The 69598-nt window shown below is 45.3% G+C and overlaps 6 protein-coding genes, 2 long non-coding RNA genes and 1 other non-coding gene across 13 annotated transcripts; 4 read left to right on the top strand and 5 right to left on the bottom strand.

Moving 5' to 3' along the window:
* The first annotated feature begins 20081 nt into the window (after positions 1–20081).
* LOC120644130 (pyruvate kinase 1, cytosolic-like) lies at positions 20082–33331 on the top strand. 2 transcript variants are annotated; one of them, XM_039920688.1, is made up of 16 exons: positions 20084–20349; positions 20843–20939; positions 21076–21173; positions 29331–29486; positions 29709–29786; positions 29864–29995; positions 30498–30578; positions 31131–31199; positions 31285–31374; positions 31712–31856; positions 31930–32018; positions 32099–32194; positions 32277–32344; positions 32436–32535; positions 32650–32706; positions 32792–33331. In XM_039920688.1, the coding sequence occupies exons 1-16, from the start codon at positions 20278–20280 to the stop codon at positions 32945–32947; spliced, it is 1584 nt and encodes a 527-aa protein (XP_039776622.1). In that variant the 5' UTR covers positions 20084–20277; the 3' UTR covers positions 32948–33331. The 2 variants fall into 2 exon arrangements, with proteins under 2 accessions (XP_039776624.1, XP_039776622.1); XM_039920690.1 differs by lacking the exons at positions 32277–32344; positions 32436–32535 and having other exon boundaries at positions 20082–20349; positions 32792–33230.
* Positions 33130–34460, bottom strand: LOC120644131 (NAD(P)H-quinone oxidoreductase subunit T, chloroplastic-like). Its single transcript, XM_039920691.1, has 2 exons — positions 34025–34460; positions 33130–33795 (listed from the first exon to the last, which is right to left on the bottom strand). The coding sequence occupies exons 1-2, from the start codon at positions 34336–34338 to the stop codon at positions 33375–33377; spliced, it is 735 nt and encodes a 244-aa protein (XP_039776625.1). The 5' UTR covers positions 34339–34460; the 3' UTR covers positions 33130–33374.
* A 610-nt stretch (positions 34461–35070) lies between these two features.
* TRNAA-UGC lies at positions 35071–35143 on the bottom strand. Its single transcript has one exon. It is a non-coding gene; the product is annotated as a tRNA-Ala (tRNA).
* A 7722-nt stretch (positions 35144–42865) lies between these two features.
* Positions 42866–43522, bottom strand: LOC120645528 (serine/arginine-rich splicing factor SR45-like). Its single transcript, XM_039922312.1, has one exon. It carries the CDS (start codon positions 43520–43522, stop codon positions 42866–42868), a length of 657 nt encoding a protein of 218 aa, XP_039778246.1.
* A 1427-nt stretch (positions 43523–44949) lies between these two features.
* LOC120644129 lies at positions 44950–48924 on the top strand. 4 transcript variants are annotated; one of them, XR_005663425.1, is made up of 7 exons: positions 44952–45120; positions 45972–46308; positions 46760–46866; positions 47432–47488; positions 47582–47669; positions 48083–48177; positions 48356–48924. It is a non-coding gene; the product is annotated as an uncharacterized LOC120644129 (long non-coding RNA). The 4 variants fall into 4 exon arrangements; XR_005663424.1 differs by having other exon boundaries at positions 44950–45120; positions 45972–46866; XR_005663423.1 differs by having other exon boundaries at positions 46760–47488.
* A 553-nt stretch (positions 48925–49477) lies between these two features.
* Positions 49478–51096, top strand: LOC120644128. Its single transcript, XM_039920687.1, has 2 exons — positions 49478–49628; positions 50270–51096. The coding sequence occupies exons 1-2, from the start codon at positions 49597–49599 to the stop codon at positions 50856–50858; spliced, it is 621 nt and encodes a 206-aa protein (XP_039776621.1). The 5' UTR covers positions 49478–49596; the 3' UTR covers positions 50859–51096.
* A 1479-nt stretch (positions 51097–52575) lies between these two features.
* On the bottom strand, positions 52576–56614 carry LOC120644126. Its single transcript, XM_039920686.1, has 6 exons — positions 56371–56614; positions 55748–55841; positions 54905–54957; positions 54372–54546; positions 53536–53582; positions 52576–53264 (listed from the first exon to the last, which is right to left on the bottom strand). The coding sequence occupies exons 1-6, from the start codon at positions 56514–56516 to the stop codon at positions 52829–52831; spliced, it is 951 nt and encodes a 316-aa protein (XP_039776620.1). The 5' UTR covers positions 56517–56614; the 3' UTR covers positions 52576–52828.
* LOC120644127 lies at positions 54610–54964 on the top strand. Its single transcript, XR_005663421.1, has 2 exons — positions 54610–54733; positions 54872–54964. It is a non-coding gene; the product is annotated as an uncharacterized LOC120644127 (long non-coding RNA).
* Positions 56615–56933: 319 nt separating the features above from the next.
* Positions 56934–58932, bottom strand: LOC120644125 (gamma-glutamyl hydrolase 2-like). Its single transcript, XM_039920685.1, has 4 exons — positions 58803–58932; positions 58428–58496; positions 58024–58115; positions 56934–57230 (listed from the first exon to the last, which is right to left on the bottom strand). Exons 1-4 carry the CDS (start codon positions 58920–58922, stop codon positions 57215–57217), a joined length of 297 nt encoding a protein of 98 aa, XP_039776619.1. The 5' UTR covers positions 58923–58932; the 3' UTR covers positions 56934–57214.
* Between the last annotated feature and the right edge of the window lie 10666 nt (positions 58933–69598).

Genomic DNA, 69598 nt, shown 5'->3' with positions numbered 1-69598 from the left:
CATCCCCTGCTGCATCTGCTGGAACTGAGCGTCTGCCCTCTGTGATATTCGGTCGATGAGCCCGACAAAACGCTCCTCCGCTACAGTACGCTCTCGGGCGGCCTCCCTCTATATCGCTGCAAGCTGAGCCTCATGGGCTCTCCTGGCCTCCTCCTGTGCTATCCGATCCTCTCTCTGCTGAGTGACAAGCTGCTGTATGAGAGAGGTAAGCTCGGACGGCTGAGTCACCTGAGACTCTGTGACTGTAGCAGCAGCGGGTGACTCTGGGGCTGGCTCTCTGGACCCCCCTGCCTCGTGGTCGTGACTAGCTGGGGCTGCGGGAAAGTACTCGACGTCCTCGGAGGAGTCTGACTCAAGCTCAGACCAGTGTATCTCATCATCTCCTCCGGGAAGCTGTGCCTCGGCAGCTAGCAGTGCCTCATCCTCCTGAGCCACTCGGGCCTGTGCCTCTGGTGACAACTGTGCCATGGCAGCTCTCTCTGCCTGTCTGCCTCTCCTCCGGTCCTGGGGAGCTGTCGGACGGTAAACTAGAAACCAGGGAGCCTCGTCCTGACGGTACACACTGCTGACAGGTGTCTCTGCTGGTACAATCATCGAACAAATATAGCTGATCCAGTGTGCATAGGGGAACTGCCTCACGACCCCCATCCCGTCAGTGATCACATCCTCGATCTCAGCCAAAATGAAGTCAACTATATCAAACGGCTCGTGAGTGAGAATGTGAAGTAGTAGCAGCTGCTGCAAACCTGTAAACCCCTCTGGGTAGCCACTCCTCGATAACAGAGTCCTCCGGAGGGCCATGTGAACTGCGTACGCCTCTGGGGTCAGGAGGCTGGGGACTCTGGCATACAACGCTGGAAACGGCTGACGGAAGCACTGAGAGATCGCCTCGTGAGAAGGTGCAATCCCGCCAATCATAGCTCTGCGTGGTGGATCTGCGTCTCCATATACCATCTCGTGCAGGGAGATATCAACCAAATCAACTCCAAGTATCCCTGCAATCGTCGCCCTTGACAGACCAAAGACATGGCCTCCAAAAACAAAGTGTACGGCTCTACGCTCGGGAGCTATCCAGGCTGTGGCATAGAAAACTCTGACCCAGTCCTCGATATATATGTTCTGCTCTATCTGAAGTAACCTGGGCAGGCCTCTGAAGTGAGCGAAGTGCTCTCTGACGTCTGCTCCCCCTACGGCTGTCCTCGGTGACACCTAGTCAAGCACCCTGTGCGGGAAGATCCTGTGGCCCCGCCTCTGGTAGGTCTCGTAGAAACTGGCCTGAAAGAGCGTCCAGAACCTACAGTCGACCCTGCTGTCGCAGGTCACGGGGAACCAGTCCTCCTCCCCAACACTCCACCTGAGCCTCTTGACCTTCGCCGCATTGGCCTTGGTCAAGTTCTGGAGCAGCACACCTGGCTCCAGACGCACAACAGTGTCCATACGGAACACTGCGCGCTCGGCCTCTAGGGCCTCGGCTCTATGGGCTGCTGCTGCTGCGGACCTGCGAGGCTCCTGTGGCTGGTGACCTCCTCGCGTCCTCGGTCTAGTGCGACGCTCGGTCGCTGGCGAAGAGTCTCCTGCTGGGGATGTCTGCCGAGTGCGGCCAGACCGTCGTGGAGTCGGTGACTCCTGAGTGCTCTGCCCCTGAGACTGCTCAGACTGCTCTGCCTCTGAATCTGCATCTGACTCTGCAGCTGTATATAAGTGATCTGACCCTGCTGCTGTCTCAGTCGTGGCTCTGGTGGCCCTGACACCTCTGACTCGGCCCATACCTCGACCTCTGCCCCTGCCCCTGGCTGGCTGCTCTCTGATCGCGAACGGGCGAGCACGGCCTGATGCCTGCTCCTCGACGGCCTTGGCCACCATCTCGGCCCTCTCAGCCTCTCTCTCTGCGCGAGTCCGCTTGCGGACGGGCTTCTCGACCACGACCTCCTTTTCCTTCCTCTTCTTGCGACCCATCTCGACTGGCAGTGGCTAGAACGTGGCGCGGGAGTGTAGGAACGCGAATGCGGCACGAAAATAGCACAAGAAGCGGCTCGGGCAATATCTCGAACACCCTGTGAGCACTGGGTGTGAGGGCTGCGCGGGCGAGTGCAGTTGGGCGGTGTAGGCTGCGCTGCGGCGTGGGCGTGTGCGAGTGGCGCGCGGTGGCGTGGAGTTGCACGGCGGCGTGTGGCGGCGGTGGTGACGGCGTGGAGCAGCGCGGGCGCACGGGCGGCGATCGGCTTGCGGTGGTGCAAGGTGCGGCGGCGGCGGCTTGGCGTCGCCGGCGTGGATGCGCACGGCGCGTGGAGCGTGCTGGGCACGGCGGCTGTGGCGGAGCGGCGACGGCGGCGTGCAGGCGAGCGGCGGCGCGGGATCGGCGAGTTAGGGCGCGGCGGCGGCTCGAGACGAACACGGGTGAAACAGAGGAAAGAAAAGGCGGCGGCATGAGCAAGATACATATATGACATGTGGACCCGTATTTTTTTCTTTAACGCCGGTTAAACCGATGCCTAGGTTTAGAACGCCGGTCGGTTGCATCGGTGCAGTTCACCCGAGACTCCAGCAAAAATTCATCTGAGCGCCGGTTGATCCGACGTAATGCATTTTGAACTCGCCGGTTGAACGGTGGTATCACCGGTTGATTGCTGGGACAGAACTTCATTACGTTCACCGGTTGATATGATGTCCTGACTTCTGCATACGCCGGTTGAACGCCTGAAACTGACTGAGCTGAGACACAACTTAGTAACGCCGGTTAAACCGATGGGTATAGATCCATTAAATGTCGGTTTAACCGGTGAACCCGAAAACCCTTCTCTCAGCTCACTCTTCTATGCTAAGTCCAATGAACTTATAAAATTCAAATAAACTCAAGTTAATGGACTTGCATAGGCGACTTTACCCCTCAAAATAAATATGATAGCACACTAGCTTAAATAATTTTCTTTTCAAACACAAGGAAAAGCCGCAAAGCAAGACAGAGCGTCAAATAAAATGTATGAGCCTTGTCATAAGAATATTGAAGATAGAGAGCTGTAAATTCATCATGACATGACTCACTAGGCAATAACACACCTAACACTTTGCTCTATTCACTTTTCATGAATTAAGATCTTGTATATGAAACAAGTCTCATTTTCATCAAGTGATCTCCTTTGTGACCCTTACGCATGCAATGATGGTGCAAGCTACAACCACATGCGAAAGTAAAGTAAACATGAAGTGCACATCTATATGACAAGAAATGCATAACAAGAATTCAAGGTCTACTTGTCAAGTTTGAACCCACGGGAAACTTCTTCATGATAAGCCTTTCTACAAGCCTAGAGGAAAACAAGTGGACCACCACCTCTAACTAAACCCCTGCTCATCACTATCTTACCATGGTTAGACAAGTGTCCTATATGTATGCATTTATCTATATGACATGGCAACTTACATGACGTTTGCCGCATCTAACACATTAAGCTCATTCCTTAGCCTAATAAAAGTACTCTCGTCTAATGGTTTTGTGAAAATATCCGCCAATTGCTCCTCGGTTCTCACACCATGAAGAGATATGTCTCCCTTAGCTTCGTGATCACGCAAGAAGTGATGGCGAATATCAATGTGTTTTGTGCGAGAGTGTTGAACCAGATTTTTGGTAATTTTTACGACACTTTCATTGTCACAAAGGAGTGGGATCCTATCTAGTTTCACACCAAAGTCCAAAAGGGTTTGCTTCATATATAGGATTTGGGCACAACATGCACCGGCCGCTATATATTCCGCTTCAGCGGTGGACAAAGCCACGGAATTTTGCTTCTTACTCGACCAAGAAACTAGAGAACGCCCAAGCAAGTGGCAACCCCCGGAGGTACTCTTGCGATCCACACGGCTTCCGGTAAAATCCAAATCCGAGTATCCCAAGAGATCTAAACTAGCGCCTTTGGGGTACCACAAGCCTATGCTAGGGGTGTGCTTGAGATACCGAAGGATCCTATTCACAGCCGAGAGGTGTTATTCTTTTGGGTTTGCTTGAAAGCGGGCACACAAGCACACACTAAACATTATATCGGACCTAGATGCGGTAAGGTAAAGCAAAGACCCTATCATAGAACGATAGAGGGATTGATCAACCGGTTTACCGTCCACATCCAAGTCGAGATGCCCATTGGTTGCCATGGGTGTCTTGATTGGCTTGCACTCATCCATCTTGAACTTCTTCAAGATATCTTTAGTATACTTTTCTTGATGGATGAATGTTCCTTCCTTCAATTGTTTGACTTGAAAACCAAGGAAGAAGGTCAATTCGTCAATCATGGACATCTCGAATTCCATAGACATCATGGTAGCAAACTCATGGCTTAGTGAATCATTAGTTGAGCCAAAGATAATATCGTCAACATAAATTTGACAAATGAAAAGATCCCCGTTGACATCTTTTGTGAACAAAGTGGTGTCCACCCTCCCGATCTTGAAGCCTTGCATGATTAGGAAGTCACGAAGCCTCTCATACCAAGCCCTTGGAGCTTGTTTGAGCCCATAGAGTGCCTTGTAAAACCTATAAACATGGTTAGGATTCCTCGGATCTTCAAACCCGGGAAGTTGCTCAACATAAACAAGTTCGTTAAAAACGCCATTTAAGAATGCACTTTTCACATCCATTTGATATAACTTAATATTATGATCTGAAGAGTAAGCAAGAAGGATGCGGATAGCTTCAAGTCTTGCGACCGGAGCAAACGTTTCCCCAAAATACAAATCTTCGATTTGAGAAAACCCTTTTGCCACAAGTCTTGCTTTGTTGCGTATCACCACCCCATGTTCATCTTGCTTGTTTCGAAAGACCCACTTAGTGCCGATGATGTTCTTGTCTTTCGGAGGAGTTTCGAGGACCCAAACTTCATTGCAGGTGAAGTTGTTCAATTCTTCTTGCATGGCCATCACCCAATCCGAGTCCTCAAGTGCTTCCTCTATGCTAGTGGGTTCAATACAAGAAACAAACGAGTAATGTTCGCAAAATGAAGCATGCTTGGAGCGAGTTCTTACTTCCTTGGAAGGACTACCAATGATTTGGTCAATTGGATGATCCTTGGTGATTCGACCATGCTTCACTAGCGGTACATGCGTGGATGTTTGTTGGGGTGGATTATGGGTGACTTGTGCTTGTGGTGGAACATTTTGCTCTTCTTGTTCTTGGACTTGGGGTGTTGGCGTTGGCACATCTTCTTGAGGTTGTGGATCATCTTTTTCTTGATCTTCATCCACTTGGGGTGCCGTGGAGGTGCTTGGTGTAGATGAGGAAGGTCCTCCCCCTTGATCATTGCCTTCATGCACCTCTTCCGGCTTGATATCCCCAATGGACATCTTCTTCAAAGCTTCATCAATCTCCTCATCACCTACATTGTCATAGCCAACAACCTCCTCTTGGGAGCCATTAGATTCATCAAACTCCACATCACATGTTTTTTCAACTAACCCGGAGGTTTGATTGAATAATCTATATGCTTTGGAGTTTGATGCATAACCAAGAAAGAAACCTTCATCACATCTACTCTCAAACTTACCGAGCATTTTCTTCTTATAGATGAAGCATTTGCAACCAAATACTCGAAAGTATGATATATTTGGTTTCTTCCCGGTGATGAGCTCATATGGAGTTTTCTTGAGGAGTCGGTGGGGATACACTCGGTTGGATGCATGACACGTCGTGTTGATTGCTTCCACCCAAAACTTCTCGGACGTGCCATAATCATCCAACATTGCTCTTGCTAGAGTGATGAGTGCTTGTTCTGTCTTTCCACCACTCCATTTTGTTGAGGCGTGTAGGTGGCGGAGAATTCATGCTTGATGCCCTCTTCATCGCACCATTCTTCAATCTTCATATTTTTGAACTCGGTGCCGTTGTCACTCCGGATCTTCACAATTGGGGAGTTGTACTCCCTTTGAGCTCTTCTTGCAAATGTCTTGAAGACTTAAGGAGTTTCACTTTTATCGTCTAGAAACATGACCCAAGTGTAACGTGAAAAATCATCAACAATTACTAGGCAATAGAGGTTACCACCAATGCTCTTGTATGTAGTTGGACCAAAGAGATCCATGTGTAGTAGCTCGAGCGGCTTGGAGGTAGACACATCGTCTTGATGGGATGATGCGTTGCAACTTGCTTCCCGGCTTGACATGCTTTACATAGCTTGTTCTTGTCAAATGTGACATCCTTCAAGCCGGTGATCATTCCTCTCTTGTGGGCTTTCTTGAGGTTGCTCATGCCAATATAAGCAATTCTTCTATGCCAAAGCCACCCAAGAAACGACTTGGTGAAGAGGCATGTCATGGACCTTGTTTGCTTTGAAGAGAAATCCACTAAGTAAATATTGCCATGCCTAAACCCCGTGAATACCAATGACTTGTCTTCTTCAAGAGTTACTACAACATCATTCTTGTCAAAGGTACACATTAGTCCAAGATCACATAATTGAGTAATAGAAATGAGATTAAAACTAAGCGCTTCTACAAACAAGACATTAGAAATAGATAAATCTTTTGAGATTGCTATTCTACCCAAACCTAAGACTTTCCCCCTTGAGTTATCACCATAGGTGACATGTTCATGGTCGCCGGGGTCTTCAAGAGAGGTAAACATGCTATCATTGTCGGTCATGTGTTGAGAGCAACCGCTATCAAGTACCCAATGTTTTCCACCGGCTTTGTAGTTCACCTACACACATGAGAATTCACTTTTGAGTTTTAGGAACCCAAACAAGCTTTGGGCCTTGCACATGTGTGACAAGAGCTTTTGGGATCCAAAGTTGCTTGGGGAGCTTCTTCTTTGACTCCTTAGCGATTTTGCCAATGAATTTGGCCTTCACCTTGCCCTTCACTTTACTCAAGAGAAAATGGTTATTTTGAAACATTGAAGAGTAATTCTTTGGTAAAGTGGGAAGAGGGTGTGATGGTAAGGTGCACTCCCTAGTGTGGTGCCCGGTGACTTGGCAATGTTGGCAATATGAACCAACTTCTTTGATGAAGCTAGTCTTGATCTCCGGAGAAGGAGTAGTGCCTTGATTTGGCTCCGGAAATGAAACAAGACCTCTCTTGCCATAGTCACGAGCATTGTTGAAGAGAATTTCCTTGTGGATGTATTCTCCTCTTGAGAGCTTCTCCACACTACTTTTGAGGCTTGCCACTTGATCCATCAATTCCTTTTCCCTAGAAGGAGCAAGCTCGGGCACAATATTAGTGGCATTTGCATTAATGAGTAGGTCATCACATGAAGTAGAAGCATTGACATTTTCAATAGTTTCATTGACAAAGTTCTCAAGACTTGGGTCAATTGCTTCATAGGCAAATTCAAGTTCTTGATATTTGTGAGCCAACTCCCTATGCTCTTGTTTAAGCTTTTTGTGGCTCTCTTCAACTTGCTTAGCAAGTACAAGTGACTCATTGTGCTTTTTGAGCAAGTCATTGTACTTGCCAAGCAAATCGGATGGGGCAAGCTCTAACTTGGCATGAGTGCTCTCAAGAATCTTGACTTTGCCCTTTTCCCTCTTGATAACGGATGTATACTCATTAATGAGGTTAGTGAACTCATAAGGGTCAAGCTCTTCATCACTATCATTGTCACTATCCACCTCACATACCTTTGTTTTACCTTTTGCCATGAGGCACATGGGAGGTGGAGGTAGCGATGATTCTTCATTGGTGAGGGCGATGGTGACGATATCTTTTTCCTCATCACTTGACTCTTCGCTTGATGAGACATCGGTCATCCATTCTTGTTTTTCTACCAAGAAGCTTCTCTTGGTGTTGCCCTTTTTCTTTAGGAAGAGCTTGGTCTTCTTGTCATGGCTCTTCTTCTTCCCAAGTTTCTTGTTTTTGTTCTTCTTCTCATCTTCATCATCATCGCTTGAATCATTGCGATGCTTGCTCTTGTTGTCCTTCTTCCTCTTGTCCGGCTTGGGGCAATTTGGAGCAATGTGACCTTTTTCTCCACAATTGTAACAATTTTTGTTCTTGATATCTCCCCATGGCCGGAACATTCTTCTTTTAGGGTCAAAGTTGAAACCCTTCTTATTGATCTTGTCATTCAAGCGTGTGAACTTTCTCATCATGAGAGCAAGTTCTCCATCATCTTCTTCATCGGATGAGCTTTCATGATGATCTTCTTCTTCATTGCTTGAGCTTGATTCTTGCTTGACCATCTTGAGCTTGCGGTGCTTGTTGGCCTTGGTTTTGAGAGCAATTGTTTTGCTTGTAGTTGGCTCTTCGGACATACCAAGGATCCCCATTTCATGAGCACGGATTTCACCCACAAGCTCTCCCACTTCCATTGTATCAAGATTCTCCTTTTGAAGCATAGCATTTATGATGTTGTATTTGGGCTTTGGTAGGAGCATGAGAATCTTGCGGTTGATGGAGCCACTGTCAATTTTAGAAACTTCAAACGCATTAATGTCCTTGACAATGACATTCAAGCGAGAATACATATCATTGTAATTTTCATGAGCTAGCATCTTAAAGGAATCATATTTAGCTCTAAACAAGTGATATTTTTGCTCACGAACTTTTGTAGAGCCTTCATGAATTTCAATTAGCTCTTTCCAAATATCACTTGCTAAGTCCATGCCATTAACTCTAGCAAAGACTTCCTCACTAATGGCTTCGAAAATTGCATTTCTAGCCTTTGCATTCCATTTTAATTGTTCCGTGGTGGGAGTTTTAGTGAACCCGATCTTAGTTGCCAACCACACTTCGGGGGCAATCGCATCAAGATATGCGGCCATGCGAACTTTCCAATACGCAAAGTTCTTGCCCTCGAAGTGAGGCGGCGAACCACCCATCTTGGCCATAGCTCTAGGCGGTGAAGCCTAATGATCCAAATGAGCAACGTGGCTCTGATACCAATTGTAAGGATCGATGGACCAAGAGGGGGGTGAATTGGGCCTTTTTCAAATTTCTAAAACAAAGTAAAGCAACCTTAACCTATGCAATACTAGTAAGGCTCAATTCACCAACCGGCTAGCTAAGCAAACTACACAAGCTTATGAAGATACAACTAGATAAGAAACAAAGCAAGGTAGAGCTAAGCTATGATCTCTAAGGTCAATCACATGAATAATTGCATGAAAGTAAGTGTTTGAAAGTAAAGAGTGGGCAAGAGACAACCGGATTTTTTTCCCGTGGTGTCGATGTGTTGGCACACACCCCTAATCCACGTTGTGACACTCACTAAGAGTCTTGTCACCTCCCAAGTCACCGAGACGAGGGCGCTCACTAAGAGTCTCCGTTCACCATCCTGGCGTGGTGGAGCTCAAGCCACGTACAACCTTTTTCGGGCTCCCACAATCGTTGGCAAGCTCCGGAAGAAACACCTTCAATCACCAAGATCACCTAGGTGCTGCCAATCACCAAGAGTAACAAGTTAGGGTCTTCACTTGAGCAAGAACCGATCACCAAGAATGGATGCACACAAGCTTCTCTCTACTCAAGTCCTTAGTCTTGCTTCTTGAATGATTGAATGAACAAATATGTGAATGATGAAGCTCAAGATGGCTCTCAACAATATATGAGTGTATGAATGTTGCCTGGTGTCAAGAGAGTGCAAAATGACCCATTGGAGGGGTATATATATAGGCAGCTCACACGAATAGAGCCGTTGGAGAAAAGCTGACAGAAAACTGCGTAGCGCCGGTTAATCCGACGACCCTCCAATAGCCAGCGGCGGTTTAACCGATGAATGTAAACTGCCCATTCTGAAAACTAGCCGTTACAACTCGGACAGATTAACCGACGTATCAGCAGTTTAACCGATGAGTGTAGTTGCCCACTGATCAACTGAAAAGCCAAGTCTCTAGACAACTGCACCGACGTTAACTCAAATCCATCGTCGGTTTAACCGGTGAGTACAACTTCTGAAATCCCTAGAAAAACTATCTCACTGGTCAATTGCACTGACGTCTCATTTCAAATAGCGTCGGTTTAACCGGTGTATTGAACTTGAAATGTCCTGGCAAAACCAACTCTGGACTAATGCACCGACGTTAATTCAAACAACATCGGTTTAACCGGTGTATAGAACCTGTCCAGACTCTGCTGACGGCGTTTAACCGACGTATAGAAAAGTGGAAGCGTCGGTTAAACTGGTGTATAGACTTTTTCTGATTTTGCCTTTTCTGATTTGAGTCTTGAGTGAAATCCAAATATTCTTGAGATATGAGTTGAAAACCACTTATCTCTACCTAACAAAATCTGCACCAGAGACTCAGGCCACACATTGGGCCACATCGCCCTTTTATCTCAGCCATTGGATATTGATCAGACGTTCGAACACGGTGAAGCAGCCGACGTTCCAGAGCCTTCGTCTCCACGGCGATGAAACATCGACTGCTATCCCTCTGCGGCTCGCTGCCACTCACCTGCTCCACCCAAGCTGCGGTCCACGTCACATGTTTCTCCCACGGCAGACCCCCACCCTCGTTGATTTACTGAAATGAGTGGTTGCATATAAAAATCAAGGAAGTAGTACTGCTTGCAGCTTTGGACTGTTTGCTATTTAGCTCAAAACCTGACAGGTATTCATCTCCGTTAAATAGATTCCAAGTTATACTATATGATCCATCGATCTGATTTGAGACTATTGGTTTATCTAAAAATTGTGACATCCAAACAGGGGCAGAGCCAGGGCCCGTGCTTGCCGTGCTGCAGCACGGGTCCAAACTAGTTTGAACTTCTAGAAACCTGAGTGACCATAGTGTGTATCCATTTTCAAATGACCATGTCCATGCTCAAGTTACTTGACCTTAACCCCTCTTAATAGTGCGATCACTACAAAACTATAAAACCTATACTAACCTAAGTGTCCTTCTCAACCTTACGACACTTAGGACTACAAAGATCCTTAGTCTTGTTATATATTTGAGTTGAATACCGAGATCGCCTTTTTGAATAACGGAATTGAGGGGCCTCTTTTGACATATGATCAAATGAGCGATAATGATCTATTAAGCTGCACAAACTCATTAGTCACAATAATGGTTGTCATTAATCACCGAAACATACCTTGAGGGCTTAGATGCTTACAGCGTTCTAGGTGGCTTGCCGATCCTAGAACAACCCTACGTGCGCCTACCCTGACAGGGTCCCTCCCGGGCGAGCATTCGTCAGACTTCGCCGTTCTTCGCCGGCGAACCGATCTGATCGGTCACCCTGACCAGTCTGACCACCCTGAGCATCGACGCTGCATCTGTGCCGTCGCTCGCCGCGCAATCGTGCGCATTCATGTGTGTTGGCCCTAAATTTGCGCCAACATATTTTGGGGACTCCGCTGGGGACGAAAGATCTTGGTTATTTAAAACCGATCTAATCTACTCCATCTATCACCATGGTGAAGCTGTCAAATCCTGGTGAGATCGATCCTGATAACATCAACAGACCATCTGTTGATGAGTTGCCGCTCGAAAATCGTCAAGCTTATGAAGCCTTCATCAAGGAGTGTGAAGAGGAGAACAAACGGAGCAAGGAGAAAGAAATTGACGAAAAGCGTCAGTGGTTCTTGTCGCACTTTTTCAAGAATCGGAAGGGTGATGTCTTGAAGGACAAGGGGGTGGTCATTCTTTCAGATGAAGAGGAGCAAGCTAAATCAAGTGTCACTGTAAGTGATACAACACCGCCTACTTTGGAGCAAATTACTCAATTGGTGGTTAGTGGTCAAGAAAAAATAATTGCTACTGCTCAAGGCATGATTGATAAATCATTAGGAAAACAACCTTTAACTGATGATGGTAGTGCTCCTGGTTTTAATGTTGACAATACTTTTCAGCATACTCTGATGTCTCCTGAATCATCGGCAGCATATGCCCATTATTATGCTATGCCGATGAATTTTTATAATGGTGCCCAGAATACTACCGAACGCATGAAGCGGTCAGACCGGTCACGCCGACCGGTCAGACCGGTCATGAGAACCGGTTCCAACCGGTCCGACCGATTATGGAGCTTTAGTTGCATATCCATCTTCTCCTGAACCAATTACTAGTGTACCTCCTATTTTGGCTGATTTCAGCCGAATGAATAATTCATACGATATGGTGACAAATAATGGTCATATACAGCGATTACCACATACATATTCGAACCATGCACCACATGCGCCGAATAATTCTAGTGTTAATATGCAAAAGCCAAATGACTCTTATTTTAATCAAATACTTAATAAGCATTAGAAAGATTTGGCTATTATGTTTGAAGAAACTTTCGGCGTAGAATTGAAGGACAAAACTCTAGTTTGTCAAAAGTCTTATCCTGAGAGTTTTGATTCTATTCCATATCCTCAGAATTTTAGAGTGCCAGAATTTATTAAATTCACTGGAGAGGATAGTAGAACTACATGGGAGCATGTTAGTCAGTTTAATGTACAAATGGGAATTTATGGGAGTCTTGATCATTTGAAAATTAGAATGTTCCCTTTGTCATTATCTGGTACTGCTTTTTCATGGTTTTCGGCTTTAGCTCCTAATTCTGTGCAAACATAGTCTCAATTAGACCGTAAATTTCATGATCATTTTTATAATGGTGAAAATGAGTTGAGGCTATGTCATTTAACATCGGTTAAGCAAAAGCATGATGAATCTGTTGCTGAATTTATTAGAAGATATAGAGATACAAAAAAACCGATGTTATAGCTTGGTTATTTCTGAAAAGGATCTTGTCGAATTAGCTCTTAATGGTTTGAGGTCACATATTAAAGAAAAATTAGAAGGATATGAGTTCCTAACCATTAATCAAGTTTTGCAAAGGGCTTTGGCTCAAGAAAGCCGAAGTAAAGAGTCTAAGTATAAATCTGATCATCTTGGTATGCATAAGATTCATGGTGATTCTTCAAACGATGAGAATAGTGAGGTTTATGCTGCTGAATTTGTATGGTCATCTAGCGATAAACCTAGCACTTGTGCTTCTTTAAAGCTGATTCCCAAAAATCGGCATGATGAAATTAAATACACTTTCGATGTGTCTAAGTGTGATAGAATCTTCGATGAGTTAGCAAAGCTTGGAAAGATTAAGTTCTCTCACACTATTCCATCGGTAGATGAGTTGAAGAGACGTGACTATTGTAAATTGCATAATACCTTCTCTCATGCTACAAATGATTGCAATATTCTTCGTAGACAAATACAATCAACAATAAATGAAGGACAATTGGTTATTTATGGAATGCATGTTGATCAAAATCCTTTTCTAATGCATACGCATGTGCTTGAATTGAAAAATCCTAAGATTTTAATTCGGCTGAATCAAGCCGAATTGACAATGGGAAAAATGTGATCATTGGAGAAGAGAGACATGAGAAGAAGATATAGCAGAACAAAACCTCTCGAGACGCTTCAACGCTCGGGGGACAAGACAAAAGGAAGGCCAACAGCAAGTCGACCGGTCTGATCGGTGTTAAGACCGGTCTGACCGGTGCGTCCAATGAATCAGTGGGTTCCTTCAAAAGTAAGATAAACCCGAGTTTTAAGAAACTCTTGGCCAGATATGAGAAGCAAGGAACTGCTCAGAAGAAGGAGAAGCAATTAGGTGAAGCCAATGATGTGAGTTCATCATCAAAACTTCAAGAGCAATCGGTTTGTTGTTCACATCAAAGTAATTATTATGGACCGTTTACTCCCTGGTTTCACCCTTATTTTTATACGCCTATGAATTATAGTAGGATGCATATGCAATCATATTATATTCAGTATCCTCCTATATATCTAAATTATGCTTCACCACAAAGGCCAATTGTTGCTAGCAATGATCTGGTCAAAAGAGATATTGATTGCAGCAAAGAAGACATGAAGCAAGACTCAAAATACTTACAGCCGAGGTGGTGTCCCTCGGGCTTATCTCATACCCAGAAACAAAGACTGCAACGTATGCGCAAGAGAGAATCAATGGAGCAACCAGTGGAGGTCGAGCCTATAAAATCAGTAGCCATAAAGAAAGTTTGGAGACCGAAACAAGTTGTTCCATCATCAACTTGAAGAAAAGCAAGTTATGGCCGATAATCTTATCGCCCTTAGAACAAATATATGGCCGATGTGTTAATCATCGCCCTTAGACAATTTTGGTCCAAAAGAGTGTTCTTTGGTACGCAAACTTTGCCAAATAACAGGGGGCATATGTTGATGACTAAAATTGGCACGACTGGTGGAACCGGTCAGACCGCTTACCTAAACCGGTCAAACCGGTCTGGACAACTTGTTCAAAATTCAAAATAGACTTCACCATTGGATAGCTCTCGTCGAGTAGATCAAAATTCATATATAGAATGTTCAGTTTGGAGTTCGGATGAGAGAGTTATGACTTCGGGAAGATCTGACCCTGACCCAGACCGGTCAGACCGGTTGGACAGGACGGTCAGACCGGTCCAGGCAGCCCAGTCCGAGTTAGGAGTTGCATTTTGACACAGAATTAATTAGGTTTTCGACATCTAATGGGATAAGACCATCCCTCCCTATAAATATAAAAAGTCACGACCGATTGAGGACATCCAATCGATCAAAAATATATCAATACATTACTTTTTCTTTATGTCTATTGTCTTTACTTTTATCTCTAATCCCTAGCTTTTCCAATCTCCTATCTGTTGTTCTTCCTTTGTCTCCGCGACGTCTAAAGGCGTTTTAGGTGGCCTGCCGATCCTAGAACAACCCTACGTGCGCCTTCTCTGACGGGGTTCTTCCCGGGCGAGCGTTCGTCGGACTTCGCCGTTCTTCGCCGGCGAACCGGTCTGACCGGTCACCCTGACCGGTCTGACCGCCCTGAGCATCGGCGCTGCATCTGTGCCGTCGCTCGCTGCGCAATCGTGTGTATTCGTGTGTGTTGGCCCTAAATTTGTGCCAACAGAAGCAAAGGCATGTTCTTACGCACGGATGTTCTTCACGGTGGCGCGGACGGGGTAGCCGTGGTGAAGGAGGAGGCGGACCAGCCACGAGCCGATGAAGCCGCTGCCGCCCGTCACGCTGACGAGGCCACCAGGGCACCAGGGCAGTTCCCGGCGGGCTCCATGTCATGTCGTCGCTCCAGCGCTAGCTGTGCCGTGCCTCTGTCTCGTCTATGGCGCCGCACCGCTGAAAGACAAACCTCATAGTGACCTCGCCACTGCAATTACCAATGATTTCTTGCTTTAAAAAAAACTACAGTGACCTCGTCTACGGCGTTGCACTACTGAAACACAAACCTCGCACTGACCTCACCACTACAACTACCGATGAAATGATTTCTTGCTTAAAAAAATGCACAGCTTCCAAAACGACCGCAAGCAGGGACGAACCTCCTCTACGGTACTGCAAAGACACTCGGTCCCACGTCAGCGTCCCAGTGGGGTCTGACATGTAAGTGAGACGAGTCCCTCTGCGGTACCATAGAGGAACCGCTTCCACAGGAACGTTTTGTCTGCACGGAAATAAATAATCTTTAGCGGTAACTGCAAAGATATTATGCCACTATCACGTCAGACAAATGTTAGTAGCTCGAGTCTTTGTACAGTTACTGTAGACCAAACTCGTCTAGTTAAAACTGCATATGGACAAAATAGAGTGACAAAAGGAAACTACAAACAGGCACGTACAAGGACCAGAATTTTCCAGACCATTCACGCGGGTGTCACGCCCCCCTTATCTTTCACCACGCCACACTACGCCCGGCCCAGCCTGGCCCGGCGAAGCGAGGCGAGCGAGCGCATTCTTCCTTTTCTTCCCCTATGCGTTTAAACGTGTTTTCCTTTGGTCTTTGTCGATGGGTGTCTACACATCATGACTCACTAAGCTTTCGGAAATACTCAGAGTTAAATCCCTATCTATTGATTTGGTGGTTATTTAATATTAGTTTATGCAGAAGTTGAGGATTGAATTTGACACTTAGGGACGTCAATAACGCCCAGGCACATTTCGGTTGGTTTGGAGCACAGCGTACGTGGAAGTGGTTCATGGGCAGGCCATACTACACTGTGAAGCCGTGGAACGCGCTGGTGACGCCGCGCCGATGACGGGGTGCTCCGGACGTCACGCGTCGCGCGACCCGTCTTACCTCTCGCCACGCGCGACACCATCGTTAGGGTGGCGGGGTTCCCCGGCGGGAGGGTGCCAACATGTCGTGCACGTAAAACCGAAAGTGCGTGCTCGTCGGCGTGCCGTCAACGGCGAGCGAGAGATCGCAGCATGTCACGCTTGATATAGCTGGTGGACAGGGGCATCACTGGTGACGAGGGAAGAAGGAACTTTGTCAAGCACGCTCCTACTGTGCTTGATCAACTCGATCAAGGTACTTTGTTCGCTTACCGCAGCCTGCAGGTATTTTAGATTAAGGAAAATATCCGGTGTTGAACATTCACATGCAAATGTCTACGACTATAAAAAAACAAATCCGGTCATGTAGCCAGAAGATACAAAAGTACTTAGACTTTACTCCTCAATACAAAGAACTAAGAAAACAAGAAAGAAAGAGACTAAGGAAAAAAAAACTACAAAGATTAAGCTTCAAATTTCTTCCATGCTCTTGATTCAATCTTGTTTTGATCCTTGTGCAGCAACTAATCCCCCACATCTACTAACTCATTAAAAACTTCAAATGTCAGGGTCATAGTGCTTGCTTTCGAGTGATCTTTTGTCGCATAAAGATTGCACTAAGTCAATCTCTACCACACACTCTAGCAACTCGTTTAAGTGCACTAAAACAACTCATGCACCATCATCCCTCTCCAAGCTAGTCTGGTCCATCACCCAAGGACACCTAAGCAACGCCCCAAGAGGAGAGTGACGTCAAGATGCCACCGCCGCCTGAACCAACAGATTGGTTCTTCGGTTTTCACCTGAAAATGTCCCTAGAAGCTCAAGTTCTCATAGCAACGCTTCTTGAAAACGATGCAACATAGCACCATCGTCACCGGCACCGGTACAGACCGGGTAAGGCTTTTCACCTGACAACCTGGACTACTTGAGGAGCCCCAAACGCTGCTCCACTCCGAACAGCAGCCCCAACACCGGACGCCATCACCATGGAGGCACACTACACTCGTCGGGAGGCACCAAGAACTGTGGCCGGACAGATCCACTCACCAGACGCAGGAATCGACTATTGATTTGCTGTTGTCGGCTGTGCTGTGTGAACATCGAAGAAACTCGTATTCAGTTTCTGAACGAATTTTGAGAGGCCAACTCTTCATTCCAAACTCTTCATAACAATGTCAGATTGCCAGGAACCAATTTCGTAACTGAAGATGCTCATTGCATGTCGAAGAATAGAACTCATACATTAATGGGAAAACTATTTTTATTTGCCCTGGTGAACACGTTGCCATCCATTTGATGAGAAGATTTGAAACGAATGGTTGAAATGCCGTCCATTAGTGGAAAATTTATTTTTATTATTTGAAATGAAATGCTGAAGGCCCAGCTGCCCCAGGTATTATAGCCTTTCTTTTGCCGGACCGGACCGACTGAAATGCTCCCCGGCATCCAAGATTTTCGACTGTGGGCTCGCAGGCCCGCCTTGGCCCGCCGCCGCCCTATCGTGCTCCATGTCTGTCTTGGGCGTGGAAGCCCACAAATCTAACTCGCTAGTCCTGCGGGTGCGGTTACGTCTCACTTCAGGTGACGATTTTCCGATCCATCGCCTCAAGGCCGCGGTATTTTGTTGGAGCAGGGCCATTATTATTTAGGTCGTGTTTAGTTGCCTTCAAAATTCAAAAAATTTATAAAATTCTCTATCACATTGAATATTTTCAACACATACATAAAATATTAAATATAGCTAAACAAAATAACTGATTACATAATTTGTCTATAATTTGCGAGACGAATCTTTTGAGACTAATTAACCTATAACGGGATAATAATTATCAAATACAAACGAAAGTATTACAGTACTTGACATCTAAAAATTTACGCATTTAAACAAGACCTTAGTGTTATGTGTGCTGCTGCCAGCTTAGCTGCATGCATGCACAAGCAAACAAAAATGCTGTTGTCATCAACTGCATGCAAATTTTGAAACTAAAAAAACTATAGCTATTAAACTGAGCATCAAAATTAAATTTTAATTGCACCATTATGTTTCTTATAGCAAAATCTTCAAAACAAGACCATACTTGCCTATATTTTCACAATATTTTTCTAATAATAAATAATTAATTTCAGCTTTACGAAACAAATATTCTAAGAACACGAACAATAATTATTTTCCGCGAACAAAAGTTTAAACATAACGAACAAATAATAATATGCAATGAACAAAATATTATACATCGCTATTTCTCTGAACAAAAGGGTTAAACATAACGAACAATTGATAATATGCAACGAATAAAATATTACACATCGTGAACTTTTAAATATATAGAATAAATAACAAAAAATAAATATCTATCGGAGAATTGTAAATAAATAATAAAATAAGATAGGAAGAAAAATAATATAAAAATAAAAATGAATAAAAAGAAAGAAAGGTGCGTCCGTTGCATGCATGTGTATGCAGCATGTACGTGCCTATGGAGACAGCTTTGTATTAGAATGGAATGAAGAAGTGTGTGGTTGGAAGGAAGAAAAAACACTAAAAAAAGATATGTTATCCAAATGGGCCACATCGAATACCTGTGGTCCGAATAATAAAAAAGACAGCTAAAAAGAAAAGGGTACTAGACTATTCAGGATAAAGACAGCAACTACAACAGAGAACAACCAAGACTAATTCCAGTGGAGGATTTCATATTTATGTTTTTAAGGTAGCCACATAAACAAGAAGACTATAAAATAATGATTGAAACCACCACTTCCAATGCATAGTTTCATGTTGTGGTTTTATGGGATCTATGTTATATTTAATTTTAAGACTCATAGAGTATTGGTATTCGTGTAGAAAGAGTTTCATCTAGATGAAACTGGTTTCTTTTCTCTTTTTTTTTTAAAAAAAATTCTATGCCATGGTATCATATAATTTTATATGACATATTAATTAATATATGAAACTCCTATGAAATTTCCATTAAAAATGGACTAAATGGACTGAAAACAGTCCGCCCAAGAGAGCATGCAGGCGGAAAAAGTAAAAAAACAGTCCAACAGCATGTGCATGGGAATTTGCAACCCCGCGACTAGGGATGAAAACGGTCGGGAACGGTCGGAAAAATCCCTTAACCGTTCCCGCAACTGTATTTTTTGGTCGGAAATGGAAAAATCGGACGGGAAAACGAAATCGGTATTATAGGATATCGGGAACGGGATCAATCGGTCGGGAGCATACCGATTACGATCGGGAATCGATAACTCAAAACAGGAAAATACATACAACCACTTCAAACATTTAACTCGATAAAATAATTACAACTATGCATAAATAACATGGAAACAAGACTCGTATAACTAAGAAACACAGGTAAAGTGAATCACGAATTCACAATTCATGTTGTAACACATGCAAACAACAATTCACGTTTCCAACACAGGTAACACAGCCGACTACGACAAATACGGGAATTCCCGCGGGAATTTTCCCGGCTGAAAACGGGAACCGTGAAAATGGTCGGGAAAACACCCCAACCGTTCCCATTTCCGTTCCCGCCAGTTTTCTCGTTTTGTTTTCCCAATTTCCTATTTTTTCCGCGGAAACAATTTATGATCAATTTAAACAGTAAACAGAGCCGGTCGGGACGGGATTTTCGCGTCCCATTTTCAACCCTACGCGCGACATATAGTCTCTGCGCACGACCATCCGTATCCCGCAGTCTCCACTCCACACGGCACCATCGACCGCACGCCTTTTCGCGCGCCGTGACCACCTCCACGCCGTCCGATCCGCCGTTCCACGCAGCGCGGCGCGCATCCACTGCGCTCCCTATCGCTTGGCTCCTGGCCCGGCCAGCGCGTGAACTTCTGACAGGCACAACCCGCTAGCCCGCCCACTGTAACCGCCTGACAAGAGGACCGCCACCACCCGGGCCCCCATCCATCCCTTGTGGGGGCCCACGAGCCAGCGACGCCAGCCAAGCCTTTTGTCGCTTCAAACCGTCGGGAAGATGAAACAAAACGGGAAGCCAAGTCGAAAGGCCACGTGTTCGCCCTCCTACTTTTCTTCTCTTTCCATCGTCGTCATTTCTTTCTTTCTCCCCACGATTTGTTTTGCTCCCTTCTCTCTCCCTCCCGTCCTCGTCCTCGTCTTGCTCGAGCCGCGGGGCGATCGCATCGAGCCGGAGAGAGGGGAGAGGCGCGGGCCGCAAAACCCTAGAGCAGCGAGGGAGGGTGGTCTTCGCGGAAGGAGGAGGACGGGAACGGGAAGAGAGAGATGCAGGGCGCCAGCCACATGCTCCTGGAGGAGCCGGTCCGCCTCGCCTCCGTGCTCGCCCCCGCCAAGCCCGTAAGCGCCGCCGCCTGCTCCCCCCTCCCCCCTGTCCGTCCGGACATCCATTTCTCTCGCTCCCTCACTGCTCTACAGATCTTTCGATTGAGGCGCCCGTGCGTCCGCGCGCACCTGCAGTGGGGCCGGCTCCAACCCCTGCATCTGGGTGTGCTGATTATTGTTGGATCGCGGTGTGTGTTTGTTTGGTTGCTTCGGTCCGATTTGGTGCGCGGAGAGGCCGAGCAGGGTTTCGCGGAAATGCGGGAATCCATTTCGTAAATAATGTGTGTGATTCGCGTCGCTAGCAGGGTCAGCCCGGGGTTTATTGCCGGGTCAATTTGCCTTCACCAACCTGTGACGGCATTAATTTGTGTGTGAGATTTTTGAAATTGGGGTTATTCAGTACACCTTAATTAGTGCGATGACTTGTAATGGAACTCGTAGGTTCGATTTGGCTTCGGGGATTATGGACATTGACCCTTTCTTACCGTTGAATCCTGCATCTGTGCAGAAAGTGTTCCCATCCCTCACCAAGATTGTTGGGACGCTCGGGCCCAAGTCGCACTCGGTCGAGGTTATACAGGAATGCCTCACTGCTGGAATGTCAGGTTAGAGTAGTTTGATCACAACTTTATTTGTTTCTGGATTTATTTGCATTGAGGCTTACTTTGATATTGCTGGTTATTGTTATGTTAATAACTAATGCTAGTAGTGGTGATGATATGAGTATCATTCATTTTGCAGTTGCACGGTTCGATTTCTCATGGATGGATGCTGAGTATCACCAGGAGACCCTTAACAATCTGAGGAAAGCGGCGCAGAATGTGAAGAAGTTGTGCCCTGTAAGTTCATTCTTCTTCTGACTCAATTATTAACATATCTGAACATGATTGTTGAAGTATGTTTCAATGTGCAAACATTGCTATGCATGGGGAGTTCGGTAGCTGTAATTTGAGAGGAAAAGACATTACCTATTTCCCTGTGTCACTTGATGAGTCACTGTGTTTTTTATCACTTCCAACTTATTTGGCAGGGTTTTATATGTCTTATTACTTTTGAAGACAGTTTTATGGTAACATGGTTTTGTTATTTGAATTCAGTTTATGTTTATAGACTGAACATTCACAATATTGTTGAAATATGGTAGCTTTGAAGTTGTGCCATACGATGAAGTTTTGGGAGAGGGTTATCGAGCATCGCCTAAGAAGAGTGACAAGTGTGACCCAAAACCAATTTGGGTTCATGCCTGGAAGGTCAACCATGGAGGCGATTTTCTTAATACGACAATTGATGGAGAGATATAGGGAGCAGAAAAAGGACTTGCACATGGTCTTCATTGACCTTGAGAAGGCATATGACAAAGTACCGAGAAATGTCATGTGGTGGGCTTTGGAGAAGCACAAAGTCCCAACTAAGTACATTACCCTCATTAAAGATATGTACAAGGATGCGACGACGTTTGTCCGGACATGTGATGGCAACACCACTGACTTTTCTATTAACATAGGCCTACACCAGGGGTCAGCATTGAGCCCTTATTTATTTGCTTTAGTGATGGATGAGGTCACAAGGGATATACAAGGTGAGATCCCTTGGTGTATGCTCTTTGCTGATGATGTAGTACTAGTTGACGAGAGTAGGGCAAGGGTTAACAGGAAGTTAGAGCTGTGAAGACGCACGTTAGAGTCGAAAGGGTTCAGACTTAGTAGGACCAAGACCGAGTACATGATGTGCGATTTCAGCGCGGCTAGGCATGAGGGGGGAGACGTTAGTCTAGATGGGCAAGTGGTGGTCCAGAAGGATACTTTTCGGTATTTAGGATCGGTGCTACAAAAGGATGGCGACATTGATGAAGATGTTAGGCATAGAATTTCAGCTGGCAGGTTGAAATGGCGGCAAGCTTCTGGCATTCTTTGTGACAAGAGGGTGCCACAAAAGCTAAAAGGCAAATTCTATAGGACAATAATTCGTCCGGCGATGTTATATGGTGCTGAATGTTGGCCTACAAAAAGGCGACATGTGCAGCAACTGAGTGTAGCAGAGATGCGGATGTTGCGGTGGTTTTGCGGGCACACAAGGAGGGATAGAGTCCGGAACGAAATTATTCGGGATAGAGTCGGGGTGGCACCAATTGAGGAGAAACTTACTCAGCATCGGCTGAGATGGTTTGTGAAGGGAATAAGTCTCTGTACTTGTGGTCTTTGTGGGGCTGTGTGGGGCTGCAGCATGTGGGGCTGCAACATCTCATTTTTCTGCAGCATGCACTAGCACCATTGCTGCCCTAGAGGACAGCATCTTGGACTGCTTTAGCATCTAGATAGGACAGCAGTTAGTCCTTTCATTTGGCATCTTAGACTAGGAGTAGTCCTTTCATCTGGCATCTTAGACTAGGAGTAGAATATGCCTCAGTGTTGGCTGCCCTGCAGCCGTGTATAAATGTGTTGCCTCCCCTCCCGTTGGATGGCATGGCATTGTGAGTGAATGAAGAAAAACCTAGAAAACTTCCCCAACTTGAGTGTCATCCTCTCAGCTCAATGAGAGTGAAAATTGAGCTGCTAACATCTGGTATCCGAGCCGTACTTTCCTGTAGGTTAGACATTTCCTGCACTTCTCCCTCCCAAGCAGCAGCTAGCACAGCAGCAGCTAGCGCAGCAGCAGCGGCAGTTAGCGCAGCAGCAGCGGCTAGCGCAGCAGCACCTGCTGCACCCTCTACTCCACCTTCCTCACCCGAGCAGACGAGCGGCAGCTCGTCTGAGGCTGCGTCTTCTCCACGGAGCAGCCCCCTGGAGGCGCGCCATGTCCGACGCACCGTCTCAGCGCTCGGTCGCCTCGAGCGCACGGCGTCAGCGAGATGCCGAGCTCGCCGCGGCAGAGGAACGCAGGCGAGCGACGGCACAAGCCACTGCAGCAGCGGCGAGGGCGGCCAGGCTGGCTGCAGCGGAGCTGGCGGCGGCCAGGTCGGAGGTGGAAGCAGAGGCGGCGGAGGATGCAGCGCGTGCGGCGGAGGTCGAGGTTGAGACCTTGCGCGGCAGCCTCAGCGGCTCCATCGCCGGCGACGCCACCGCCGACGAGGACCTTGAGGAGTTGGAGAGGGAGAGAGCGCGGGAGCGGACCGCGCGGTGGGCAGCAGTCCACCCCGGCGGCGGCGGCCTGGACGGCGGTGCGCCCGGCGGCGGTCCAGGGGTCCGCGCGCCCGGCTGCGGCCTAGATGGCGGCGCGCCCGGCGACGGTCCAGGGGCCGGCGCGCCCGGCGGCGGCCCAGGGGGCGGCGCGCCCGGCGGCGGAGGCGGCGCCCCTAGCGGCGGCCGCGCCCTTGGCGGCGGCGCGCAGGGCGGTGGCGGAGCTCCTGGCTGGGGTGCGCGCGGCGGCGCCCCCGGCTACCACGGCCTCCAGGCGGTGGTCAGGGACGTCGGTCCCGGTGATGGGTGGCCCACCCTCACCAAGACCAACTACGTTGAGTGGGCCGCAGTCATGGAGGTGAAGCTCCAGGTGCGGCATATGTGGGAGGCAGTCCGGTACGGCGACGTCGACTACGATGAGGATCGACGGGCGCTGGATGCTCTCATCGCAGCAGACCCGCCCGAGATGCAGTTCACGCTTTCCAAGAAGCGAACTGTCAAGGAGGCCTGGGACTCCATCGCTGCGGCACGTATCGGCAGCGACCGCGCCCGCAAGACCACTCTCCAGGCACTTCGCAAGGAGTGGGAGAACCTGGCCTTCAAGCCAGGTGAGGATGTTGATGACTTCGCCCTCCGTCTCAACACTCTACTGCAAAAGGTGGTGCAGTTCGGCGACGACACCTACGACGAGGAGAGAGCCGTCTAGAAACTCTTCCGCTGCGTCCCCGAGAGGTACAGGCAGACCGCTCGCTCGATCGAGTCTCTGCTAGACCTCTCCACCATGACGATCGAGGAGGCGATAGGTCGCCTCAAGGTCGTCGACAGCGACGAGCCACAGCCTCCCTCGGGAGGCATCTCCATCGGTGGGAAGCTCCACCTCACTCAGGAGCAGTGCGAGGCTCGGCGCGGTGACAGGAGGAGGGGGGAGCCCTCTTCCTCGACTGGTGGCCGCAAGCGCGGCAAGCCGCGAAAGGGGCGCAGAGGTGCCCAAGCCGGGGCATGAGGGCGCGCCGAGGGTGGCGCCCGCGAAGATGCTCAGGGCGGCGCCACTGACAGGCCCAAGGCGGCACGAGACGACACCTGCCACAACTGTGGCAGGCCCGGTCACTGGGCCAGGGACTGCCCGCAGCGGAGGCGTGGGGCCAAGCCCACGTCGCGGAGGCCCAGCCGGATGACGAGCCGGCTCTGTTCCTACTCCACGGGGACATGGAGCCGCAGCCGGCGGCACCGCCTGTCACCGCTCTACTCCACCTCGACGAGCCGCGTGCCCGAGTTCTCCTCGGCAACGGCTCCGACGACGACAGGGTCGATGGCTGGTACCTCGACTCCGGCGCCACGCACCACATGACCGGGCGGCAGGAGTTCTTCTCCGACCTGGACGTTGACGTAGGTGGCTCCGTCAGGTTCGGGGACTCCTCCGCCGTGGAGATCAAGGGCGTGGGCTCCGTGATCTTCACCGCCAAGTCCGGAGAGCACCGGATGCTCACCGGAGTCTACTACATCCCGGAGCTGCGGAACTCCATCATCAGCCTTGGGCAGCTCGATGAGAGCGGCTCCCGCGTGGTGATCGACAGCGGGGTCCTCCGCATCTGGGACCACCGTTGCCAGCTTCTCGCCAGGGTGGTTCGAGGGAAGAACCGCCTCTACATCCTCCATGTCGGGGTGGCCCAGCCTCTTTGTCTTGCAGCTCGCAGGGACGACGAGGCATGGCAGTGGCACGAGCGCTTTGGGCACCTCCACTTTGAGGCCCTGAAGCGGCTCGGCGCCAAGGAGATGGTGCGAGGCCTCCCGTGCCTCGACCACGTGGAGCAGCTCTGCGACGTCTGCGTGCTGACGAAGCAGAGGCGGCACTCCTTCCCCCAGCAGGCGAGCTTCCGAGCCAAGGAGCGGCTCGAGCTCGTACACGGGGACTTGTGTGGCCCGGTGACACCGGTCACACCAGGAGGACGGCGCTACTTCCTGCTGCTTGTCGACGACCTCTCCCGCTTCATGTGGGTGATGATCCTCGGCAGCAAGGGAGAGGCTGCGGACGCCATCAGGCGTGCTCAGGCTGCTGCGGAGGCGGAGAGCGGCCGCAAGTTGCGCGTGCTGCGCACCGACAACGGCGGCGAGTTCACGGCGGCCGAGTTCGCGGCGTACTGCGCGGATGAGGGCATCCAGCGCCACTACTCCGCGCCGTACAGCCCGCAGCAGAACGGCGTCGTCGAGCGGCGCAACCAGACGGTTGTGGGGATGACCCGGGCCCTCCTCAAGCAGAGGGGGATGCCGACTGTCTTCTGGGGAGAGGCGGTGGTGACGGCCGTCTACATCCTCAACCGCTCGCCCACCAAGGCACTCGACGGCATGACGCCGTATGAGGCTTGGCATGGGCGCAAGCCGGCGGTCTCCCACCTGCGGGTCTTCGGCTGCCTCGCGTTCGCCAAGGAGCTTGGCCACATCGGCAAGCTCGACGACAGGAGCACTCCGGGAGTGTTCATCGGCTACGCGGCGGGTTCGAAGGCCTACCGCATTCTCGACCCGGAGACACAGCGTGTGCGCACGGCGCGCGACGTTGTGTTCGACGAAGGGCGAGGATGGGCGTGGGACAAGGCGGTGGACGACGGCTCGGCTCCGACGTACGACGACTTCACCGTCGAGTACGTCCACTTCGATGGAGCTGGGGGAGTAGGCAGCTCTTCTTCGCCGAGCATGCCTACCCCGATCCCCGAGCCTCCACCGACTCCGGCGCCCGCCACACCGGCGGCACCACGCCCTTCAGCTACGACTCTGGCTGCGCCGAGTTCCTCAGCTGTACCACCACAGCCGGCGACGCCGCGCACTCCAGCACCGACAGCCACTCCTCCGGGCACGCCTACTCCAGCACCTGCTCACAGCCCGGTGGAGTTCGCTACTCCGCTCTCTCACGACGAGGAGCGCATCGACGCGTACCACGACGATGAGCCGCTGCGGTACCGTACGATGGAGGACCTTCTCGGCGATCAGCCGGTGCCGGGACTGGTGCCTCACGACCTGGAGGCGCAGTTGCACCTCGCGTGCGACGACGGCGAGCCTCGATCTTTCGCAGAGGCCGAGGGACACGCGGCATGGCGTGCCGCGATGCAGTCGGAGATGGACGCGGTTGAGAAGAACCGCACTTGGGAGCTTGCTGACCTCCCTCGTGGTCACCGCGCGATCACCCTTAAGTGGGTGTTCAAGCTGAAGAGGGATGAGGCCGGCACCGTCGTCAAGCACAAGGCTCGCCTGGTGGCACGAGGTTTCGTGCAGCAGGAGGGAGTCGACTTCGACGATGCCTTCGCTCCCGTGGCACGGATGGAGTCCGTGCGACTCCTCCTTGCGCTAGCTGCCCAGGAGGGCTGGCGTGTCCATCACATGGACGTCAAGTCGGCGTTTCTCAACGGCGACTTGAAGGAGGAGGTCTACGTGCACCAGCCGCCGGGGTTTGCGATCCCCGGCAAGGAGGGTAAGGTGCTACGTCTGCGCAAGGCCCTCTATGGCTTGCGGCAGGCCCCGAGGGCGTGGAACGCCAAGCTGGACTCCACGCTCAAGGGGATGGGCTTCGAGCAAAGCCCGCACGAGGCGGCCATCTACCGGCGGGACAATGGCGGAAATGCCCTGCTGGTGGGTGTCTACGTCGACGACTTGGTGATCACCGGCACCAAGGATGCGGAGGTGGTGGCGTTCAAGGAGGAGATGAAGGCCACCTTCCAGATGAGCGACCTGGGGCCTCTCTCCTTCTACCTGGGGATCGAGGTGCACTAGGACGACTCCGGGATCACACTTCGACAGACCGCCTACGCCAAGCGCATCGTCGAGCTCGCTGGGCTCACCGACTGCAACCCAGCTCTCACTCCGATGGAGGAGAGGCTGAAGCTGAGCCGTGACAGCACGGCAGAGGAGGTGGACGCTACTCAGTACCGGCGCCTTGTGGGGAGCCTCCGCTACCTCGCCCACACACGGCCGGACTTGGCGTTCTCCGTCGGCTACGTCAGTCGGTTCATGCAGCGACCGACGACGGAGCACCAGCAGGCCGTGAAGAGGATCATCCGCTATGTTGCGGGGACTCTCGACCACGGTCTCCACTACCCGAGGTGCCCTGGGGCGGCACACTTCGTTGGGTACAGCGACAGCGATCACGCCGGCGACATCGACACCAGCAAGAGTACGAGCGGGATCCTCTTCTTCCTCAGCAAGTCCGCTCTGGCCTTGGCGAAGAACCCCGTTTTCCACGAACGGAGCAAGCACATCCGGGTCAGGTATCACTTCATCCGAGGCTGCTTGGAGGAAGGAACCATCAAGACGAGCTACATCAACACCAAGGATCAGCTTGCGGATCTGCTCACCAAGCCCCTTGGGAGGATCAAGTTCCTTGAGCTCTGCTCCAAGACCGGGATGGTCCAGTCTTCCCACAAGGCGATGCACAAGCCTTAGGGGGAGAATGAAGGGAATAAGTCTCTGTACTTGTGGTCTTTGTGGGGCTGTGTGGGGCTGCAGCATCTCATTTTTCTGCAGCATGCACTAGCACCATTGCTGCCCTAGAGGACAGCATCTTGGACTGCTTTAGCATCTAGATAGGACAGCAGTTAGTCCTTTCATTTGGCATCTTAGACTAGGAGTAGTCCTTTCATTTGGCATCTTAGACTAGGAGTAGAATATGCCTCAGTGTTGGCTGCCCTGCAGCCGTGTATAAATGTGTTGCCTCCCCTCCCGTTGGATGGCATGGCATTGTGAGTGAATGAAGAAAAACCCAGAAAACTTCCCCAACTTGAGTGTCATCCTCTCAGCTCAATGAGAGTGAAAATTGAGCTGCTAACAGTTTGGACATGTCCAACGAAGGCCTCCTGAGGCGCCGGTGCGTATTGGGGTTCTTGAGCAGGTCGATAATGTAAAAATGGGTAGAGGTAGACCTAAACTGACATGGGATGAGTTGGTTAAGAGAGACCTTAAGGATTGGAATATCTCTAAAGAGATAGCTTTGGATAGGAGCGCTTGGAGACTAGCTATCAATGTGCCTGAACCTTGAACTTATTTCTTTCGGGTTTCATCTCTAGCCTACCCCAACTTGCTTGGGAAAAAAGGCTATGTTGTTGTTGTTCTATTATGCATTCGCATATGTAAATTTTGAATGCTTACAAGTCACATTTTATATATCTACCACTGTATGGTATAATCAACATTTTTAGAAACATGCTGTCCCCTTTTTTTGGTTCATTTTCTCTATGGGCTTCTATTTAATTTATATCTGTTATTAAGGAAGTTGTACAAATACCTTCCTGACAAATAGGAGTTGTTCATTTTAAATTTTAGCACTTTGATGTTTCAATTTGCTGTTCCATGTGCACACATGCTGCAATATGGATGACTAATATTTTAAAAAAGATTTTTGTCACAACTATTTTGTGTGAAATAATGGAGCTTCTAGCTAAGTAAGTGAATGGGTGGCACTACCGAAGGATGATTGCTCAGCTATTGTAGGATTTGCCAATTCTACTATTTGATGTAGACAATCAAACTGTCTTCAATTGTTTCCGGATTGTTTTCTGAAGTAGCTGGAGAACATGCCGATATTCTTTTCAATGGTTAGCACAAGGGCATATCTTACTTTGGCAGTTTGAGAGATCTTATATTTATAGTTTATCTGAAAATTCCTTCTTAGATTTGGTTTTCTGTGTACTTTTTTATTTATAAATTTCTTTGAGTTAGAGAACTGTGATTGTTTCTCTTTTGGAATGTTCTTGACTTTCCTATGTGCATTTTGGTTGGCCTTTTGTGCATTCTTCTAACTCAAGAAAATGTTATGCCTTTGCTTGCCACTTTTTTCATATTGATTATCAGAGGCATGTCCTGGAGGCATCTAACTTGATTTTGAATTACTATGCATAGGTAATGCTTGATACACTGGGTCCAGAAATTCAGGTTCACAATTCCACTGGTGGGCCAATTGAGTTGAAAGCTGGGAACCATGTTATCATAACTCCAGATATTTCTAAAGCTCTATCTGCTGAGATCTTACCAATTAAATTTGGTGATCTTGCAAAAGTAAGTGAATAAAGCGGACTACATGGAAATGTTTGTTTCTTTTGCTCCCCACAATCCACATTGGTTTTTCTAAGTTGAGAGTATCATGTGCACTAAGAAACATCTCAACTTTTCTGCTGTGCCAATAAAAATACTTTGTATTTAGTATTTCTATTTGACTTTTAACACTTAAATTCTTAGGACATTGAATATTCTACTAAATTGCCCTTCCTATGAATTCAGGACGTGAAGAAGGGTGATACTCTTTTTATGGGTCAATATCTCTTCACAGGAAGTGAAACGACATCTGTCTGGTTAGAGGTGTGTGCAGTTTTTATTTTTTGTCAAGTAAATACTATTTTGCAGTTCCTAAATTCCTCATTTGACACAATTTGTAGGTTGTGGACACTTCCGGTGAAAATGTGAATTGTCTTGTGAAGAATGCAGCTACCCTTGCTGGTCCCATTTTCACTTTGCATGTTTCACAAGTCCACATCAGTTTGCCAACATTGAGTGAATATGATAAACAAGTAATGTGGACAACCTCTCAACTTCTTTACGCCAGTTTTATAGCGCAATATTCCTGTTCTGGTTTACATTTTTTTGTACAAAAAGTTAGGCTAGAAAACTTTTTTGTACAAAAGAAATGATAATTATAATTCTTTTTCGTGTCCTGTCTTATTTATATTTCTTTTTGTTTTGCTTTTGACCAAAAAATCAACCACAGAAATTATATGGTTTTCATGAAAGAAACTGAATGTGTTTTTTGGTTGGGCTTTACAAATCAATGTACTGCAACTATAGAAGAATTTGTGCTTCTATCATGCTGATGTATAAACATATATCCCTTACGTGAGCATTATGCATTTATACACAGACATCTGTCTGATACATCAAATCACATTCCACAAAGTTAAACACTCAATTCTCTAAAGTTTACTTTGTTTACTAAGGCACATATATTTTTATAAGGGCATACTACTTCTTTTATATATTTTGAAGATGGTCCTGAGTACAGTTTTCTTGCAATAGGTCATTTCAACTTGGGGTTGCCGTAACAACGTTGATATTATTTCTCTTTCCCATACCCGCTCTGCTGAGGATGTCAGGGAGGTTAGTTTTGTTTCCTAATGCTTTCAATCTTGTGCTTGAATTAAACATTCAGTTGATTGTCCACCTACTACATTTTGCTTTTACGGTTCCTTCAAGTAGATCATTTATCTGAGGCATCCATGCAACATCGATTGCACTAGAAAAAACCAAATTGTATGAGCAGTATATGCAAATTATCAGCCAATTGTATCTATACATTTTAGTCAAGGTGCATCCACATCCACCATGCACACACGTACTTTCATATCTGAAGATAATCAACAACATTGATGCTTATTCAGTTAATTGAAGTACATGGGGTTAAATAGCGTCTAAGACAATCTAACACAGACACTTGTACATAAAAATATATTGTTGATCAGTTTGTTTGATCTTTGCATATGGATATGGTGTTAATTTATAACTGCTCCCTTGATCTGAGAGCACACATTATTCATTTCTTTGTACCATAATAAGCTATTCGTGCTTTTTGGCATACAATATCTGAGTTATTGAAGTAACATATGATAATTGTAGAGATCCTGCTGATCTTCAGATATTTGTGATGTGCAGCTTAAATCCTTTTTACAATCACATGATCTTCCTGAGACACAAATATATGCGAAGATTGAAAATTCTGAGGTAATCATCATGCTTTTGCAAAGACCCTGTTGTCAGTTTGTTTCATTACTATGCCGTAATTACTGCATTGTGCATTTCATTCTAGGGTTTGGATCATTTCGATGAAATTCTCAAAGAGGCTGATGGCATCATTATTTCTCGAGGAGACCTGGGAATTGACCTTCCACCAGAAAATGTATGTTTTAATTGTCTACGGAATAAAAATTTACACTGTCTATCCCTGGAATGGTATCAGATATTTCATCAATATTAATGTCAATCAATTATTCTTTGCAATGGTAAGCTTAGGTAGCATAGCAATATAAATACATGACAATGTTCAACATTATGATGCAAAAGTCTTACATTTATATGCTTATTATCATTTTACAGTTCAAGTTACTTATTTGGTTGTTATTATAGGCTGAAGAAAGACCAAGAAATACTGCTGCAACATTTGCTTTCCTGCTCAAAATTTACATAAATGCTGTGACTGCATGTAGTTGCTGACACATGTACTCTTTACGCATCAGGTTTTCATGTTCCAGAAGACAGCTATTCATAAATGCAATCTAGAGGGTAAACCTGTGATCGTCACTAGAGTTGTGGACAGCATGATTGACAACCTACGCCCTACACGTGCAGAGGCCACTGATGTTGCGAATGCTGTGCTAGATGGTTAGTTAACATTTACTACATTTTGGCCACTTAATGAATGCCTTGCTTATTTTTCACGCTGATCAAATTCCAGGAACTGATGGTATTTTGCTCGGTGCGGAGACACTTCGAGGGCTCTATCCTGTTGATGCAGTGAGTACTGTGGGAAGAATATGTGCAGAAGTATGTCTCTACCTATTTATAACAATAAACTTTAGTAGAACCATCCAAATTATTTAACTAATCAGTTATAAATCTTCTAGGCTGAGACTGTGTATAACCAGCCACTTCAATTCAAGAAAGTAATGTGGCATGTTGGTGACCCGATGCCCCATGAGGAATCTGTGGCATCAGCAGCGGTAAATACTATCTTTCATTATGTACAAATAGAGGTTCTCTAATCTAGAATATTACTGATCAACAATTGGTTGCTTTTCTTAGGTTGGTTCTGCGATTAAAGTAAAAGCTGCTGCAATTGTTGTGTTCACATTCTCAGGGAGAGCTGCTAGGTGCCCTATATTTACTCTAAGATCAGCACCTCACTACACAAGTTCGCGTCATATGAAGCAATTGAATAATTTCATGCTTAACGTTGTGCAGATTAGTTTCTAAGTACAGGCCGACAATGCCAGTTTTAGCAGTTATCTTCCTACGTGAAGGGTCTGATCCGTCAAAGTGGCGTTCTTATGGAACCACTCAGGTAACTAGCTTGCACCTCTTGGATTTTATTGAGTTTGGTACTTACATAGTATTTTTCTTCACCATGAAGCAGGATCTGCAAACTTTTGTTTGACCATTTTTGAATCACTTTCAGGCAAGGCAATGTTTTGCAGTGAGAGGCGTGTACCCTTTGATGGGGAGTACTGATGAGGTATGTATGAAGTACTTACTGTTAACGTTAGAGCTACAAGTGAAAAAACGTAGACCTTACCCGGTCAGTTTAAACTCTTTATTAGGCCGAAACTGGTGGGCTCACAAAGGAAGAGTATGGGATAAAACTGGCACTGAACTATGGTCGGTCAGTCGGCATAGTGAAGCCTTTCGACAGGGTGATAATCTTTGAAAAGATTGGTGATTCTTCTGTTGTCAAGATCATTGAGTGTGAAGGTTAAACATTAGATACCCACTACCCATGCTATTGGTTCAATGGTTCATGTGATCCATGGGAGATTACCTCCAGTTTTTCTCACTTATTTAACCAAAGATAACTAGAGAGTACAGCATGTGCACCAGTTGTCTTTTGAGGTGATTTTGCCTCTTTTCAGATTTCAAATGTTTGGAAATTTTGATCCAATAAACCAAGATTGTCTCAGAGACCTATATACTGGAATTATTGTTTGTTGAGGAAACACATATAGGATTGTTGACACAATACCATGAATTATTTGTTGCTCTTGCCCTATTTGACATAACATCATGACACTGTATATGAACAACATCTGTAAAGACAGTCTTGAGGTATTATCAGTTAATTTACCTAGGAATATTGTTCTGTATATGGTACACTCCTTCAACCTTGCTGCTGTTGATACGCTGCTGTCAGTACTGCTCCTTGAAGAACACGGCGTAGATGATGCAGATGACGGAGATGATGATGATGACGAAATCGATGGTGAGGGCGGTCATGGCCTGGTCGCTGAGCTTCATGTTTCTGCCGCCGAGTCGGTCGACCATGTCTGGCACGGACTCGTAGTTCTGTATGTCCTGCTCGTAGGGGTCCTCGAGCCTGGACCTCATCTGCTGCAGCCGTCGGCTCTCGGCCTCCTGCGCCAGCGTCCAGTCGTAGAACCGCCGGCTTTCCTCCTTGCTCAGCACGTTGTACACCTCCCGGAGGCGGATGAACTTCTCCGACGCCACCTTGAGCGGCAGAGTCGTCGTGTCTGGGTGGTACTCCTTGGACAGCCGCCGGTACGCCGCCTTGATCTCCTCGATGTCCGCCTCTGGAGCAATCCCCAGGAACCTTTGAAAATTTACATCAAGTCATGCTAGATCCTCGGGTCTTAATTACTCGCTAATTTTGCAGTTTAGACATGGGAGTCGCCATTAGGAACAAGTATGAGCTGAATAACACTAGTTTTGGTGCATAATTTAATCGAAGAAGCAACTGACGGCTACGAGATTGACTGGATCTGGAAATTTGAACACGATTCAGAGAGTTTCAGGTAGCCCGGACAGGAAATGGACTCAACTGATAGTGAGACTCGGAAGCGGCGCTGATGAGGTCGGCGAACCTCCCTCCCAGCGGCTCGTTCTTGCTACGGCCGCCAGCGCCGTCCTTCTTGGCCTTGCCACCGATCCACCCTTCCTCCGGGTCGGACCAGTGTATCCTCGTGTCCACCGTCTTCTTCTTCTCCTGCCCCGCGGCCGCCCCGGCTGCGGCCGTCGGCTCGGCGTCCGGCGCGCTCGCGGCGGCAACGACGACGGCGCTCGCGCGCCGCCGGCTGCGGGGGTGGTGCCGGTGGAGGAGGGGCGTGAGGGGGCGCGAGGCCGTGGCTGCCGCCATGGGGGAATGTGCGTGGCAGTGTCTGCGGCAGGGGAGTATTATCTGAGGCTGCGGAGGCCGTCTTGAGACAGAGGTGCTCGTGCATGCGGGTTGCGAGTGGCGGTAGGAAGGCGATGAGGTGGGCCCCATCTCACACAGGATACGTTGTCTATTAGTATCGTCGACTCGTCATTAATTAATCGTATTATAACACTGGCAATTCAAGCTATTTCTGGCTTTACGTACGTCACGAATTACATCAAGAAAAGTATGACGACTTGAAATAAATTACGGAGAATCTGGTCGTTACATTGCGCGTCCAAATTTACATTGAGGTAGTACCGATTTACTATCTCAGGACTCGGGAGTTCAGATGTTTTGTTCTGCCGCCAGATTGAATCAGTCATCCAATTTTCCAAAACGTAGGGCCCGTTTGGCGATTGCCATAGTTTATTTTGGCTGCAACGTCACTTGTTTCACGCAAATCTTTCATACTAGTGTTAAAATTAACAAGGTAGCAGCTACAGCTAGAATTCTGAGTGATGGTGCTGCTGCAGCCACAGATTAACCAAACTGCAGCCCAAGGATTTTTCCTTATCGGCACCTGGGTAAAATTTGGAAAATCTCTTCCACAAAAAACACCAGCGTCAGCTAAGGTCGCACGCAACGCGGTTCAGCCACACACACCACCCCCAACACAGCTGCTTGTATTCCTGCTGTGGTGGAGGGAAAATTAAAGTTAAAAGAAAAGAATGGAGATGCGGGGTATCGAACCCCGTGCCTCTTGCATGCAAAGCGAGCGCTCTACCATTTGAGCTACATCACCTTAGTTAACTTAAACACAATTATCATATATATATATTAATTTGCGAATGCTTCACAACGGCATGCAAACAGGTTACAGATGGCAGGCTTGATACTTATCATGTGCTACTGAATTAGGTACTAAACTAGAAAGACTGGCGCGGCGTTGTCGCGCCATGACCTGTAGCCCAGTGATTGGTACAAAGGCTGTAAATGTTTTTCGCAAAATGTTATGCTATGGATTAATTTATAGAAACTTTAGTGTATTATTATTTAGTTAGAATGCAGGGGCTGTGGGTTGATTGTCATGAATATGGGGGCCTTTTTTTTGCAAAATTTCGAGTTGTGGGTACATTTTTAGAAAGTTTAGGGCTTTTTTCGTAAAAGTCTGTAGAGTATGGGTTAATTGCTGTAGAGCTTGGGTTTGTAAAAAATGCATGAATCGTGGGTTGGTTGTCATAAAATTACTAGAGAGGTGGCTAGATTAAGAGAGTTGTCGGAAAATTGCTGGAGAGGTGGCTTGAATAAATGGTATTTATGAAAAGCTGGGGGGTCAGTAAATTGTCGGAGGAGTGGTTGGACTATAGTTTAATTTTGATAAAGTTTGGGAGAGTTTTGTAAGATTGGCAGCACTGCTGGCATTCATTCAAAGTTAGCGGTGGTTTCCATAAAACTACCTGAGAGTTGACTTGATTAAAATTGTATTTATATGAAGCTCGAGGGGGTTACCATAAAATTGTTTGAGAGGTGGCTTGAGCAAATTCTATTTCAGCCAAGCTCAAGGGGGTTTCTATAAAATTAACTGAGTGTGGACTGGACTACATATTAATTTTAATAAATTCAAGGGGGTTTTTATAAAATTGCCGAGCCTCATGACGTGGCTCAAATTGTATTTCTATAAAGCTCGAGGGGTTTGCTGTAAAACTGTTTGCGAGGTGGCTTGAGCAAATACTATTTTTGTAAAGTTCAAGGGGGTTTCTATAAAATTAATTGAGTGTGGGCTGGACTATATATTAATTTTGATAAAGTTCCAGGAGTTTTTTTATAAAATTACCGAGCCTTCTAGATAATCCGAGCCATTCACGCACAATTCGACGGCCGAGATATTCCGGCTGCCGTGGCTCAATGTGGGGGTAAAAATACCCCCCCTAGGTCTTTTAAAGATGTGGAAGGGAAGGGAGGTGATTAACATCTAGGAAAACACACACACACACACACACACATATATATATATATATATATATATATATATATATATATATATATGACAACTGAATTTAGGAAAGCAGGTGGGGCCGTTGTGAGGGTAAGGGCCTAAGGGGTGTTTTTCTATGGTGTGAAGTGTTTTCAATTGTCAAAGATCATTATAGTATAGATAGATAGGATCTTTATAGTATAAATTTACATCCCCCCTCTCTGACTTTAAACTCATCAATCTTCATCCTCAGGAAATAACAGGAGATCTGGTAATTTGGAACATAAGAACAAGCCCAACTATGTTTAAGTTGAGGCAACTATTATATAGCCTGAAGCCATTGAAAATTAAACTACATATTACAGGTGAACCAAATGAAAATAACATTAAACCATGGGTGTTCATGTCGAGAGATTAAAACTGCTAAATTAAAAGGAAGGCATACCAACGGATGAAACAACAAGTTATGAAAATCATCGCTTGTCACATCCAAGTTCAGTTTAGAATTCCCCGAACTATACGTAATTGATTCAGGCCTTTAGGTAGCAGAATACAGCATCCTGAAGATGAATGCAAGATCAACAGAAAAATGTCTAGACTGGTAACTGTGCCATTAACATTGAAGTTTCAAATATAGAAAAATTCAAAAAATATTTTGGTTGAAATCATATCTTGGTTATAACATGGAAATAAAGCTGCCATCTGAAATAACAAAAGACCAACAGCAGGCAAATGAAATAACAAAAGAGCAAGTTGGTCAGGTGACTGTCTCTTCTCTTTTCCCCTTCTACAGTAAAGCAAGGCGAAAAGAAAGGCGACGCCGTTTCCAGCGTCGATCCCGCCGATTCCCTCCTCCGGCTACCTCCCCGGCGGCGGAGCGAGGAGGGAATCGGGTGGATCGGCGTCCGGCGTAGAGTAGCTTCTAGTTTAGGTAGGCTGCTAGTAGGCTAGGGTTTGCCGGTGAAGAGCTCCGTGGTCGGTTCGGCTCGGCGGCGGCGGCGGCGGCGACGCGGGTAACTTCATGGCGGCCTCTTTTGTTCCTCTGGGCCAGTGCTGGTGCCGGTGTACATGAAGCTGGCGGTGGCCCATGGAGAATAAGATCTCCTCTTCGATTTCCTGGCGTCGGTGTTGCTTGAGGCGTCGGCTCCATGAACATCGGTATGAGGTTTGCTTTGGTCCTCCTCTTCGCGTTGGGGATGTATCCTCTGTGCTCCCTGGTGGGCTTCTCCTTCCTGGTCGGGGGCTTTGTCGCCGGCTGCGTATTCGTTCTTCCTCTTCCCCCGTCGGTGTGCTCGCCGATGGTCTTTCGGTGTCTCAAATCCACCTCGACCGGAGGTCTGGGGTGGTGGATCTTGTGGCTTTTCCATGTTGCGGAGGCTGCCAGTGGAGGATTTGGAAGTGGTGGCTTCGATTTGGGCTTTGGCTCCAGCAGATCGAGGCCTAGGCAATCGAACGGGATGACTGAGCTCGGGAAGATGAACAGGAGTTCGTTGGACTCCTTTGTAATTTTCCTTTTCTTCAGGATCCTGTTTGTAAAACTGGGGTTGTACTGTTCATCATTTTAATATATCCTCCCCTTCCCAAAAAAAAAAAAAACTGTTGGCAAGCACATCAGAACTCAGGATTGGCAGTCAAGCATACAGCTCAATGTAGTACAAACAGCAAAAAAGTTGGAACAAAGCTATGAATACATTCAAAGTGCCTTTTTTTTTTCCTTTTTCAGAAAGCATGGATATGTTGGAGTAGGATAAACTTCAAATGCTATGCTCGATACAAATGGTTAAAAGGTGACCAAGGATGCATGAATCTATGATCCAAAAGCAAATGAGGTCCAAAAAGTCCACTACAATAAAAATTCCATCATCAAGTGTGCTAGCGGGCATAATATGTTTTCCTAAATGTGAAAGGATGCTATACGCCTATACTAAAAAGAAACGGAAAGATAGAAGGTGCCAAATTATTGAAACATGCCCAATTCATGAACTAATAAAACAAGCTGCAAAAATTCATTTCTTAAGGAGCCTATATCTGTTAACTCTTTTTATGGAGCCTGCAATTTCAGAGGGCTGGACAAATAATGCTTACACGATTGGTGAGAATTCTGTCATCACAACAAATGCTTGCACAACTGATGAGCTAAACCCCAATGAAAACAACAGCAACTTCAGAGACAGACACAACAAGAGTGAGCAAGTTGTTGGCGCAGAACTAGGGCCAACACACCAAAGCAATAGAACGCGAAGCGAGCGATGGCACAATGCAGCGCTGATGCTCAGACCGGTCAGACCGGTCGGGTATACCGGTCAGACCGGTTGTCGCCGGGCAGGCCGGCGGTGAACCAACGAACGTCGCCCGGGAAGGACCCGTCGGGGCAGGCTCACGCAGGGTTGTTCTAGGGTCGGCAAGCCACCTAGAATGCCCTCAATCGACGTAGAGACGAAGAAGGAACAACAGATAGTAGATGGGAAAAAGCTAGGGCAAAAAGAAAGTAAAAAGATAACAGTTTTTGTATTTGATCAATTGGATACCCTAATCGGCCGTGACCCTTTATATTTTTAGGGTGGTGTGGACTTATCCCGCAAGAAATCCTATTACAAGATCTAAATCTATTAAAATCCCTAGTTGTACTCGGATTCCACTTGGACCGGTCAGACCCACCGGCCAGACCGGTCGGTCGTGCCAAACCGGCTACAGACGCTTCGACCGGTCAAACCGCTTGAGCGCACCGGTCAGACCGGTCGGTATAGGTTGCTGCCAATTTTGATCGTCAACATATGCCCCCCTGTTATTTGGCAAAGCTTACGTGCCAAAAAACACTCTTCTGGACCAAAATTGTCTAAGAGCGATGAATACATCGGCCATTTTTTGTGCTAAGGGCGATAACAATTTATCGACTGTATCTTACTTCTTCTTCAAGCTGATGACAAAACAACTTGCTTAGGGCTCCATACCTACTTCATGGTCACTGACCTTGCTAGTACATCCTCCGCTTGCTGTTCCATGGACTCCTTCTTGCGCATCTGTTGCAGCCTTCTCTTTTAGGTGTGAGACAAGCCTAAGGGACACCACCTCTGTAGATATTTTGAATCTTGTTTTATGTCCTTCTCACACTCGTTGCTGCAATCAATGTCCCTTTTGACCAGATTATCACTAATCGGTCTTTGTGAAGCAAAACTTGGATATATAGGAGGATAATAAATATAATATGACTGCATGTGCATCCTACTATAATCCAAAGGCATATAACAAGGATAGCAGCAATACCATGGAGCAATCGGTCCATTGAATGAATTACCTTGGCTCAAACTCGATTGCTCTTGAGACGATGATGGCTTTGTATCCTTGACTTTGTTTGGCCGTCCCCTCTGCTTCTAGACGACTCTTTTCTTCTCATATTTGGCCAAGAGTTCTTTAAAACTCGGCCTTTCTCTTTCTTTCTTGTTTCTGGAATTCTTTCCAGAATTCCCAGAGTGACCGGTCAGACCGGTCTTCGCAGACTCGGCTTCTTTTTTCTGCTTCTGCCCCCCGAGCGTTGAATTCTTCAATGAATCTTCAGGGACCTTCTTTGCTGGAGTTTCCTGGTGAGATTTCGAAGACTCAGATCTCTCTTCACCAATAATTATATTTTTCCCTCTTGTTGATTCGACTTGATTTGGCCGAATTAATACTTTAGGATTACTCAATTCAAGCATATGTGTATGTGTAGGGAAATGATTTTGATCCACCTTCATTTGTGGAACAATTATTCGGCCTTCATTAAAAGCCGATTGAATTTGTCTCCGAAGTACATTGCAATCATTAGTCGCATGAGAGAAAGTATTATGAAACTTACAATAAGCTCGCCGCTTTAATTCATCAAGCGGCGGTATGACATGCGACATCTTGATGTATCCATTCTTATATAATTCATCGACTATCCTCTCGCATTTAGATACATCAAAAGTAAACCTTTCTTACCGATCTTTATGAATCGGCTTAAGAGAACTACAAACGCAAGGTTTATCATTAGAAGGCCAAACAAACTCAGCAGCATAAACATCTTTATCTTCATCGTCCGAACAATTGGAATCGCATCCAAGAACATAAATAGGACGATTAGGCTTTTCATTGGACTTTTGTGAATCTCTAGCCTCTTTAGCTCGGCTTTCATTAGCCAGAGCTTTTTGTAAGACTTGACTAACATCTAGAAATTTTTGTCCCTCTAGCTTTACTTTATGAAAATCAAGTAAACCGGCAAAAGTTAGATCAGCCAAATCTCTATCAGAAATCGTCAAACTATAACAGCAGTTTCTAGTATCTCTAAATCTTCTAATATATTAAGAAACACCTTCATGTATCTTTTGCTTAACCGATGTAAGGTGTCACAATTTCAATTCAGTTTCACCACTAAAGAAATAATCATAAAATTTTTGCTCTAAATCAACAAAAGTGAAAACTGAATTGAGTGGCAATGAAATAAACCAAGTAAATGCAGCACCCGATAGAGATAAAGGAAATAGCCTCAATTTGTAAATATCATTAGTGCTAGGCTGCTAGCTTCACCACATTGTATAATAAATTGACCTATATGCTCCAATGTAGTTCTACTATCGTCACCAGTGAATTTAACAAATTCAGAAATTTTAAACCCTTGAGGATATGCAACATAATCGTAATTTTCAGGGTATGGTCTTTGATAAGATCGGCATTTGGCTTTAGACTCTATACCAAAAGTTTGCCGAAATATCTTAATCACCTCCTCTTTAATACTATCTGATCCAACATCATCGGCGTTAAGCCGATTAGCGATCGGTGTACTACTAGGTTGAGCAAAGTTCGGCGGTGTAGAATATCGCAACGAACTTGCTGCCCCATATGGCACATTGGCATTAGGTGATGCATTATAATTAATTCGGCTTCGCTGATTAGACGAATTAGTCGCAATAGCATTATTAGTTGGAATTGCCAAACCACGCATTGTCTTATCGGTATTAGATGTAGATGCAATATTACCGACAGATTTCATACCAAGATGTATTTCAATTCGGCTAAAGCGATCATCAAACATATCATGCATATTTTGACCAATAAATTCCAACTTATTATTCACATGAGAAGAAACAACATCATCATCATCTCAAACTATGAAGCATCGAAGGCGTCATCCGTCGTGACCTTCCCTTGTCGATCGATGGAGAAGTGCGAGATGTACTGGTTCATGGCTTCTTCTTCCAGTCTCTAGATCTCTTTCACCTTCTTTTCTCTGATCTTCTTCTGGATGCCATCAAGAACCTTATGATGTTCGGCCGAAAGTTGCTGAACAGTCAACCTTTGGATGTTGGCGGCATCAATATCACCAGGTTTAGGAATACCAGCCATGGCAGCCGATTTATTTTTCTTCACCAGTGGAGTCGCTAAAAATATGTTGGCGCAGAACTAGGGCCAACACACTAAAGCGCTAGAACGCACTGCGAGCGACGACACAATGCAGCGCCGATGCTCAGACCGGTCAGACCGGTCGGGTATACCGGTCAGACCGATTGTCACCGGGCAGGCCGGCGGTGAACCAACGAACGTCGCCCGGGAAGGACCCGTCGGGGCAGGCGCATGGTTGTTCAAGGGTCGGCAGACCAGCTAGAATGCCCTCAATCGACGTAGAGACGAAGGAGGAACAGCAGATAGTAGATGGGAAAAAGCTAGGGCAAAAAGAAAGTAAAAAGAAAAAACTTTTTGTATTTGATCGATTGGATACTCTAATCGGCCGTGACTCTTTATATTTATAGGGTGGGGCGGACTTATTCCGCAAGAAATCCTATTACAAGATCTAAATCTATTAAAATCTCTAGTTGTACTCGGATTCCACTTGGACCGGTCAGACCGGTCAGACCCACCAGTCAGACCGGTCGGTCGTGCCAAACCGGCTACATACGCTTCGACCGGTCAGACCGCTTGAGCACACCGGTCAGATCGGTCGATACAGGTTGCTGCCAATTTTGATCGTCAACATAAGTTTCATCAGAGGCGAACAGGCATGCCGTTCCTCGTAGCCATCATATAAGTGAAAAGGTTGATACATGCATACCAGTTGCTCCAAAATAGATTGATTCAGGTCCCACAAATAGGCGTCGAAGATGTTAAAATTTCAATTTCACAATGAATTTTCAGAGCCAAGGAGGACATCAGTCCCTTAATTTGTGCATCATTTCAGTAGTTGAAACATCGATGGTAGCAGGACGCAAATTTTAAATCAAACGCTCGTCCAGATCAAAGTAAAAACCTAGGAATGATAACTCAATATATATTTGCAAAGATGTGCCCTACAGTCGACAAACCTGAAGAGAAATAGGACCAGCACGCAACAGATACTCTATGTCATATACGCCGTGGGGAGGGAGCCCTGAGAGCACCCGAACACCCTCTGCTCGACACGTGCAGGGGGGAGGACGAGCGACGCGGGGCTTGGATTTGCCGTTCTGTCATTTAGCCGCAGCTCTCTCGCTGCGCGTGGGCCGCACCTCTGCCGCACCGCCTCCCCCGCAGCGCCTCGCCTGCGCCTGGGTCCCGACGGGCTTATGTACAGCCCGACTTGCCTCTGCTCCGACCAAGCTCCTTCCCTGACCGCGGCGGCGGCGGAGCTCTCTTGCCGAGCCGCGGCGAGGCGGAGGCGCTATCGCCACCCTCCTTTGCTCGCCTGCCGGCCACGCCCTCCTCTGCTCGCGCCTGGTGGCGCGGGCGCGGCACTGGTGAGGACGAGCTCGGGAGGGAGGAGCGGCCAGCTCCCAGCGCTAGGTAGCCCGCGCGCGTGGACTTGACGGCGGCGGGCGGGCGCGCGCGGCGCTTGGATGCAGCGGCAGTGGGCGGCGCGCGTCCGCGGCGGCAGTGAGCGGGCGCACGCGCGCCGCGCCTGGACGCGGTGGCGGTGGGCACGCGCCCCACCCGGGCGGTGTGGGGACGCGGCGGCGGCGGCCCGGCCTCCGAGCTCTTTGCTTCCCCGTCTCTCTCTGTCTGGCAGGGGCCCTCTCCAGCGGCCTCGAGCTTCGCCGGCGGCCCTCTCTCTCCCCGCTCGCCGGTAAGGTCGCTGGGATGGCACACGAAGCTGCAGGGCTGCGGCGGGCGTGCGAGCAGAGCGCGGCGTGGGTGCGTGGGCGGATCCGCCCCGGTCTCGAGCTCCCCGGCGTTGAGGCCATGGCCGTGGGCCGCTGGCGACACCCCTGTGGCCGGATCCATGCGGTGGCTGTGGTCCGGGCGGCGCAGCGTCGGAGCAGGGAAGGCCTTGGGCGAGCTCCGCGCTGCCGCAGGGCGGAGGCCGCGACGTGCGGAGGCGCGGAGGGGCAGCGGAGGCAGCGCGCTGTACCTTCTCACAATCTTTTTTTTTGTTAAAACTTCTCACAGTCCTTGACGTCGCCGTAGCGAAAGACTTCGGAGTTGTTTGGTTCGAGGGGCTGAACTTTACACCATATCACATCAAAAAGAATCTTAGTATTTAAAAGTATTAAATGAAATCTAATTACAAAACTAATTGCAGAATCCTGGGGCTAAACTGCGAGACAAATCTTATAAGGTATATTAATCTGTAATTAGTGGAGGGTTACTATAGAATTGATGTAGAAAATTATAAATTAATTAGGCTCAATAGATTTTTCTCGTGAATTAGCACTCATCTGTCAAAAAAACATTTATAAACAAATTTTATTTGATACAGATTTTTTTATGTGCGAAAGGGCCAGTAGCCTAGTGGTTACAGGAGCCTCAGTAGCACATGAGGTCCTGGGTTCGACTCCCTGTGGGAGCGAATTTTCTAGGATTTAACGACGTTTGTGCTTTCAGTGGTAGGCGACGTTCCTGTCAATAGTGGAGCGCCTATGGTGACTTCGTCAATCTCGAAGATTTGCCGGCTCAGTCTCTCGGAGGTGCTCATAGGAGTAAGGTTGCGTGCGTGTATTCATAGAGATGAGTGTGCGTGCGTGTTTGTGAGCGTTTGCATCTGTACTGTGTTTTAAAAAAAATCTTTTGATGTGATAGGAGCTAAAAAAATATTGGAAAACAAACAGCACAGCTTTGAGGCACCCTAGGCTATGTTTCGTTTCCACCCTGAATTTTTTTTATAAAAAAACGAATATATGCATAGAGTACTACATAAAATTTATTTATAAAATTTTTTTACGGATGGGTGTAATTTTTCGAGAAGAATCTAATGAGCCAAGTTCCACCATAATTGGCTACAATGATGCTACAGTAACCGTCTCTAATCATCTTCTAATCATGCAGTTAAAGATCTTATTAATAACAGCACATGCTACAGTACCATAATTATGTGGAGGTTTTTTTTATAACGAGACTTCATTTAATGTCTTTAATTAGTGATAAAAAGGCTAAAAATTTTTATGAAATTTTTTTCACCCTCTAAGCCTGAGGTGGCCTTTCCTGACGGCGGCGCTGTTGCTCGGGTCCTCGACGCTGCAGGACTCGGCGCCGAACGAGAGACGAGACAGCGAGCCCCCGGCGCGCGAGCTGGCGCACGGAGACGAGGGTGGGCCCGTGCCCGCGACCAAATGATAGTGCTATAGCTACACGGGGGCATTTCGCAACTTGTCTCACTGACATGTGGGCCCTAGCAACGGCAAGGGGAATATCCCCTCCCCTCCGGATAAGTCCACCGCATACATCCCGCGCGTCCGCGACGGAGGAACAGCCGGAGCGGCCTCCGCTCTCCAGTCTCCTCGCCTCGTCGGAGGCGCCCGCCGGCCGCGGGCCACCGGGGACTCTTCGGCGCGTGGAGGATGCACCTGAGGCCCGCCTTTCCTCCCCTGTCTCTCCGCGCTGAGGTGAGTGTCTACTCCGCTGCTGTCGTCTCGTGCTCTCACTGCAAACGCTTCGGGTCTTTTGGGTGCTCAGCCGCTCAGGTTGCGCGAGAAATCGGTAGAAATTTCTTCTTTGCAATCTTGAAGCTCCAAAGAGTAAAGGGGTACGAGGGGTAGTTTGCTAGCACAGGGGATTTTAGCAAGGGATGGTTCTTCATGTGCAAAAGTGCAACTGTGGTTGGGATTAGGGGAGGTTATGGCCATGTTTTGTTATGGACCAGTGGGAGTACATTAACCGAGTTATAAAAAGAAGTTTCTTATGATGGTATTCCAAGAGTAAAAATTCGCATGAATCTATAGGAAGCTTCAAAGATCTACCATTATCATTGATTTCTGAACTTGTACAGTTCATACTGAACTGAACTGAACTGCTAACCATCCTGCCATTCTTTTGAATGAATCCATCTAGCAAAGTATCCAGTTTCTGATTTTCTCCCCTAAAAAAAGCAATAATGTGAGTTGTACATTATAGAATAAGCTTGACTGTCTGTAATTTGTAGGCTTGCTTAGAGTCTGATATGCATGTCTGTAAAGTGCCTGAATTGTCGTTGATTTCCTTTACTTCATATCTTCAGTGAAAAATTCATCTATAGCTTCTCTGTACATAGGAACTTGTGACAAAATTGTGGCTTCAGTTAACTTCTCTTTTCTGTAGTTATTTGCCTTGGATTTTTTTCTCAACCAAATGATAGTACTACTTGCTTCTGTTACACCAATACTACATGCAGTAGTTGATTGCACAAATTGGTGTTATCTTGCCTTGAAAATCTTGAAAAACCTGAACTGTACTTGCTTCATCTGTCTGTAATTTGCAGCTGCATGCTTGGGATGAAGCCGAACCTGCAACCTCTGTCCCCACCTCTTGGGTCTTGGTGACCTGCAAAGAGGGCTGCAGTGGCCTCCATCCCATCCTGCCATGACATCATCCCCATTGAAGGTGGGGAAACATTGGCGCCGGCGTGTGAGGTGGTGCTGGACGAGTGAAGCACAGTGCTTGCCTCTGGCGCATGGCGGGGACGAGCGCAACAGCGCCATTTTGTTTCTGGGACTTTCCCAAAGGTGTGGCTGGGGACGAGCACCGGGACTTTTGCCTGGTGGCAGCAGGATGATGTTCCTGGGACAGATGTTTGCTTATATCATAGGGGAAAAAGGGTAAGTGCATGCATTCCTTAATTTTTGCTAATTGATCGGAAATGTCAAACAAATAAAACTGGATGGAGTGTTTGGCAAAATTATTAGAATTTTAGTTTTGGAAAATGGAGTATTAGTAATCACGGTCATGAAGCAGACACGCAGAGCATGACTATCTATGTTGGTTCTGTAGAATAATTTCTTTTTATGATGCATATAAGGCAAGCTAATGCATGGTAGACTTGAAAAATGCTCTATCTGTATAAGCCTGCACTATCCCAGAAGTGATGGGTTGAAGATGTTGACATGGAGCATTGCATCATTAATTCATTATAAAGGCTGTTGCTCTATCATTGTTGACAAGCGTGTAGCAGGGAAATCCAATTGCACATAAACTAACCACATCAGTTGCCTACAGTGTATGGAAATTGGAAACAAGTGACATGGTATATTGTGCTATACTTCATGCCAGGGTTCTCAAAGCGATAACGTCCTGTGGCGCCTTCGGTACGCCTTATTGCCTAGGCGACAAGGTGTGACTAGGCCTTTGAGGTGCCTTGGGTATGCTTTATCACTTAGGTGACGCCTTGAAAACACTGCTTCATGCTGTGCTACTCAATTTTCAAAGAATCAATTACTGTGATTTTTATCTGAAATATATGTTGGTCCATCCAAGTTCAACCTATTTTTTATCCATACTTCTATTGGGGCTCTGAACGCCTTGGTAGTTTTTACATACCAGTAATATCGTTGCTCTATATAGCCTTGTGTGCTTGTTGCTTTTAAAGCACCTTGTCTCTATTTTAGCAGGATAAGGGCATGAATTATCTTTACTTATTGTAGTCCTTCTATTGTTCACTGTGACTTAAATTCGTAATTTATTTTTTGGACAGAAATGGATTGTAAAGGTAACTCCTAAATTCAGTTTCACCAATCGCCGTGTTTTTCCTTAAATGTGTGTTGTTCAATCAGGTCACTGAATCTGGTCTTTCATGTCTGAATCATGAAGCGTTTCTGAGAAAACTGGACAAAAGAACATTAAGAATGAACAAAATTCATGTCTAGTGAAATTGTTATAAATTTTGGGTCTGCAACCTTTCTGTGCTAAGTCACTAAAAATCTGATGGTTCTCTTTTGTATACAGCCACAGATCACCGTGGATGTCTCCGGGGGTATTACATGTTGAACCTTCAGATGAAAAGTAAGTGCAATAAAGACATTATCCAACATGAATGTGCCTCCTATCCATTTTAGGATTGATGGTTACTGAACCTTTTGTTCTTGTTAAATATAGGTCTGGTTTCTACTTTCTACTGCTATGGGGTTCTTATGTTCCCACTTGTTACTAGAAGATACCCTGGGATAATCTCAATAAAATGCAGGTATTTTTTGGCTATGCATTTGTTTATTATTGTTTGGTACACTTTTCACATTAATTGGTAGAATTAGGGAGCTAATTTTGTTTGGAAAATCAACCAACTAGGTAGAAACAGTAATAAATTACTAAAGTTTAATGTTGCTTTGCTACTTATCTGCACTGTCATTTTGGTCCACCTTCAAAATCACCACTCAATTTTGATGTTTCAGAATAGAATTGTTTGCTCATGATTTATAAGAAAAAGGTTCTTTAACTATAACTTGCAGTTTTTCCACTTTCAAGAAAAATGACATTTTGAGTTAACTTGCGAATCTGTGGACACTGAAAACTCCACCTTACAAGGGACATACGAGCAATTTTATAGAGAAACTCCTTGCTCTTGCTCATACAAGCAATTTTGTGAATCCCATGGTGCAGGTTATTGGAGCTGTGAGTTTCTTGGATCAAAGGCTAGACATTCCAAGCGACACAGATCCCTAATGGGCATCCATGATCAAGACTTGTTTGGATAGGTAAGCATACGGTTTTTCCTTCTATAAACAACTATTTACTAGTTGCTTGTGTATGCTGACTTCTGAGTTTGAAGATCATAGAAGTCCCAATCTACATAGACAAAATTGCTATTTCATTGCGGTATTAGCAAGGGATACTGCCTCTCTGACAACTGACAAGCGCCCTTTCTTTGAGCAGTGACCCAGGGAAACGCCCTTCATTTCTAGAGCTGCTGGACAGGTTTAGGGATGTACAAAAGCGGTACAGCCTGCAGGCTCAGATGCAGCAGAGTCTGCGGATGCTCTGCTGAAATGTGGTGCTGCGAAGATGAGCCTTGAAGATTGCTGGCCCCAACTCCAAATGGAAATGGCTGTTGCTGTTGTTGGAGATCAAATCAAGCAAACAGGATGGTTCATGGACGGTAAAGCTCGCGAATCTAGAAGGCACAACGCGTCTTCCTCGGCTGCTTCCTGGAGGAGCTGTCGCGGAAGTCAAGTTGCAGCAGAGAAAGCTTCAAAGTGAAACCTGAATGAGATGAGACTGACAGTGGTTTGCGACAATTTTTTTTGTGGGTATGAACACCCAATTCGCTACGAGCACAAAAAGAAAAGGATTGTAAGTTGTATATGCTGCATTGATAATGAGCAGTGTGGAAAATCTATAAATCTTAGTCATGAAACTAGCAGGGACTGAACCAAATCGATGAGCTTTTGCTTTCTAACAAGCCCCATCAGAACTACAAAAATCAAACAAATTACATGAATGAACATACTGAGACTGAAACAAATCACCAGACAGAGCATACTCTGCTCATCATTCGGCACAGAACTCCGGATTGGTCCGTACTTGGAAGTTGCAACTGAGGCCTTGTTTAGTTGGAACGCAAAATTTTTTGCGAAAAAATCTTGCTAATTTGAAGTACTAAATGAAGTCTATTTATAAAATTTTTTGTATAGATGGATTGTAAATCGCGAGACAAATCTAATGATGCTAATTAATTCATAATTAGCGAATGGTTACTGTAGCATCACTGTTGCAAATTATAGATTAAGTAGGTTCATTAGATTCGTCTCGCGATTTATAGCCCATTCATATAAAAAATTTTATAAATAGACTTCATTTAGTACTCTATGTATGTATCAAAATATATGATGTGATGTTTTTTTTGTGTTTACGGAGTTTACCGGGTGGAAATGGCCTGAAATCAAATCCAGTCCCAGTCATATCGGACGAGCTAGCCGTTCTTGTTTTGAATAAATACTACCCGTTCTTTCCCTTTCAGGATCCCCTCCCCTCCTCTATAAAAACGCGCCCCCGCGTCTCCGCGCATTGCCCACTCTTCCACCCGCCCCCGCCGCACGAGTCGCTTGTTCGATTTGTCCTCTCCTCTCCTCCTCGCCCGCCGCCGCGCCCGTCCCCATCCGATCCGATCCGATCCGATGGCATCCGCGGCCTCGCCGCCGGCAGCCAGGTACTTGCTCCCTCCCCCGCCCCTTCCTGCTGGCGCTGATCGGGGTTTATGATTAGGGTTGGATGGTTTTCCCCACCACTAGATGTTTCCTGAATCGATCTGCAGGTGCGCTAGATGTTGGGAGAGGCGTCGTCCTATTGATTGGTTTGGTTTGGTTTGGTTTGGTTTGCTCACGGAGCGGATTCGAATCGCTTGTTCTTGTGGTCTGTTACTCTGTGTAGGGGGCGTAACTGTAGATCTGGACGCCATAGACTGATAATTTGGGGGCGATTGTGTAGAACAAAAATTTCTTGATGTCCCATGACCATGAATGTTTGTTGGGGAGGAAAAAAATTTCATGAACACCATCGAATTTTGGTGACACCCTCTGCTGACTGTCAGATTTCTTTTGGGTGGTCCACAAGTGGCAATTTATAATTTTTTTTAGAACAAGGGCAAGTGGCAATTGATGTGAACTAACTCCAGTTACCTAGCATGTAAATGTGACTCTCTTGATAGCCTCAGTACTTCGCTGTCACCTATGAATCGTTAGTCTTTCTTTCTATCACACAGGTGAATTGATGTAGCATGTGTAACTCTGTTGAATGCTTCAGTACTACATGCTCTTCTAACATGCAATTTCTTCTTTCTGCTATGCCCAGTGAGCTTGATTCCTATGGAGCCTCCAGGGGCGCTGGGTTCAAAAGCTCAGGAGACACGGAGAAGGCCACCCCTTGGTTCCTCGCAACAGGTGCTGCTCACCATGCGACTGGCGAGTACAAGAGCCTTATCACTGAAACGGAGCCTGTTACCGACTGGGTTGTTTCTGCGGGGAATGGCAAGGGGATGCATGCGCACAGCATCCTCCCAGGAGGCATCGAGGATTCCACTTGGTTGCTCGATTCGTATGCTACCAACAACATGTCTGGCAACCTGAGCCTTCTCACTCACATGGTACCTGTGAACAACCAGGTTGTTGGCGCAGGGAGTGGCAAGGGGATGCAGGTGCATGGCATTGGGTCTGTGTTCACTGAAGCGGTGGTGCTCCCTGACGTGTGGTACGTCCCTGGCCTGGCTATGAGCCTGGTCTCAGTGAACCAGCTCACCAATGACAACCCCAATCTGTCCATCAAGATGTCTGGCACTGCGTGCCATGTCACGAATATCAATGATGGATCTGTTATTGGTAGTGCGCATCTGAGGTCTGACAACAAGTACGAGGTGGACTTCTTGAGAATTCTGCAGAATTAGGTGCCTTTTGGCAGAAGGCATTGAGCCGTAGCTGCAGTTGTATCACATTACATACTGATTTGCTTCAGATGGCTATGCTTCCCGGGAAATGGGTATAGGATTGGGAGTTCTCTTCCCCTGTGGCAGGCGTATATCTTAAGCTGGCACATTTCAATCAAGTATATGGCAAGGTCTGGATGATTGTGATATGTCTAATAAAGTGTTTACTTCGTTTAAGGTTGTTGGTATTTTGTGGTCCTTTGATGATTCTGGCTTTGCCTATTTCAGCTATATGCGTTTTTTTTCTAAATTTGTGCTCGATGTCTGTCTGCATCCTACTGCTCCTAGTATTGCTGCAATGTGGACCAATCCGTAGGCGTCCCATGTTTGTTGGATGTAGTAGCTATGCGCACTTCCTAAACTGGGTGTCCCAGGCTGAGCCTGGCGTCATCCTTAGTGCTCAACTTGAGCACTCGGCATCCATATTCTACCCTTGTCAAATGTCACTCCAGAGCAATGTGCAACAGATTGTATCCCCTGTCCCACAAGGAACTGGGGCACAGTGCTGATGTCTGAAATTTTAAAACATGTAGGTTCACTACCATACATTCATAATTCCAATTGCGTGTTGCTTGCAAGATGATGTATTCCATCCAAGTCTGAACTATATCTGCAAAATTCAACAATCTGATGTCTGAAGTTTAAAACATGCTGGTTCACTACCATACATCGAAAATTCCAATTGTGTGTTGGTCGCAACATGATGTATTCCAACTCTGAACTAATATTTGCAAAATTCAACGCTCATAATGATATCAGTCGGACCTCGATTCTATTCCCTTTTTGCATTTATAATGCCACCATACCTTGCTTATACAGTAATATCCACATTATAGAGAATAAACCATACATCAGTCTCAGTATTTGGAATTCATTAACCGGTGGCCCAATCAAAGGAACTGTCAACTTGCTTGGGTTCTTCATCTTGATCCTGAGTGAATTGTTCTGTTGGCTTTCCAATCTTCACAGCAAGCAAAGATGAGTGAGGCACTCATCAAATCCCAAATGGTTTCTAGAAGTATCTGGAAAAAAGTATCCCTAAAAATTATTATTAATTTATTTTGGAAAATAATCAATTAAGATATTGACATGTGGGGCCACGACTGATGGATAAGTCAGCGCGTGGCACCACTAGTTAACGGTGATGGTGATTGGTCTTTGGTGGTGCGTGAGGGATATGACTGATAGGCGCCAAGTCAAGGCCAGGTGTTTAGCAGTTGTCTTAATAAGGTCTGGCGGTAACCGACATGTGGGACCCTCGGACCTACAGTCAAGGGTCAATATCCGGCGGTTAGCTACTAACAGTTATTATTAATAATATGAATAGCCTTTGCCCCACTTCACTGCGGATCGGATGATGTGGACCACCCCAGTGGCTCGCCTGAAGCCCTGAACCCTCAACCCAGCCAGAGTGGACCACTTGATGGACGAAGACGGAGGAGCTGAACAGTGGGGAGCTACGAGGAACGGCGGACTTGGCCTCGCCGGCGGCGGGCGGCAGGGAGCTGTTAGCTTCTTGCAGGTACGAGCGAATTGAATGTGCTCTATCCAAAGCCCAAAGTGAGTACCTGCTACCTGTCCTGGTGGTCGTGACATTGATCTCTGCATCATCATTTCAATGAGAAAAAACAAGAAACTTGAAGCAAGCATGCACGGATGTACCATACATACGGGAACGCAAAATACACATGGAGCCAGCCACCCTTTTTATTTCCATCGGGTCATTCAGGGACGACCAACTACGTCCTCCCAGCGTTTGTGCGGCCCGTGCCACACAAAGACATCAGTGGACCAATAACACACATCATGTCAAACAACGCGGCAAAGCTAGATTTGCCCCTAACAATCATGCCTTTGTATATGCAATAAGGCACAATAAGTCTCAGTTTCCGAAGCTTCTTCCTTTCCTGAAATGGGTTGGGACGATGCACCTACATTTGTGGCTCAGCAGGCACCTGGAGACGCTGGAGCACATAAATTCCATTGTCCCCCCGGACGCCAGCTCCAACAACCGTGTCGTCGTCCTTCCTGATCTCCATCTTCTTACCGTGGAACCGGCAAGTCAGATTGTGGTCACGATCCAGCTGGTGCACAGAGATAAAATCCACCTTCAGATCCGGAGCGAACTCGACATGAGGGACGTCGATGGCCTCCGTCTTCAGATTGCCAACCCCAAAAATTGGGAAATTATTGGTGCCGTCGCAAAGCCTAGCCATCCTGGGAGTGGCATACATCTTGAAGTCTTCGAGGCGCCCCTTGTCGCTGACAATGTGATTCCAGGCAGTGGAGTCAACAATGATATTACCGCTGCTGTCACGGCCTGTGAGCGGATAATAATGGCCAAGAAAAGTCACTAATGGCATGCCCCTGTAAGATGACACGAATGTAATCAGATATTACGGCCTGCGAGCTGATCATAATGGGCAACTATCAAGTAAAAAGTTAAAACACTACTACTTCGGGGTTTAGGGTTAGGGTTTGATTTTGGAGAAAGTTTGACATTTTGGTGGAGAATGTGCAATCAGAAAAAAGGAAACAGATATGCTGTCAGGAGATTGGTGTTGTTAATTTTCTACTACTACCAGTTGATTTGTGCCAACCAGAAATCAGTTGGAACCTATGTTAATTAATGCTTTACCTTAATGGCCCTGGAGAAAGAGTTTTCCTGAAGTCCATCACAGTAAACTGTGTCAAAAAATAATGAAGGAAGGTTAGCAGAGTCGTTTTTCTTGTTGGCATCGGTACCATAATAATATACGTACATTACTATTAAGAACACATTACATATTGATACACCTATCTTAGTATACACAGGGTTAATTCAATTAATAGCCAATAACATTAGTTGGTAATAACTAGCTAGTGCCTCACCATCGAACAAAAGATACCTTTCTTGAACAGATCTAATGATTTAATGAATCTCGTTTTGTGAAAAAGGCCTACAAATTGATACACCGATCGTTTTATTTTCATTTTGCATCTCAAAACATTATGTCACATGTGTTTCAAACCCCTGCCCCCTCCCCCCAAGACCTGTACCAAATGACATATTGAGCAATTCAATGCCACTGTTTACATCCGCAACAATGTTTTTTGCTCACATGTTGAGACCTTTCATGTTAGAATAAGGTCACCTTGAGGAGGTGGTGTTAGAACATATTATTGACTTGTAGGCTAATACTATTACAGATACAAATGAGTTCAAATCTTCGATATTATATCCAAGCCTCAAGCAATATATGTAGTTATGTACTATCTTCTGTGATTCTATCTTCCTTAAGTGAGGGCATGCTAATTTCAGCTTATTGCCTGTTGCCATCGCTCCATTCACCTCCCAAGCTCCCTCTAACCTCATCCCTGATCCAGATGGCCAAACATTGGACATCTGCCTTATTTCAGAGAAAGAATTGAAGAACAAAAAAACCAAAAAATAAACTATTTCCAGCACAAAAAGGGATTTGTAATATTTAATACCTCAAAGTTGTTATCTGGACCCCATGTCAGTTCCAACTCTTCAGGACCAGCCCAAACATCAACCTTAGGAGCCAAACACCCATTGCCTTTCCCAAAAGGGGAACAAACTATCACCAAAGGCCGGTTCTGCTCACGGATCATCGGTTTACCAGAATCATTCAGTGCTGCCGCCACCCTGTGTGATGGGTCATGCAGTAGATCAATACAGATGTCCAAAGAATAGCAGTGTGAAATTTATGTTGACACCTCAAAACTAGAAAGAACAGAGAGCCAGCAGCCAGATTGACCTGGAACCATTTTGATTTGATTTTTGCTATGGTAAGAACTCAGAAATCAGAAAGAAGATAGACAAAAGTGACCAGGTATATATTATATTGTTGACACCTCAAAACTAGAAAGAACAGAGAGCCAGCAGCCAGATTGACCTGGAACCATTTTGATTTGATTTTTGCTATGGTAAGAACTCAGAAATCAGAAAGAAGATAGACAAAAGTGACCAGGTATATATTATATTGCTGGGTTTGATAATTTACCTTTCCTTTATCTTTGTGATGATAGTATCATCAGCATCAACTGCCACAGTTGGCTAAAAGTAAAGTAGGAAAAAAAATCAGCACAAAATCATCTTTCCAGCAGGAGCACACCAATGCCATACAATAGTGTGTGACAGCTATGTTACAAAGCATTTGATAAGTCCGCAAAAAATAAGTCATTTCATAAGCAATAAATGCACATCATATTCATATGGGACAACATTGTTCGTAGCTATCTTGTGCCTCATAAGTCATAACATATCAAATGAACAGAATGATACTTTTCTCATACAAATCAAATTGACCACTTATTTATTTTGTATTTGTGGAATGACTCAAAACAAGTCACCTGGGTTCATCTTCAGACTGCCAAATGACTGTACAGTTTTAGGTTCATTGAATGAGCATGGTCACTGCAGTTCTTTTGGGTTGTGAAACTAGTTTACCCTTCCTGGAGCTTTGTAAAGTTTACATATAGCATCATAAGGTCACATCCAGTTGGAATGGGGGATTGTATCCCCTCCCTATTATGGTCTCTTGCATTTGGCGTCTAATAACACCTTGATTGTCTGTGGTGGCTTGCTACACACCAATCCCTCAGTACCTAACAACAACAACAAAAACAACCACCACCACCACCACCACCATCACCTTAGGCACCGCTGATAATTAAAATGAACTAATGAAGCACACTATACAAGGACTATCCAAATGTTCTAAATTTACCTACTTCGGATGATAACTGGAAACCCTTGACAAAGCTTTTTCAAGAAAAGGTTTTGAGATAATATTTGGATACACTTGCATATAATCGTGTAAAAAATGAGTGCTATAGAGGATTACCAGTCTCTTGAACAGCTCAGTGAAGACATTGCTCTCAACAGAGAGAGATGTCACAATGATCCTCGAAAAATTTCCAATATCCACAATAGCAGACCTGACATTGGAAGAACAGTAAGTCAACAAAAGCCGGTTTAATTGTATGCCTGTGTAAAATCAAAACAAGTTGCCTTATCAGGTTGACATCTTGTCAGGAATTAGAAAACAGCCTATGTTTGGTGGACTAATTTGGAAAAGCGATTAAAGTTCTTGAAGAAATGTATGACCCCCAGAATCATGGAACGTACCATCAAAAAAAAAAGAATCATGGAACGCTCCCAAGATTCTGTTTCACTTTTTAGTAGTGCTAGGTGAAGATTATGTTTCTTTTTTTTTTTGGGTTCTTTGCTGGAAAGTTTAGCCAAGCATTTCCGAAAGAAACTGCTGCTCCATATTTTGCTGTTTTTGTGGGCGAATCTATCTAATCTGCACATCAATCGTCCCACAGGATGTTGTGCCAAGAATCTCATGTATGCGCATCATCTCAAAAAGAAGAAGGAAAAGAAGAAGCATCTGATGGGTACCCAGCATCTCGAAGGAACCCAAACCCATAGCATCAAAAATCCTGATTGATTCGAGCGCCTTACCCTGCAATCAAAGGAATCCGCGAACCGAGTGCGTGCTTTGTGAGGTTGTGCACCACCTCCTTCTCGTAGGCGTTGACCAGCACCACGGTCTTGCGTCGCGGGCTCAAGTCGTTGCTCGATTCCTGCGAAGGCGCCGGCGCCGCCATGCTCGTCGGACGGGGATCGGAGGTGTGCTTGAGAGGGAGTGTGGGGAAGTGGTTATTTGGAGCGGCCGGATAATAAGCAGCGGAAGCCTTAATGCACAAAGCGTGTTTTGTTTAATGGATTTTTAGCATAAGTTTTTCTGATTTCGAGTGTTGACGGCGACACATCCTCACCCATAGGTGCCGTGCAAAGCCATGTGCGCCTGAAAATACACTTATTTGCCTTATTGATTACACAACATAACTACATGGATCACTTTGGATTGATGGTTCACACTAGTTGACTAAATACGTTGGTTTAAACATAAAGCTGGCTAACATACAGCCAGCCCTAATTTAGGCCGGCCGTAGGGCCTATCCAGATTAGAAAAGATAAATAGAATAAAAAAGTTAATTTTCATATTTGGAAATCACGTGAACTAGTACATGAAAAGTAGTAGTATCACGAGCAACTTTTTACTGGAATCACAACCACCACCACCCTTCCTAATATGCTCACAGTTATTTCTACTTCACTAATACTGCCATTCAACTCAATGGTCACATGAAGCAACTTTTTAAGACCAATTAAGCAAATCATGAAGAACTCTAAGAAAATTAAAACATATACAAAGGAAATTTTCACCCATCTAAACATTCATACAAAATAAATCTTCAGGCATCATTCTCTAACACCAAGAAAATATGGACCGCCACCATCATCAAATTTGTGTGAGCCTGCTATGGCACCAAAACAAGAAATGTGAATCAGTATAAATACCCAGCAAATTTCCTAAATTGACGAGAACAACTGACTAGTAGAACAGAGAATTGAATCGGTATTGATAACTAGCAAAATGGCCTAAATTGATGAGGACAACTAACCAGCAAATACAAAGGAGTTGAATCAGTATAACCAGCAAAATGGCCGAAATTAATGAGGACAGCTAACCAGCAAATACAAAGGAGTTGAATCAGGATCAATAACTAGCAAATCCCCCCATTCAAACCTCCTGTGAGCCTGTTCACGCCTATTTGTACAACTAACCGGCAAATCAGACACAAATGATGAACTTATGGGGGATGCTTATCGGGAACCATATTATTGCCCATCTATAATAATATTATTGCCTAATTCTTAGTTATAAATGCTTATAAATTCTACCAAAATGCTAGTTGATTTACCTTAAGTTTCATGCAATGCTTATGCACAAAAAAGCAAAAAAAATTCTAAATTGCTTCATGTGAACATTTTAAATGCTAGTCGGATAGCATTAAAATGCCTATTGAAATTTATTAAAATGCTAATAATACATATGCATGCAATCAGTTTGAGTACTGCAAGATAAAAACTATCTTATCTTGACTGAACCACGGATGTAATTTTATGCCATTTGATTGAACCACAGTTTCTCTACATGCTTTATCTTACACAATAAGATAGCAAAGAAAAAGATTATCTTTCTAAACTATTAGCAAGAAGTAGCAAATAAAAGACATGCTTGAACATGGTTTTGCATGAAGCAGTTACCTTTGAAACACTGAGCCCTCAAAAGAATAGTTGGAAAACTGAAGTGTAGATGCTTGATTCTGGGCATCAAAAGTCTCCAAGATATTATTGTCCTAGCACAATAAAAAAAAATCAGTGTCCACCACCTGTTTCAGCAAACTGAACAAGAATAGTGGTGTGTTCACTGAATAGAAGACTGCAGTGCATTTTGCTCCAGTGCCTTACACCAGACAAGCAAAGGTAATCTTCTAACTTCGAACTAAGCATTACTCTTACCGCCGAGGTGTATGAGTTTATCGATTTTGTAGAGAAAATAATCTAATAAGTTGGTAGATTATCTTTTGTATTTTAATTAATTATTATTGTTACACTTGTAAGTTGCTATTTGTGAAAAGTTAAGTTACATTGCAGCCAATCACACTTACAAGCTCAAAGCCTAGGCATTGAGCAAATAAAGGAAATGATTCACCCGCGTCATTCCTGTCCAAAACATACTGACAAGGGAAAACAGAACTGTTAGAGTAAATTGTGATTATTTGGTTGGATATGCTTCAGGTTTGGGCATCCAAAATAGATGATCCAAAATTATGATACTGAAATATGATACGTTCTAATGAAATTAACAACATTAGAAGCAACTCATAGTTAGGAACTTGTCAATTCCAAACTGTTAGACAACTAATTGCATCTTATGTGTGGTTCGGCCCAGGCAGGCCAAGGTGCCCACACCAATGGCCTTAGCTGGCTAGTAGTCTTAGATTGATTAGAGATAGGCAAGAGTATTCAAAATCACAATATACCTGAAACACTTTTTTTATTGTCTCAAAATATACACCTTGCTTCTCTGATCCACCGGTAAACAACACACCATTCACCGAACTCAGTTTTTTCCCACTGGAAAGTAATGAACTGCTTCTCATATTTGATGTAATTGCCCACTGAAAAGTATGAACTGCTTCTAATAATTGATATAATTCTCTATAGGAAATTACTGAAAATGCATGTACTATTTGACAAAAATGCATATTGCAAGGTACTCAAATGCATATTATAAAAAATTGTATATTTGCTCTAATCAAAGTCAAGCTGTAGAGAATACCAGCAAAGTTCAAAAAAAATAGCACATTGACCTAAAGTTCTATCCTCTAGCCAAATGCAAGCAAGCCATGACTTAACAATGGAACCAGCGGTTGCATCCTATAGCATGAAAAGACCTTCCATGTACTTGATATCTGAAAACCTTACTGGATTGCCAAGCTGAAGACAGACACTACTACTATTGCGGCTTCAATACAACTGATGCTGCTGTTGTGCCGACCTAATCAAAGAGGAGATGAGCTCATGTTATCCCTACTAGCATGAAGCGGAGTGGAGAAACTACGGCAAATGCAGGCAATTCCAATGTAGCAGAACAATATCGAAGGGGGAGGTGCCTTTCTAATAAGAATACTTTGCCTGACTAATAACAATAATTTGCCTAATTAAAAATAAATTTTAGATAAACTAATAATAGTACTTTGTCTGACTAACAACAATACTTTGCCTATCTAAGTACAATACTTTGCCTAACCTAGAATAGTAATGTGCCTGAACTAAAGCAAATGAAAAGCAGCCATGACGTTTAAGTACTGCCACGGCTTGATAAGGGTAAATCAGTGATAAGCTCTAATGATAGTCTGGCGAGTATGATTCTGGATTGCATATCATGTGCAAATTTCATGTCCAATTGTCGTTTCAAAGTGATATACTGCTTTTGTGACTCATGCTCTGCTCAGTGCTCACATTTTCTAAAAGCAATAGCCTAGCATGCTGCATGCTAATCTAACAATACTACGAGCATGTCAATTTGTTATGCATCACGGCTAGATATTATTGCACGACTAATGCAGTGCATTTGATTTTATTGATAGAGCATGATTATTGTAGTAAAAAAGAACTGTATATTCTGAATAGAACTACATTAAGATTATTGCACTTAAGAAGAACCTGATCTCCTAAACAACAAACCAGCTGTGTAACTGCAACACGAATCTATCCCTGCATATATGACTCCCAGTCAGATTATACCTCGAAATCATTTAGTTTTGGTTTTCCACCACCTAGAAAAACTATATGTTGATCCTCTGGACAGATATGAGATATATATAGAAACAACAATCTAACTGTTCAGAAGGTGGCAGCAGTTCATATGCAATCACTTTTTAGTGATATATCAGAACACAGATTTAGAATGAGCAAAATACTACAGATCTAGAGATGTTTATGTCACGCAAGTATTTGGTGAGAAAATCACAAAATTCCGACATAGCTGGCAAAAGGTGTTCTGTGGTCATAACACAAACTAATCCATTAGCAAAAATTAGTCTATGGTGTCAAAACATGAACCACTCCTCGGACCGCATAATAGGCTAGTAGCTATCAAAACTAGCTATTTTTGAACTCAGCGTTTTTGGACAAGTCATCTAAATAAATTGAGCTTAAAATTTGAAGTGAATACTTCTGTTGCACAAGGATTCTAGTCTTTGTACCAAAATCATTCTGTTACATTTACATATAAAATGCAACCAAAAGACTACGAAGCCCCAAATGGATAAAGTGCACTGTTTTCAGTTATCATAACTAGTGAACTTACCAACCAGCACACACATAATTTGCCTGTGCATGTGTATTTCTACAAACCAACCAGCAACCAGGAGAAAAATGAAAACAGGACTGCATGATTTACCTTTGTGTACGGGAGCACAATACCCCGTACAAATTCAGAGAGCAGAACACATGTGCGCGCAAACACCCTGCAAATTCTGTGCATGGGGCACTGCTAAACTTGCCTAAATCACACTTGCAACCCCATCCCCCTGCCCCAATAATCCTCGCCTGAATCAAAATGCGTGTCGCGGATGAACTCCGCCAGAAACAAACCGCAGAAGAGAAAAAACAGAGACATAATCAGAGACCTAATGCGCGTGAGCAGGGGTGTTTTGGGTGCGCGGGATGCATGAACTCGACCTAATCTGCACTTCCAACACACATCCCACCCAAATAACCCCTCGCTTGAATCCAAATGCGCACAGCAGATGAGCTCCGACCGAAATAAAAATCGCAGAGAGCAAAAAAGCAAGGGCGCAAGCAGGCATGATTTGAGTCCGTGGAGGTGCATAAACTCACCTGATCTGGTCTGAATCTTCCAATCCCCCTCGCCCAGATCCACAGATGCTTCGCTGGACTCCAGAAGCGCACGCCGAGGACCTCCACCAAACAAAAAAGCGAAAAATGGAATCAAAATCGACCAAAAAAACTTGGGGAACATGGTGTAAGAATATGGGGTAGAAAAATAAATTTTTTCTATCGCATAAACCAAGATTACTGCAGTTATAGATCACGGGATTACCACTAGATGCGCGGTTGCGGAACTTCTATAGCGCGTCGGTGTAATGCAGATGGAAGCCGGCAGTGCAGTTGCGCGAACCACCTCACGAACGGCTCGTCCTTGTGCAGCAGGCACAGCACCTCCACGAAGTCCACACGTACGGGAAGAAGCGTCGCACTCCGGATTGCTAGATCCGCGAGAACGACCTAGGGCCGATGCACGAGGATGCACGAGGAGGAACAGGGAGGGTGTGCTACTGTTCACGCATGGTACTGTTCACACGCGTGGATAGTGGCGAGGATTAGGGTTTTAGGCGCCCCCTCCTATGTTTTTATAGCCCTTTAGGTGGGCTGCCTTGGGCCCCCTCTTTTGGGCCTAAAAGACCCATTAGTGCACTTTAGCCTAGTCTAATTTGGATCTCATCCTTATCAGGCTTCTTTCTCTTAATTATGTGACCCTATGGACTCACATTCGAATAGACATGGCCCGAGTACTCTTACTCGGCCCAATAGTAGACAGTGGCCTCTAGCAAGACATGTCAACTCCTATACGTACACAAGGATCATATCAGACGAGCCGCCACAATATCATATACATGCTGTTCCCTTTGCCTCACGATATTTGGTCTAGCTTAAAGCTGACCTCTCTTTCTCGATGCTGTGATTCAGATCCTTGGTTAACTCTTAACCTTCGCATGGCCATGCACTTTTTTGATCTGAATCACTCGAGGGGCCCAGAGATATCTCTCTCTTGCAGAGAGGGGCAAATCTCATCTTAACCGACTATGTCTCACATCATGCTTCTTGACAGACCCGAAAGCCACCTTTATAACTACCCAGTTACGGTGTAGCGTTTGATGACTCCTAAGTAAGTCGGTTCACATCTTAAGTACATACGACGATCTCAGGTCTTAGGACACAACGTACATATTGTATAATGAGAAGTCATCATCTCGTGTTGGGTTAATTCAGTCTCATGTCTCACATGAGCCCACATTATTAGTTTGACATCCCCATGTCCATTACTTGTGAAACGTAGTCAATCAACTAATACATGTGCTAGTCTAATATTCATGTGTGTCCTCACATGAACTCCGACTAGGAACATTTTAGAATATCCATACAGGTAAAGAGTTTCACAAATACTTCACATAAACATTAATCAATACAAGTTGTCATCCATGGATATTCAAGGAACACTTTATTAATCATGAATACAAGGAAATATGATTGCCTCTAGGGCATATTTCCAACACATGGTTTCAAGCATGCTGCGGGAGCGTGGATTTGCTCACTTGGTGCCAATCTGCACTTCCACTCATCTTCTTCCACCGCGATCCAAAGGTGCGCGAAGTCGCCGGTGGATGCGAGAGCAGAGAGAGAAACCCTAGAGAGAGTGGGGAGAGGAAATGAGTAGGCTTGTGAATCCGATATGCTCAGTCATTTATGACGTGTGGGACCAGTTCAGTAGCAGTACATGGATCGCTGGCTCCGTGGATGGGAAAAAGTGGCTGTGTTACAGTTTTTACCTTTAAACATATATAGTATACGGTTGCTGTTAGAAATATAGGCAGATTTCCGTATATTTTCATTTCAAATATTATTAGCAATTCCATGACACAACTTAGTGATTCCGTGATAACAAAAAATGTGTTTGTGTTCATATTAAACTCACTAAATAGCAAGAACAAGATAATAAACCACACATGGTTTAGAATGTACTCCGAGACGGGACCAGTGCCAGAGGCACCGGTTGCCTCGTCACCAGCTGGAATAGTCATGCTATTCGACTGGCCTTGCTTGATGTAGTCGAACAATGTTGATGCAGGATGGGATGATGTTTGCAGTGCAGTCCCACGAACGATCACCAGAAAGTAGACGAAGTAGTCGTTCAGGTCACCGGGAATGTAGTCGTTCAGGCCACCACGAAGCAGAGGACGTAGTCATTCGGAAGCCTTGCAAGAAGTCGCGTCAAGACGCTCCCCCAAAATCTAATTGCCTCACCATCCCGTGCAGGACCTTCAGCGGGCAGCGGTGAGGCCTGCTCTTGCCAGTACTGTGCGCGCAGTGCTTGCAATGGAGATACAGAAAGCAACTGAGGGAGAAGGGAAAGGTCTCCTAAGTAGGAGTACTTGAGTGAGCTTGAGTTGTGTGAGAATGAGAGGAGAGGGGACTGGTTTATATAGCTGTGTGGTGCCCTAAGATTCAACGAATCTGGACGCTCTAATAAGCTTTGATGAGTGCAGTTACTGGTAACAGTCAAGGCTATGAGTAACAGTCAAAGCCATGATTCTCCAGTCATCACTGTCAACGTTTTAGTATCTCAGAATTATTGCATTCAACAACAAAAAAACATTTGCACCGCACCGGCTGGCCGCGCCTCGGGCTCGGCGAGCGAGCGCGCGTGTGGTTTACCAATATCCTCTTACCGGCTTCTTAAGAGGTGTACCCAAGGTTCACCATTTAAGTCGGTTGAGATCCTCCTCAAATCGCCCTTGGAAACAGATTCTAGGGGGGTGATGGCGTCACTTGTTCTTACAAATTGATTTCAGGGTTAATACAAATGAATAGTGTACCGAGTTACAAGTGGTTGTGTAGTGTGATGAAGAAGAGGGTATGTGCGAGGCTTGAGGTAAGTAGTCAGAACCCGATTTGCAGTGACGTTAGTAATTGAGTTTTAGCTGCGAGAAGTAGGGACATTGCCCCTAAAAATATGTTTTTACTCGCCCCTAAAAACTCTTTTTGTAGTAGTGTTTTTTAACAGTGCATTTAAAGTTTGAACTTTGGTTGTGCCATGTTTCAAAACCACTTGAACTGCAATATCAAGACTAAAAAGGACACATTTTGTAAGGAAAAATTTAACTGCCGACCGGTCGCTACATCTAACCACCGTGCGAGCCGCATGGCCTGCTTACGGCCTGATAAAGCATCACAACCCACATCCATTCTCCTGACAGGATCCCTCATCCGAACGTTCTCCACCCTAATATAGTTAGCTCCGGAGCCTATTGAACATAGAAAGTTTTGGACTAAAAAAATATTTATCTCCTTCATACGATCTCTATTTCGATAACCGATTGCATCGTTGTGTTCTATACGATAAGACGAACAAAACTAGACCCTATTTATATATGTTTTGACGATGTTTTGCACTAATAGCAATTTATGTTTAAATTTAAATTTGAAGGTTCTTGAAGAAGTTGCTACAATATACATATATAAGTTGCTACTATGTGTACAGTGACAACTTATATGCATGACCACGGTCCAACGCCTCCATACAACCTCCCCAGCGGTTCTTCATTTCTTATGGCCTTCCAATTTGAGACTCCTCTCGTATATGCAAGTGGCCTTGATTTGATCCAGACTCGCTCTTTGCGGCCTGCACTTCTTTTATGTGGCAATTTATGTGACGACTTGCTTTTTTTCTCTAGCAATTTATGTGTATCGACTTGCTATGGTGATAACTTACGTATATAAAAACTTTTATTTTGTGACAACTTTATGTGCATGAGTGTATGCTAGATTTTTCGTACAGTAATTTATATCTTATATGTGTGGCAACTTATGTGTATAGCATATTATACTTTTGTGACAACTTTCTGCTATAATAATTTAACATTTTTATGGTAACTTATATCTTATATATATGGCAATTTATATGTATGAAATTAACCTTATATTTTTGTGGCAACTTATGTGTATAGTATATAGCAACTTGCTATCAGTGCAAAATATCTTCAAAATATGTGCAAGTGAGATCTTTTTTTGACCATCTCATCATGTAGAACACAACAATGCAGTCAGTATTCAAAATGGAGCTCGTATGAAAGAGATAAAATATTTTTTAGCAAGCTATCTCATACCAAAAAAAGTTACTGCTATGGACATTGATTTGATAGGATATGACTGCGTGTGGGTAAAAGGAAAAGGTAACAGTGTCGCACGTTGCGTCTACCGTGCGATGGGTCGCGCATTAACACTGTCCATTTTGTGAGCATGTATAGTCAGTTTGCTAGATCTTTGTGGTGAAACCTGTCAACATGAGTTTAAATACCTAGCACAAATGCTCGTACTTTCTTGGATCTGCTACATTCGTTTTTGTGAAAAAGGGACACATGCATCATAATGAATGCTCATAACTGAGTAACTCGTCATGTAACAACATAGTCTGCATATCGTCTCTGATTCTACATTGATTGTGTTTCTGTTTTTTCTAAAATAAATGGGAAACACATGTATCAAATTGGATATGAAGTTTATGTATGTTCTGATGCGATGAAATTTGAGTTCGGGTTTGAATTTGATATTGACTAATTCCTAATAAGTTTGAAGCTACCCAACTTGTTGTGCGGCACCAAGATTCAGATGAAGTTGTTAGCAAACTACAAGAGTATATATCATTCCCAACATTAGTTTGTTCTTTTACATGTGGCCTACAATATTAATACCAATTAGTATTTTTAGTAGAGGTGCCAACAGTTTTATATATTAATATAATTTTTAGCTTTTTGAATAATTTTGGCAAATTACTAACAACATAATCCCTCACAAACTCATTACCTACAGTTTTGTAGCTAGTTAACCAAATGTACTAGAAACTGTTTGATACTTACAAAAAGCTGTGGGAAAAATAAGTAGTCTTTTTTTTACCTTTTCTATTAATTGATCTTCGATGATGTGTGTCCATAACTAAAAAAAAAAGATTCACTTCATCATTCACCATGTCAGGCTCCATGGATTATTCATACTGTTCTTACAGCCACCTCCAATCTTAGTCACCAGGCTCTTATATATTTTCTTCAGTATGCCAGGCCATCCATTTTGGCCCTACGCCATGGTTCTAGAGAAGAAACTTATAAAATAAGAAGTTCAATCATCACCATTAACTTCTATGTAAAAGGCCCCCAAAGAAGACATTAATACATCCTAACGTTTTTGTGGGTGCCCACATGACATTTGCCTCCAAAAGGCTGCTTATATCTCCTTCTAAATAAGCTGTTTTATTCATATTATGTCACGGTGCAGCTTGATCTACCAATCCATAGACAGATAGACTCAAGCAACAACAGCAATGGCTGCTACATTTTTAGAAAGATGCTACTCATGGTCTGAATGTTGCATTACAGACTTGGAAGCAGAGGTAGCAAAGCTATCATTGAAAAGGTCTAGGTCTATGTCTCATGTGAATGGAAAACTATATGGCTCGATCGGAGTTCAACTTCAACCATAGTCGAGCAGTAAGTTTGCTTTTTTTTCAACGGACATCAACATAAAGATTCAGTAGTAGAGCATATGCTCCGTAGCTATATCAGAAGCATATAAGAGGCAATGAAACGTGACCAAAGTGAATTCTTAAGAGATCACATACCCATCCAGTAGTTCTTAGATATTCAAAATGTAACAACTAAAAATACATAGGTATCAAACTCAAGTAGTTGCCTGATACCAGTGAAAATTGCTTCTTGGAATTCCATAGGAAAAGCTCCCTGTCCCTTCCCATTTTTCGCTCACGCTGCCACTTTCTTCTCACGGAAAATATCCAGGAGCAATCAGGGCCAAAATGGGAAGCAGAAATGTTATCGCCTAACTCACTATGCATCCAAAGAGACCCATACTTCTGCAACGAAATTCAGCTGAACTTTCAGGGATTCTACAGCATACATGCCATCAGATCTCATATGTGCTTTGCCGACAACAGATCCATCACTGGTTTTACTGATGGTACACTTGCCGCCACCGAACGCAATGCTAAGATTCAGTTCGGTGAGTTGGCCCACTGAAACCAAGTTTTCGGTAAGCTGCGGAACATACCACACGTCACGGAGAACCACAGTTGGTGTCACCACAGATCCCGTGCCACACACCTCCATCGGCGAGCCGTTCCCAGAATAGACGACTCGATTGCTTACCGGGCTCAGATCAAGGATGAGGCTCCGGTTGCCTGTCATGTGATTGCAAGCAGCAGTCGCTATGAACCATGTAGCTCTGCTTCCTGCGTTTTCTGAACTGTTGCCGCCGCCCCCCTCGGATGCGTTGGAAGGATTATGTCCTCTGAGGAGAACATCAACAAACAATAGCAAAGTTAGTACTGTGCTGAAGCAACCAAGATACCATGGAAGAACAAAGGACAAAGCTTGATGTAGCTTCTATAGGATACGGGAACATATGCTGAATGCTTTATGCGTTCATCAGATGTTCAAACACTAAGTAAGATCCAGGATCCATTTGTGAAGAAAAGAGGAAAATGATACATAAGAAAATGGATCCAATAATGCATTCGCTTCAACAGTATCACATTATTACTGATCTGAACTCTAGGACACACCCTGGCCCAAAATCCATTGTAAGGATGGATCCCTGTTCTAAGCATACATACGAACTGATTTTCTTTTGGGAGCACAGTGACTAAACTCAGGGGAGCACAAATAAGTAAATGAGGCGAGAGTGCACAGTACGCTGAAGTCGCTGGCGAGACGAGAAAAGGCGCCGCCATGATCAGGTGCGAAGTTGGGAGCAGCAGCCTGGAGAAGGTGTTAGGGTTTCGGAACAGATAATTATAAATGGACGGCTCCAGAAGCAGCTGCTACGGCTATTGTGCACAGCCGGCTCACCTTTTCTTCTCTCGGGACTCAAGCTGCACCATATGTCCTTGTGTTGGTGTCTCATCCGGACGGCAAATTAAAAACGTTCTGGAGAGGCCGCAATTAGACAGCAGTTAAGGAGCAGACGCGTAGTCTTCTTTGATTTGTAAACAAAGATAAAAAACTATATGAAACTTGTAAACAAAAGATCTAGGCGTGGACACAGTTTCAACCTCACCTGCTACAATTTGTAGCAAATTGTGTTGTTCCTCTACACTAATGCCTTTTGCACCTCTTATTATTCTAATCTTTTTGTTGGATTTCTAAATATTGTATTCTAGATCCTAAATACAATGACATATAAATAGACATTTCAGCCTCCACCAAATTTTCTATACGAAAGAAAAATGAGTGTAGTACTCTTAAATGAGGACGGTACTTGGTAACAGTTGCTTAAGAAGAAATATCTGAACAACAAGACATTACCACAGGGAGTCAAGAAACTATGGGACTCCCACTTTTGGTGTGGCTTAATGGAAATTAAGGATTTCTTCTTTGCAAGAGGAAGGTTTATTATGCAAAATAGAGTTCAAACGATGTTTTGGGAGGACGGGTAGGGCAAGAGCCGTTAATGTTTCCATCATTTTATAATATATTACTAGAAGAAAACACCAAAACCAAGCACAAGACCACTCAATGTCTATTTTAGAAGGGCATTAGTATGGGAGATAGATTGACATCATGGCTCCAGCTGGTTACACAAGTGTTAAACATCAACTTAATAGAAACAGATGATACATTTGTGTGGAGATTGAATAAGAACCAGGGGCGGGCCCAGTATGTAGCAATTTTAGACAAATTTTTTTGTATATGTAGATATTTCTCAAGTATATGCAGGAAAATAAAAAATAAACATCCTAATAGCATAAATGGGCTAAAAAAAAACAAAGTAGCCCACAAATTCTCCTTCCCCAACTCCCCACCGAACGGCCCACGGCCCACCTCACTCACGCGCCCCTCCCTTCCCTTCCCTCCCCCAGCCCAGCCCAGCCCACCCCACTCGCACAAACTGTCAGGCTCGGACGCTCGGCAGCTTGTTGGTACTTTGTAACGTCACGAATAAAATTCGCAAGCGCACGGATACCGCTGTAGCTTTCACCCAGGAGTATTCCAGAGTATCGTGTCCACTGAGGAACATGAGTACACTATCTACTGGTTCAGACTCATCCAAGGACACACACTGGTGTAGGAGAGATAGGACAGAGATGACTTCCTAAGATTTAGAATCTATGTTTAGAAGAAGAGATAACTTCGCCTCATACTTTGAGCTACCAGTTTCGACTGGCTTATACAAGCCAGTAGCTCCAGTAATAATGCTCTATCCAATATCCGAACTTGAAGGGTTACTAGGGCTCGAACAGGGCTGTCACCACCTGCCGACTACCTCTAAAACCGTGGGAGTATAAGACAACTGAATGGTAAAGTCTAGCCTAGGCACCACGTCTACGCTATTCCGTACTAATCCTAACCCTGGCCAAGATTATCCTTCTCTATCCAGAGTCTTAAGCTAGGATCAAATGCTACTCTAAGCATACACTCAATTAATAAAAGGTAGAAGGAATAACTTGCAACTAAACTCTAATTCT

The sequence above is a fragment of the Panicum virgatum genome, chromosome 8K, assembly GCF_016808335.1.
Source record: "Panicum virgatum strain AP13 chromosome 8K, P.virgatum_v5, whole genome shotgun sequence".
In the NCBI taxonomy this organism is placed as follows: domain Eukaryota; kingdom Viridiplantae; phylum Streptophyta; class Magnoliopsida; order Poales; family Poaceae; genus Panicum; species Panicum virgatum.
Note: the sequence above shows the minus strand (reverse complement) of the source record. Positions and strands in the feature narration are given on the sequence as shown.

What these genes read in the sequence shown, in the direction of transcription:
- LOC120644130 (XM_039920688.1), top strand. Translation starts at nt 20,278, where the DNA reads ATGCAGGGCGCCAGCCACATGCTCCTGGAGGAGCCGGTCCGCCTCGCC. An exon ending in AATTTGGTGATCTTGCAAAA is followed by an intron (nt 29,487 to 29,708) that starts GTAAGTGAATAA and finishes CTATGAATTCAG; the next exon opens with GACGTGAAGAAGGGTGATAC. An exon ending in AATCTGTGGCATCAGCAGCG is followed by an intron (nt 32,195 to 32,276) that starts GTAAATACTATC and finishes TGCTTTTCTTAG; the next exon opens with GTTGGTTCTGCGATTAAAGT.
- LOC120644131 (XM_039920691.1), bottom strand. Translation starts at nt 34,338, where the DNA reads ATGGCGGCAGCCACGGCCTCGCGCCCCCTCACGCCCCTCCTCCACCGG. An exon ending in GCTTCCGAGTCTCACTATCA is followed by an intron (nt 33,796 to 34,024) that starts GTTGAGTCCATT and finishes AAATTTTCAAAG; the next exon opens with GTTCCTGGGGATTGCTCCAG.
- LOC120645528 (XM_039922312.1), bottom strand. Translation starts at nt 43,522, where the DNA reads ATGGATCCGGCCACAGGGGTGTCGCCAGCGGCCCACGGCCATGGCCTC.
- LOC120644128 (XM_039920687.1), top strand. Translation starts at nt 49,597, where the DNA reads ATGGCATCCGCGGCCTCGCCGCCGGCAGCCAG. An exon ending in GCCTCGCCGCCGGCAGCCAG is followed by an intron (nt 49,629 to 50,269) that starts GTACTTGCTCCC and finishes TGCTATGCCCAG; the next exon opens with TGAGCTTGATTCCTATGGAG.
- LOC120644126 (XM_039920686.1), bottom strand. Translation starts at nt 56,516, where the DNA reads ATGGCGGCGCCGGCGCCTTCGCAGGAATCGAGCAACGACTTGAGCCCG. An exon ending in ATCACAAAGATAAAGGAAAG is followed by an intron (nt 54,547 to 54,904) that starts GTAAATTATCAA and finishes CCCATCACACAG; the next exon opens with GGTGGCGGCAGCACTGAATG. An exon ending in GTCCAGATAACAACTTTGAG is followed by an intron (nt 53,583 to 54,371) that starts GTATTAAATATT and finishes TTTTTGACACAG; the next exon opens with TTTACTGTGATGGACTTCAG.
- LOC120644125 (XM_039920685.1), bottom strand. Translation starts at nt 58,922, where the DNA reads ATGAGAAGCAGTTCATTACTTTCCAGTGGGAAAAAACTGAGTTCGGTG. An exon ending in CAATAAAAAAAGTGTTTCAG is followed by an intron (nt 58,497 to 58,802) that starts GTATATTGTGAT and finishes TTCCCTTGTCAG; the next exon opens with TATGTTTTGGACAGGAATGA. An exon ending in AATGCCTAGGCTTTGAGCTT is followed by an intron (nt 58,116 to 58,427) that starts GTAAGTGTGATT and finishes TTATTGTGCTAG; the next exon opens with GACAATAATATCTTGGAGAC.